Source organism: Crocuta crocuta, unplaced genomic scaffold (assembly GCF_008692635.1).
Source record: "Crocuta crocuta isolate KB4526 unplaced genomic scaffold, BGI_CrCroc_1.0 scaffold309, whole genome shotgun sequence".
NCBI classification, from domain to species: domain Eukaryota; kingdom Metazoa; phylum Chordata; class Mammalia; order Carnivora; family Hyaenidae; genus Crocuta; species Crocuta crocuta.
In genome coordinates this window covers 379,646-451,734 of record NW_027531581.1, presented here as the reverse complement: position 1 = coordinate 451,734, position 72,089 = coordinate 379,646, and positions in this window count along the sequence as shown.

Here is a 72,089-nt window from a genome sequence, read left to right as displayed (position 1 = left end):
TGTTATCTGAGCAGGTTCTGAGAGCTAGTAGGCAGCAACATGATGGGTTAAAAACTGGAAGCAGGGCACTTTGAGAAGAGGATCCAAATGGGCAAAGTGTGGTACATTCGAGACAATGAAAGAAGGTGATGATGCATGGAGAATAATGGACTATAAGGAGAATGTGGAAGATGAAGATGAAAGTGCAGGCAGAAAGCAAATCAAAGAGGACCTATTACACCTTACCACAGATGTTGTTTTCCATCCTAAAGTCAGTTAAAAATGATTAAAATGTTTTCATCAGGACACGGCATGGACATGTTAATTAACATTAACATGTTAACATCCTCGTGGTTTCGACAAAGAGAATGAAGGGAAACTGAGCCAGAGTCAAAGTGGGCAAGTTAATTTAAAAACTGCTGTATTAACTCAAAGGAAGGGATGGTATCTTCAACTTTAATGGCAATGGCCAACTGGGAGAATATGAATAGACTTAAGAAATATTCAAGAGGTAGGGGCACCTGAATGGCTCAGTCAGTTGGGCATCTGGCTTCAACTCAGGTCATGATCTCACAGTTTGTGAGTTCAAGCCCCACATCAGGCTCTGGGCTGACAGGTTGGAGTCTGGAGCCTGCTTCGGATTCTGTGTCTCCCTCTTTCTCTGACCATTCCCCACTCACACTCTGTCTCTCTCTGTCTCAAAATTAAATAAATGCTTATTTTTTTTCTAATATTCAAGAAGTAATGTGGACAGAATTAAGGGAAGGGAAAATGAAAAAGGTGGAAGTTTCAGAGAAAAATGCAGGTTTTTGTCTTGTACAACTGGATTAAAGTGGTGTCATTTGCTGAAATAAAAAATATCTGAGGGGAATACAGTTTTCTAAGACAGTAAGCCCAATTTTGGTCATGTTGATATTAAAGTTCCTTTGACATATCCAAGAGAAAATGTATTTTAATATATAAAGTTTAGAAAGTAAATCTGGGCAAGAGATACAAACTGGGATCATTGGCATGTACATGGCAAACAACATCATGATCATGGAAAGAAGTTGTAGAACGGAATATTTAAGAACTAAATATTGAGAAGCTATACAAAAAGTTAAGCCAGCAAGAAAGATTGATCATGGGATTTTCTAGAATACTGTTATGCCTCCTAAAGGACTTTCTGGATGTAATAAAAAGTTGCAAATATACACAACTAGTGAAGATAAAATAAAAATGTGTTGCACTATTAAGATAGGGTAGAAAATTAAAGATAATTAATATTTGTTCAACTCCATAAGCATACATCCGAAAAAATGGTAAAGCCAAAAACAAATGGAAATTAAGCCTTCCTTCTTACCATGAATTTGAGAAGTGAATCCATAATGATTAAAAATTCTCTGTTAGTTGTGGCTTTCAGAGTGTCCAAAGTCAGTATTTTAACAGATTGAAACAAATACACCAAACAATACATAAAGACGTTGCATGGGCTTAAAGAAACCAACAAAATAAGGGCATTCCATGATGTTCTGTGTCAGTTGAAAATATATGTGTTTCCATCTTTTTGCCATTTGCTTAATCTTCTATACTCTTAGAACTAATTCTTCCCACAAGATTTCTGGCAGGAGTGTGAATCTTGCATGCATTCATGCAAAGTCATCAAGTGAGCTAAATTTTCTCTTAGGGAGAACCATTCTGGAGTCCACTTTCCTTCACCTTTAAAATGCCCTGGATGATTTTTATACTAGATCAACACGGTAATGGTTATAATTGTTTTTGCAGAAATTATATTATCAATTTTGTCTGTTTTCTGAATCCCATGTTTTCTCATTTCTTTTTGTTCCAGTTTTATTGAGTTATAACTGACATAGAATATTGTTTGTTTTAGGTGTACAATATAATGACTTGATATATGTATATAATGCAAAATTATTACCATAGCTTATTTAACATCTATCACATCACATAGTTAGAATTTTTTTCTCCCTGTTCTGTTTGGGCATCACCAGCTCTCAGTCACCATTTCTCAGTATAAGAAGGCAACATTGCTTCTCTCTGTTTTGTATGAGGAGTTAATTCCTATATTCAATATGCAACCCCTGACCTCCATTATGCTTGTAGTTCAAGAGTCAAAGTCTTTCTGGTTCAGTCTTTCCAGAGTAGTCTTTTTTTCTTCTTTTGGGCTGAGGAAGAGGTATTACCTCTAAGACTACAGGTAGTTGCATAGAAAATACTGATGAGTTTCCTTATAAGAATTTTTTACCAGTTCTGTCTACAAAACAGCCTATTCTTTTGTTTTCATTGGTATTTGATGCTTCTAATTTCTGAGTCTACTGTGTATTCTGATATATAAACTATCTCCAACTGTCTTAATTTTGTTACTTTGGTTGCCACTTTAAATCTTCTTTCTGGTGTCCAAAATGTTATTGACATTTTATTGTTCCTCTGGATAAATGTTCTATTATATTTTTAACAAACAGCACTTGCTTTGAACCAGCACTGCTTTAAGTATTTCAGAAATATTAAATTATTTTGTAGCTCCAACATTCCTATAGGATAAACATCATTATTTTCTCCATTTTACAGATGAGGAAACTGATACTAAGAAAAGATTAAGTAGATTGCCCAAGGTCACAAATGCTGCCGAAGGTCATAAAGGCAGAAATGCAAACTCAGGATTAAATCCCAAGTCAGTTGCCTCTGAAATCCATTTTCTTAACTATTGCTCTAACAGACGCCTACTGAAGAGGATTTGGCTATTCTAGGATTCTGAGTAGGCTTCTTGTTTCCATATTTCTAAATACCAAAAGAGGACAAACTATTCCTGTGAGGTACTCTTAATTTTATAAGCTTTGCTTATTTATTCTTTTATTGTCCTTTCTATCATGTCTGATCAGAAATCTCATTTTTTTNNNNAGGCTCCAGGCTCTGAGCTGACAGTCAGCACAGAGCCCGACGCGGGGCTCGAACCCACGAACCGCGAGATCATGACCTAAGCGAAAGTCGGACGCTCAACCGACTAAGCCACCCAGGCACCCCTGATCAGAAATCTTGATAGATCTTTAAGATGAAAATATTCTAAATGTAGGCTTCATTCATATTTAAAATCTTGTAGTGTTGAAGCACCTTGGTGGCTCAGTCAGTTAAGCACCAAACTCTTGGCTTCACCTCAGGTCATGATCTCATGGTTCATGAATTCAAGCCCCACATCAGGCTCTGTACTAACAGTGCAGAGCCTTCTTGGGATTCTCTCTCTCTCTGCTCTTTCCCCCCTTGTGCTGTCTGTGACTCTTTCAAATAAACTTTAAAAACCTAATAAAATAAAATCTTGTGTGCTGCATACAGATAATACTCAACATGTCAAATTGCATCAAAATTTAACAAAAAAAATACTTATCTTCCAACTAATTCAGTTGTTTCAGACCCTAGGTATTTCTTTGAAACTCAACGTTAACCCAAAGCATTAATTCTCTATTAAATGAGATACTATATTACCATACCTAGAATATAAAAGGAGATATAAAAATGCTGTATTATCCAGGTTCATCTGTTTTTAGATTTTACAAGTGCTAAAATAATCAAAGGTGACCAGGAGTGAAAAAAATATTGAAAACATGTCAAAAGTTGAAATTTGGGGTGTTCTAGTCCTACGGGTAAAGCCATAGTGGTTGAGGGAGCAGACCTGGCTGGCAAAAGTCCATTAAAGGTCAGAGAAAAGTACAGTAATGCTGGGCACCTTCTCCTTTCTCACCAGTCAGAACTATAGGGATCTATTTTCCCATAGTGAGGCCCAGGCAAGCACTTCCACTCAGAGCCTCAAAGGGTAGGGACTTTAATGAGAATATGATATCCTTAGGCCAAGATCATCTGGAAAAGGATCACAGAAGATTTGGCTCTTCTTATAATTCTGATCTTGGTATGATACCTGAGTCAAATATACTTGGCACCATGCAAAATGAATGGCTTTTAAGGAAACGCCTTGCCAATGATCATAGCATAAATTATATAATCCAATGCCTTATTCTACACCAAAACTTAAAGACATTTGTATTGTGTCATCATGCAAAGAGATGAAACATAAAGTTCCAAAAACAATCATTAGGGATTTTTGTTTAAAATTATATTAAAATAACTTGGAGAACAAAAAGATTTGATAACTACAAGATGTATAACCTGGTTACCACATATTCTTTTTCTGAGAATTTATTTATTTGACCAAAGCCTAAAATAACAATGGAATGACTTACACAGTCTAAGATGAAGTAAATTTGGACAGACAGTAAAAAAACAGATTTATTGAAGGGGAATGATCCTTTATCATTTGGCAAAGAATCAAAATCACTTAGATTAATAAATAGCCATAATTCTCAATTTTTGGAGACTATTTTTAGTGTTTTTGTCTGAAGAACTTGAGTATTATTTCCAAGAAGCAGATTTGAGGGATCTTGATTTACGCTGAAATAAAATAATATTAATAAAATTTGATGTTCCTAGAAATGTTAATGTTTCCTTCATGAGAAATTTTTCAGCAATGCCTGTAACTCAAATTATAAAGTTTTTTTATGTTAATTTTATTTATTTATTTTGAGAGAGAAAGCATGAGTGGAAGAGGAGCAGAGAGAGAGAGAGGGAGAGAAAGAATTTCAAACAGGTCCTGAACTATCACCACAGAGTCTGATATAGAGCTCGAACTCATGAACCCTGAAATCCTGACCTGAGTCAAAGTCAGGATTCAAACGTTTAACTGCAAGAGCCACCAAAGTGCCCCAGATTTTAAATATTTTTTAAGATAATACAGCAAACTCCAACTAAAACTAAGCTCCCAGCTTCATAGTATTTTGCAATATTGGCCTAAACGTTTTAGAATTATAACATTACAGACAGAATTTAACTGAACTATGCAATACACCCTAATCTGTTTTCCCTCTTTTTTCTCTCCCTATCACATTCCCCCTTCAAGAATTAACCATTAATATAATTCAGTACTTATTATTCCCATACATAATTTATATTTTAACTACATTTGTATTGCATATTTTCAAACTTTATAGAAAATATATCCTGTATATTCTTCCATGTATTTTTATTCACCAAAATAAGTACTGTTCAAATTGGTACATTAGCTCTATTTTAATCTTTTTCATTACTGTCCAGTTTCATTGGTTGAATGTAACAAAATCTATTTATGCATGCTCAAATCTGTAGACATTTAGATCATTTTATTTTATTCACTATTGTAATTAATGCCATAATGAACATTCTTATGTATGCCTCCTTGTGCATAAGAATTTAAAATTCTCCAGGGCAGGGTTTCTCAAACTTAGTACTATTAACATTTTGTGCTGGAAAATTCTTTGTTGTTGAAGTTGGGAGTGAGGGAACTATCCTGAGCATCATAAGATGTTTCAAAGCATTTATGGTTTCTACCCACCAGTATTCCCAAATATTATAATGAACAAAAATGTCTCCATACATTGCCAAATGTCCTCTGAGGGACAAAAATTGTTTCTGATGAAAACCACTACTCTAAAATACACACATTTAAGCCTAATTTCTATTTTGTAGACTATACATATATATACTTTACTAAACACTGCCAAATCGCTCTACATAATAGTTGTCGCAATTTCCTTTGCAAGCACATGTTCCATCTCTAGATTTCATCGTGAAATATTTCTAACATTCAAAATAATAGGTGTAATACAGATATAAGACATCAGTTACAGTAATAAATGAACACCAAGTATTTTCAAACTGGTTTAAGAAATACAGCATCATAGGGCACCTGGCTGGCTCAGTCAGGTAAGCATTCTACTCTTAGTTTTGGCTCTGGCCATGATCTCACAGTTTCTAGAGTTTGAGACCCATGTCTCTCTGCCCCTCCCCTGCTCACCCTGTCTCTCTCTCTCAAAATAAATAAATAAAAAATGAAAGAAAGAAAGAGAGAGAGAAATATGGCATCCTATTATCTTGGAAGCTCATTAATCCCTTTCTGGTGCTACCTTTCTTCCTCACTCCTCTTTTCCAAAGAGGTGCCACCATCTCAATTTTTCTATACATCATTTCATTCCTTTCAATATCACAAATAAGCACTTACCTAAATGTGATGATTTTCACCTTTTCCATATACTTTTCAGTTTTACATACATGAAATCATACTTTTATAACTTGTTTTGTGTTTGTTCAACCCCATGATTTTTACTCATCATTTTCATTTTGAATTTTATCAATATTCATGTAGCTAACTGTAATTCATTCACAAATAAAATATGAGATTATGGACCTTTTGTATTAGGGTCTCCAGAATACTAATAAAAAGTTTAAGGGCACCTTGGTGGCTCAGTCAGTTGAGCATCAGAAATTTAATAAGAATTATTATGTAATTTATAAATACATCTAAAATCTCTAAACCAAAGCTCAAATAAAAATAAAATATTACTGGGGCGCCCGGGTGGCTCAGATGGTTAAGCGTCCGACTTTGGCTCAAGTCATGATCTCAAAGTTCGTGTGTTCGAGCCCCGTGTAGGGCTCTGTGCTGACAGCTAGCTTAGAGCCTGGATCCTGTTTCGGATTCTGTGTCTCCCTCTCTCTCTCTCTGACCCTCCCCTGTTCACGCTGTCTCTCTCTCTCTCTCTCAGAAATAAAAAACATTTTAAAAAATCACCAAAAAATGGAACAAAATGGTCTTTAGTGATCCCTTAGTCAAATCCTGACATTTTACACACAAATCCTTGAAATCCAAAGCAACTAAATGACCAGTTCTGTTTCATAAACCACCCCAATTTAGTCACATAACCAAAACTAGAATTTCCCTATTCTGGATCGTGGTTCTTTCCAATCATCAACTTGCCTCTGCGGCAGTCACCTCAGGGTAAAAACTGTGTTCTACACCTTTTCCTGCCCTTCCATTTGACCTAGTATGTAGTAGCATTCTTTACACACAGCCGAGTGAAAAGCAAATGTTTCAACATATTTGGAGTTTTGTCTCATTTAACTATGGCTAATTTTAGCTGACAGAACATCTTAATCTTAGTTGATTATTCAAAGAACATCAAAGGGAAATAGCATTTACATCAGGAATGCACTTGAATTCATCTTCTGTGGAAATGTATGACCTAAATATATGCCTCCTCCTTGAATGCCTTCAGTATATTCATCACTTAGCAGCACCTTTATGGATGATAGAGACGAGAGTCCCATGAGGCAAATGGCTTTTTCAGGATAGCAGTTATAAAGATATGCTACCTTTAAAAGACAAAGTACAAAGGAGGAAAAGAAATTGATTATATTTATGAGCTCTCAGAGGTGGAAGAAAATAACTTGGTAATGATAGTATAATAAGGTATTAGTGTGTGCACTTTGCTCACTCAGTTCTAACCAACTAAGGAACAGCTACAAAAATGATAATTATATGCATAACTGGTATGGAATGTTATTAAACCTGGCATTTTAAAAGTGTTCTTTCATTCCTCTGAAAAGCACAGGTAAATGAAAAGGGATGTGAGACTTCTCGCGGAGCTAAATAAAGTCAGACAAGAGTTAGATGACTCATTTAACATATTGAGGAAAATGACATGACAGAATGCATTTCTAATCTGTGTGACATAAAGGGAAACAGAACTGTTTTGGGTGATGTTCAGTGGTTTCCACATTCATGGCAGAAGGAAATTTTGTAATTAATTCACAACCCAGAATTAACTTTTCAGTCAAGCTATGACCTGGAACAGAAAGCATGGTATCCCTTCCATGGTGCTCCATCTGCCACCATGCATGAAATCTCAAAGGAAAAATGCTGACCTTTGCTTAAGGATAACATGGATTTCAAGACTTATTATGTGGAAATAAATTACAATTAAGCACATTGCTATGTCAACATCTTTATAATATTTTACAAGGAATCAGATTATCACTACCAAGGCTCTTCTCTCCCTCCTACCTCCTCCCCCTCCTTTTTAACTGAATACACTTTTTATATCACCCAATGTGCTTCTTTCCTTCTATATGCCAGGTACTGTGCTAGACTTCACTAGACATCAGGGATATGTCATAAGCAGAGCAGATATATTCCTGACATTAAATAGACATTAAATGAATACTGAATAGCTTCATTTGCCCTTGAGGAGAAAAAGCCATGTATTTTTGGAAAGGAATAAATCTAGAAAAAATAAGAGGTTACCAAACTGGTACTGTGTTTTTTTTATTTCAGGTTTTATCTTATTCTCCTGCAAGATCAAGAGAAATAAATGAGTTTGGTATCAGTCACCATAGCATGAAGTAATTTAATTTGAAGGTAAGGACAGGGACTTTATTTTATCACTATATCCCCTATGCATAGCAAAAACTTGGTACACAGTAGATGTTCAAAAGTCTATGTTAAAAGGAGCATTTTCAGAATGATAGAATAAGGACTTCCAGAAATCTGTTTCTTTATAAAAGCAATGATGAGACTGAAAAAAAAAAAAGGTGAATATTGAATTTTTCTGAACTATGGAAATTACCTAAAGGCTTACAACAATCCCAAGAGTGCTTACTCTAGAAAAATGCCTAAATCTCACTAAGAACACATTTTGTAGAGTTTTAAATTACACTGTTCTCATTTCTCTCTCCCCAGCTACACAGAACCTTGAAAAGCAGCAGCCTTCGAATCACAATAGGTATGAAAAACAGCATTCTGGCAACAAATGGAGGGGTCAGAATGTACTGAGCCCTCTCCCCTAAAAAAAAATCCCATCCAAAGAAAATTACTTGACCTGTCTGGAAAATTACTGGAAAAGTCCCATTCATAGGGCTTATCTTTGTTTGACCTGACACAAGGTGATGAGGAAAATATAGTCCTCCAGGAATTGTGGAAAACAATCAATGGGAATTGTTTCCCATCACAGCTGCCTGAGGCAGCAATATCAGTTGAGGTCAGCAAGAGGCTTGCAAAAAACAAAACAAAACAAAACAAACAAAAACAAAAAAACTTCAAAGGGGTATCTGAGAAATGAGATGTTCAAGTTTTGAAAAGTTTGAACACTTTTGTGAAAATATAGAAGATCATGTTTATGTGCAGGGTAGGACAGATGCCTGAGAAAGACCTGAAAATGTTGTAAGCCCTGACCACCGGCTGACATTGATGCTCTGTGCAAGTAAGTTATGGAAGCTAAGGCAGAGCTGGCCAGTATACCTGATTTCAGATCTTCCTGATTTTCACAGATTTGATGAATGGTACCAGCTTATGCTTTAGCTTGTTCCTTGTGAAGCAGCTTTTTTTTGACTCCAGCAAGAAACTCAAGTGGGTGTTTCCTATCTACTCAGTCCTCAAGTGTCCACAGCAGTTGTAGAACCTGGCAACTCCCTCTTAATCAACCACACCACCTTAGAGCACTTAGTTGTGCATTTGTGGCACACAATGGGACACCTATGATATCTGCTGTTGCAACCTGGACATTGAGCACCCTACCTACACCAACCTTAAACAGCCCACCAGGCAGACGGTGTCCTCTATCACTGTCATCCTTCATTCTGATGAATGTGGATCCTATGGAGTTCCAGATCAAGTTGACATGCTATTCCCACATCCTCTTTCCCATGGTGATCTATTTACTCACTCTGTCAGCTGAGAAGACCTACCATGAGCAGCTCTCAGAAGCAGTAAAGCATGCGCTAAGACAAACATATAAACACTTTTGGCAAAAGGTGAAAGACTTAAACAGTTCAATCCATTTAAGAAAACCCCTCTCCAATCATTAGGGAACATGAAGTTATCAGAGACGATGGGGTCCACACATAACAAAAAGGACAACGTTTAGGAAATTAGTCCCCTCACTAATTAGAAACTCACTAAGCAAACACAGAACAATAACAATAATTAGCATCAATGAGAAAACTCTAGAATTCTATTGTTTTAAATGTCCAGCATTCAAATACAGCACAATTATGAAACAGACAAAAGAAAAAAAAAAGGAAAATGTCGCCTCTATGATAGGGAAAAAAAAGCAGTCAATAGAAAGTGTACCTGAGAAAACCCAGATGTGTACTTGACAAAGACTTTTAGTCAGCTATTACAAATAGATTCAAAACTAAATGTATTACAAATGTATTTAAAACTCAATAAACAGTATAAATAAAAAGTTCATAAAAGAAACTTGAGCAAAAGTAAAAACAATCTATGAAATGAAAAATAGGTCAGTTGAGATTATCCAGTCTAAAAAAACAAAAAAGAAAAAGAATGAAGAAAAATTATCAGAGTCCAAAAGATCAGTGATGTACCATCAAGCATACTAACATATGCATAAAGAGAATTCCAGAATAAAAGAAGAGGGGAAAGTGGACAGTAAGATTATTGAAGATACAGTGGCCAAAACTTCCCAAATTTGGTGCAAATTAATCTACCCATTCAAGAAGTTCTATAAACTCTAATTAGTATAAACTTCGATTCAAACCTAAGCACGTGATATTTAAGCATACTTAAAATATCAAAAGACAAGGACAGAAAGAGAATCCTGAAAGCAGCAAAAGAAATCCGACTCCACACGTAAAAGGAAACTCAATAATATTAGTACCTGTTTGAAGACACAAAGAGGTTAAAAGCTAAAGGATGAAAAAAGGTATTTCCCGTTAATAGTAACCAGAAGAGAGCTAGGTACTAGTAACACACAAGATAGACTTAAAGACAAAAAGTTTTCCTAGCAATAATTAAAAAAAAACATTTTATAATGGTAGAAGTTAGCAATCTATCAGGAACATGACAATTATAAAAATGTGCTTTATCTTTTTATAAAATTTAATGCCCTTTTAAAAATAGAACACACAAAATACATGAAATAAAAACTGACCAATTTGAAGGGAGAAATAGAAAATTAAACAGTAGTCGTTGGAGGCTTCAAAACTCTACTCTCCATAATGAAAGGAACTAGGCAGAAGAAAAACATGGAAACAGAACACTTCTGTATCACAGTCCATCTACACACACACACACACACACACACACACACACACTACACATTTTTCTCCAGTACACATGGAGATAATAATGTCCTCCATATAAGTCATAAAACAAATCTAAATTAAAAAGATTTAAATCAAGAATAGTATATTCTCCAAACCACATAGTAATCAAAATAAAATCATTAATAGAAGGAATGTGAAAAATTTACGCGTGCTTGTAAATTAAAAATGCATTCTTAAGTAACAAATGGGTCAAAGAATAATAAGAAAAAATAGAAAATACTTTGAGATGAATTAAAATAAAAATACAACATACCAGCACTAATATTATTAGTGGTTGCTGCTAACTCAATGCTTCCATTCGTAACTATAAATATGTACATCAAAAGAGATGTCAGGGTGAGGGGATGGGCAAAGTGGATGATGCAGAGTGGAAGATACAAGCTTCTAGTTATGCAGTCACAGTGATAAAAGGTGCAGCACAGGAAATATATTTAAGGATATTGTAAGAGCGCTGTATGTTAAATGATGGTAGCCACACTTGTGGTGAGCATAACATAAGATACAGACTTGTTGAATCACTATGTTGTATCCCTGAAACTAAGATAGCATTGTGTGACGACTATGTTTTGATTTTAAATAAAAGCCAAATCAGGACACCTGGGTTGCCCAGTTGGTTAAGCGTCTGATTCTTGGTTTCATCTCAGGTCAAGATCTCACAGTTTCTGAGTTTGAGCACAACATGGGCTCCACTCACAGCATGGAGCATGGTTGGCTCTCTCTTCCTCTCTCTCTACCCTCCCCCACTGGTGCTCTCTCTCTCTCTCAAAATAAATAAATAAACTTAGATAGACAGATAGATAGATAAAGCCAAAATACTAACCTAAACTTCCATGTTAAAAAAGAAGAGAAAATCCCAAAGCAAGTAGAAAGAAAGAAAAAATTAACATTAAGCAAAAACAATTGAAACAAAAAACAGAAAAGCCAATGGGGACAATAAATGAAATCAAAAGTTAATTATCATACATGATGTCAAAACGCACTACAAAGTTATAGTAATCAAGACACTGTAGTATTGATGTATGGTTAGACATAACATACAGACCAATGGGATAGAATTCAGAGTCCATAATGCCTACATTTATGCTTACATGATTCTCAACAAGTTTGCCAAGTCAAGTAAATTGAAAAAAGAATGGTCTTGTCAACAAATGATGCTGGGACAAGGGGATATTCACATGTAAAAAAAGGAAGCTGAATCTTTACCTGTGTCACATCATATATCAACATGAAGTCAAAATGGTTTATCAACCTAAATATAGGAGCTAAAACTATAGAAAATCTATTCAAAGACATTGGGTTCAGTCTTTTGACTGTGAGTGATTTTCAGAGACATATTTATTTTCATCTTGTTAAATTTGCATCTACTTACTCAAGACATCATGCTCATTAGTGATAGAATTGAAGGTAAAAACTCAAAAGCTTAAATTCCTTCAATGAGAGCCCATTGCCTTCAAAAAAACCCAAAAAACAAAAACAGCAAAATTTACCTACTATTATTAGAATTAAAACATACTTAATATAAAGCATCATTGTTTATATTCAAAGCACTTCATACAGATTTTTAAGAAAAACATAAATTGTGTCATTGTTTATAGTTATCGTTACCATTTTTATTTGAAAACTGATGTCTCATCTGTATTATTCCTTTCCTTTACACACTGTCTCCTACTATGCTCAATTTCTGACTGTTCTTCCTTCATGCTACGCTAAGAGTTTGTATGTGTGATTCTCTACCTAGAATCAGCCTTCTGTCTTCAACTGCAGAAATATTATTTATACTTTTTGATGTACCTTATGGGCTACCTCTATAGGAAGTATTTATTTCCTGTTCCTTAGACAGCTGGTCACACCCTGCTGTCTACTTCCAGAACACTTTCTGTAGCACTGATTGTCCACTGTATTAGAATTGCTTATTTATTTTTCTCCTCTACCAAACAATGAGTATTTGAAGAGAATGGCTTGTGAATAACACTTTTTACCTGTCAGTGCCTAGTACATAGTAGCTATAGAATGACCTTTTGTTGGAAAAAAAAAAAAATAAAACATATTTACTCAATTTAGTAAAAAAGAATGCAGGATTTAAAAAAGCTATTTCCTAATACATGGGTATCTCAGATTGCATGCGTTAGCGTTGGAGGAGAATCCAAGGACAGAGTTTGTTTCATACAAAGCTACATAAATAGAACACTGTGTACTAAATCATAAGAATACATATATGTATTTACCTTAAATTGAATGATGACACGGTTCAGAAGCAAAGCCTTTACTAATAAAATATTTTCAGTTTTTTTCCATTAGTTATTATTGGAATGTCCATCAACGTTGTTACAAAGATTAAAATATAAGAATATTTTTCTCAGCCATAAAAAGGAATGAAATTTTGATTTACACACAATGATTGGATCTTGAGACTGTAATTCTAAGTGAAATAAGCCCAAAATAGAATGTCATATATTCTCTTATTCCAGACACATGAAGTACCCAGAAAAGGCAAATTTGTAGAGACAGAAAGTAAGAGAGAGGTTACCAGGAGTTGGGACAAAGTGGAAAGAGAGAGCTGTTGTTTAATAAGCACAGATTTTTTGTTGGGGTGAGGAAAATGGTTTGTATACAAATAACAGTAGTGTAGTTACACAACACCCTAAGTGTCTTTAATGCCAATGAATTCTATACTTGTGAGTAGTAAAATGTTAGTAATTTATGTATATTACATGATAAAATGTAAAAAAAAAAATGATAAAAAAAGGACATTAAAATAAAACAATATGGGTGAAATAAGAAATTAAAATATCATTTATAATCCCTTCATGAAAAACTAACTACAGCAACATTTTGATATAAAATCTTTCTTTCTGCACAATTATAGGTTGTTGTTTTTTTTTTGATAATCGAGTTTTGTATTTTTAAGTGACCAAATCTAGTTAATGTTTTATCTATTTCCAGGAGAGAGAGAGAGAGACAGCGTGAGCAGGGGAGGGTCAGAGAGAGAGGGAGTCACAGACTGAAACAGGCTCCAGGCTCTGAGCTGGCAGTCAGCACACAGCCCGACGCGGGGCTCGAACCCACGAACCGCGAGATCATGACCCAAGCGAAAGTTGGACGCTTAACCGACTAAGCCACCCAGGCGCCTCAATTATAGTTTTAATAAAAATGAAAACATAACCTGTATATGAATTTTTATTAAACAATAAACATATTTCCATGTCGTTAAAAACTTAAGGCTAACTAGTGACACATTCAGATAAGATGTATTAGCAGACCTGCATGATAGGAAATGTTAAAAGAATAAAAACTTGGAGCTACACAAAGAAATAAAGAGTAAATATAAATATGAAGTTAATAGGAAAGACTTTCCCTCTCATTTTTAATTTTCTTTAACTTGAAAACTCATTTTCAATATTTAAAACTAAAAATATAGAAATGTATATTACCCAATTCAAAAAAGATTATTTTCTATAGATTTTTGCTACTTAACCTTTTATTTGTTATTCATGTTAGACATGTTATGAGAAACTTACTGGAAAGGTGAAAAGTCTAACAGAGAAGTTGCTCTTTCTAAATTAGGATGGATTAAGAAGAAACTGAAAAATGTCTCAAATCAATTCAATGAAAACCAAAATTCACTTAAACATTTTGCACATACATTTTATGACATTATCATATTGGAAAAATCTTCACACCTACAAAATAAGATTTCCATTTCTTAAAAAAAAAAGATGAACCCAAGCTTCCTTTATAGACACACAAATATGTGCATGTGCAAATATGCACATGCACACACACACATATACCCAAGTTACATTATGAGAGAACATGAGTGATTCAGAGTAAAAAGAAGGATAAAGAATTTCAACTCATCAGGGTCCAGAAAGATCTCTGCTTGACACAAAGAATAAGTTTTAAATTGTAGGTAATTTCCACCCTCCTCATGGTAGAGACCAGATGGCTATATGAGGTACAGTGTATTAAACTAACACACATGGGAGAAGTTGCCAAATACATCCAACTAGAACTAAATGGGATATTGTTGCATTGTACAACAAAATTCAACATGCCTCTTCACGGTTTCAGCCAAAAAAATCCCTGTTAATTTACTTCTGTAACAAAGACTGGCAACCCTCCCTGGTAGTGATTTAGAATGTTACCCATAAATCTCTTTGCTTTCAATGGTAGCTGGCAGGTCTGAGACTCTTTATACTTTGATTTCAGTGGTGATTCACATTATCAATCACATGTTACTTGATTGAAAAATGAAGACGTTGTAACTTTATTCCTTTGTTTTACTGTGAAGAGGATGGCAAGGTTTTACATAGTCTGTAATTTGGAAAAGAATCAACCTCACAGGCTAGTATTCAGCCACAAAGAAAACATGATTAGCATTATCCAAAGTAAACAAAATCCTTATGCTAATACCTAATCATGTAGGAAATGTTCCCAGCCACTGTGCAGTAAGTTTTTCAAAGGATTGAGCCCCAAAATAAATCCCTTGAGTTCCTATTTACTTACATTATTCTAGTATGCTCCTCCAACTAAAACCTAAAATACCCACACAAAATCACTTGACCTAAAGAACATATTGCTAATTATCTTTCTCTTCAAAGACTGGGACCGGGATAATACTCTAGAATCTCCTGGGAAGTCATCAAGCAATTGAGCCGTCTGTCCTTTGTCATCCAAATCAAGAAGGAATCACACATCTAACACATACCTTTAAAAAATGCATTCCATTCTATAAATATTTGAAGGTTGCCAATTCAACATGTTACAATTTCAATTATGTGAACAAAAGCAAGGAAACCCTATGGATATTCCTGTAGGCTTCCATCAGTAACAAAATGAAATAGGAGATCTTAAATACCTCTATCTCACTTTTTCAAAATAATTAGGAAACCAAGCTTGCCCTAGGTAAATCTGAAAAGTTCCTTTCCTGACCAAAACAAAAAATGTTAGAACTACGTGGGAGGCAGAGGGGATTTTTCTATGGAATATGTAGTAAGATTAGCTTAGTATTCCTACTTGTAAAAATCTAGGTCGTGGAATCTCAGATGTAATGAAGCAGAAAAATGGCTAGAAAGGCAATGAAGAAATAACAAAACTAAAGTCTTCATCAGAATGGCAAAAGAGCATTCCTTCCTCCTGCGGAAGGAAAAGCCGAGTAGCATGTCTCATATTACACATTTACCTAGCCAGTATTATGTCACCATCACTCAGACACTGTCAGATTCTGTATTCTTCCTGCTGCTGGTGTACCTTTCCAAGATAATGATTTAATCCAGTACCTAAACCTATACTTAGTCATACAAAATTAGTCTATCTTGCCTTTCCTCAAATTCAGTTTAAGAAATAAACCCCCATAGACTTCTCTCCAATTCTCTTCCTTTGTCTCATAAAATTTTGTCACCAATTATATCTCTGTCACTGAAAAAAGATTACTGACATTTTTCTATAACACTCATTAAACCTTCTGTGAGTTTTCCATAGTTTTATTTAGAAAATTTAAAAACTTACCAATAGTGATCTTACTTCTAGTTATAGAACTATTTTTTCTGGATAACTATTTAGTGTAATTGAACCCATAGAGAGAGAAATGGAAGCCTGGTACTTCAAAAGAAAATGTCAAATCAATTACCTTTTGGAGATGTGTTATTTAAATAATTATGCAATACTGCACTACAGCTTTATTTCCTGTTCTGATAGTGATTTTCTTTGATTTATCACGGTTCTTTTTTATTGGCTGATAATTTCACTAGAATTCTAAGAGTATGTATCTTCCTAATCATACATACTATCTATTATGTAGAATCTTCTTTCTTCATGGAAATGTCCTTCATTCATTGCTCTAGCTTTGGTTTCAACCTGGATCTTGCTATCATGTGTCTATGTCCTAGGATATTTAATGTTAGTATTTTCAACAGTACCTAGGAAATAAGGTGTTTTCTTATGAAATTCATGTCACGTTCTGAAGGAGGCCTATTTCTCTCATGTGGGAGAGAACTTCCAAACGATCTTATCTCATCTTACTCACAGCTTCTGTCTTTTCATACAAGAATACCATTGCTAGCCAATAGTTTTCTTGAGTAATGCTCAAAGTAGCTCAAAATCCATTCCCTTCTATCTTGTGCTCTTCTTGTACAGAAGACTCATGTATTACTATATGCCTGTGTGTGGTGTGTATAAATTAGGATTCTAAACCCCACTTCTGGCAAGGACACCTTACCAGTATCTACACATGAGACGTGCCAAGTTACTAATGAGGTCCACTGCATTATATCAGTGTTGACATACTAGAGGTGTACAGTTCGTAGGTATTGGAAACCTTATCCAAAAGGGTCATGGATACAGAATGAGTAGGTATACTAATAATGTCTATGAATCTCTGGCTAGAAGCCCTGGATCCTGCTCTTCTGGGAGCTCTAATATTGGATTCAGTCCACAGTGATGGCTTAGGCATCTGTTAGGGAGAAAAAGCATTAGTATTAAAACAACTAATGGACCATTGCAAACATCCCTTATAGGGGTTAAAGCATTAAGGTCTTCATTCTGTATTCTTCCTTTTTGGGGAAAATGGGTGTAGTGGAAGCATGCAGAATAAGGCTTATTTTGTTAAATGACTAATCTATGTCTTGCCAAGGCCACTATGTACAGATGAGAGAGGGGTGATTTATTTTTTGGTGTCCTCTGCCTTGGACAGAGTTTCGCTGATTTCCTCCTCCTTGGACTGGAGCTGCTCTTCTGTGCCTGCATGCTTTCTTGGTTTGAGATCTATGGGTCTCCATCTGGTCAGCCAGGAATTTCTTGTGGGCCTTTTCTGCCTTCAGCTTGTGGGTGAGTTCAAGATAATCTGCTGGTTTCTAAACACATTTTCTCCTTTATCTTCAGGTACAAACTGTGCTAAGGTGGTGATCAATCTTAGATTCACATTGCAGGCATGCCTCCTTTCATTGTGCTTTGCTTTTTTGGGCTTCACGGATACTGTGCCTTTTTACAGATTGAAGGTCTCTGGCCACCCTGCACTGAGAAAGTCTACTGGAACCATTTTTCCAACAGCATCTTCTTACTTTGCGTCTCTGTGTCACGTTTTGGTGATTCTCACAGTATTTCAAACTTTTGCATTATTGTAATGATAATCTGTGATTAGTGATTACAACTTGCTGAAAACTCTAATTATGGTTAGCATCTTTTAGCCAGGAAATATTTAATTAAAATAGGTACGTTCTTAGAGACATAATGCTATTGCATACTTAACAGACTGCAGTATAGTGTAGGTCTTCAAAGCAGCAAAATTCTATCCTTTACATCCAGATTACTTTTAAAGGCATTCTAGCACTGGCATAGCATTTGCTTACCCATGACCATATATGCCTGCCCTTCTAGCAGGCCAAAGAGACTGAAATGGACAGTCACAAACTTGCAGATGATCAGCCAGTCTTCTATCATCACCTGAAACTGCTGATAGAGTTGGCATTGGCAATTTTATTGGTCTTACTTGGATTACCCATTACTAAACTAAATGTATCATGATTCACTTAGACATCCCTTGTGTTGGTTAACTTTATGTGTCAATTTGTCTGGGGAACAGTGACTAGATATTTTGTCAAACATTAGTCTGTACATTTCTTTCAAGTTTCTTTGGGTGAGATTAACATTTAAATCCGCAAATTTGGGGGAGCCTGGGTGGCTCAGTTGGTTCAGTGTCTGATCCTGATTTTGGCTCAGGTCATGATCCCAGGGTCATGGGATCAAGCCCCGTGTCAGACTTCACATTGCTTAAGATTCTCTCACTCTCACTCTGCCTCTCCCCCACTGATGCACTCTTTCTCACTCACTCTCTCTCTCTCTCTCTTTCAAAAAAATCTGAAAATTTGGGGAAAACAGATTGTTCTCTATAATGTGGGTGGGCCTCACCTAATCAGTTGAAGGCCTTACTAGACTGAAGACTGACCTCTTTGAAGCAAGAGGAATTCAGCCAAAAGACTGTCTTTGTTCTTGAATTGAAAGCCTGATGGACTACCACATCAGATATTAGCCTCATGTATCCTTAACAATTATATAAATCATTTCTTTAATCAATTCTTCCTCCGTCTCTGTGTGTGTGTCTCTCTCTCTCTGTATATACACATATACACATTCACATGGTTTATATATTATCATAAATATATATGTGTATGTATATAATATACAAAACATATGTATTATATTACATACATATTTTACATATGCACATGATACATAATTATGTAAATACATGCATGTAACATATTAGATATATGTCACATAAATTATAATATATTAAACATATATTAACACATTAACATATAATTATATTTTGCATATATATACATATATATAATATTCTGTTTTTTTTATGTATATGTATGCATACGTACACATCCTATTTGTTATGTTTCTCTGGAGAACCTTGTCTAATACAACCTTCTTCAAGAACTACCAGGTCTCTCTCTGCCTCAAATGTTTTGCTTTCCTTTGCATACAAAATAAAGCAACATAGCTCTACCTCATTTATCAACACTAATGAGAACTGCTAGCTATCTGACTGGTTTTACTCAGGGGCCCAGTTGTAGTCATGACTAGACATTACAAGATGGCTAGCCAAGGTCAGGGGCACATTTTTTCCATGGACTAGGGTTCTCTATTCAAAGCTAAATGAACCCTGCCATCATTTACCACATAATGCAACCATTTAAGCTAAATATCTATCCTATGAAACCTAGGACTTCTGCACCTCGCTGAGCCCCACAAGGTAATGATCACGTGAAGCTTTGCTAGAGTGGTCTTTGTGGAAGTAGCTGAAATGAACTGACTTGCAAACTTGTACCACATATACCTCATGAAATCCAATCCCTCCACTTCCCAACCACCAGGCAGAAGCACATCCATTATCTGTAATATGTATGCTTTAATGCTTAAACAAAGATAAAGTAATATAATAGCCTCTCTTCCTCTAGCATCAGACTAAAGATTTTATCTCACTCAATAACATGGTCTAATTAAATGAATTTTGTCTCTCTGCTTTAAAAAGGTCTTTTTGCTTAAATCCTTGATCATGTATTTTTATGTTCTTTTTTTGAAGCTCATCTCAATGACACTATTCTTTAATCGTCAAATCCCTTGCTTCAAAATGCTCCACCTTACTGATTAGATTCCAAAGTTTCTTTCACACCATCAGTGAAATATGTCCCACTAGGTAGCAGTCAAATAGACAAGATCACTCAAGCATTTCTCAATTAGTTAAGGAACTTTTGATGCATCTCATTTATCGTTCTCAGTGAACAAAACATCTTCGAAATATTTTCTTCGGGTCAAAGGGCACATTTAGCATAATAGCCAGCCAAATTTTTATATAATTAGATCATATGGGGATTTAGGCCTTCTACTACTTTAGTTGCATATGATATGAGTAGTGCTTGCTAAATCATGACCCACTAAGAAAGGAAAATAATTGAGAAAGTGACCTTGGCACATTAGAAGAGGGAGCATGGAGACTTTTGACAGTATAAAATAATACAATTACTAGTGGGCTAAAGTTCAGCTGAAAGAAGCTATAGCCTTATTTAATAAAAAGGAGGGGGATAGGAGTTTGCCTTTTTACATTGTTAGAGAAAGTCTTTATGCTCCATTATGTGGCACATTCTATTTTGAATGACTTGTGAAAAATTAAAAAAGAATTATGTGAGATTCATACTGAGTGCTTTGAATCATGTATTTGGAAGCTATGTTTTCCATGATTACCAACATTTAATTTTATAGAAAACATACTGAGTCATCAAGTGAACCACAATACCAGTCCTGGGTGTAGGTTAGACTTAATGTAACTTCCAGTCACACAGTAAATTTAATACAAATATGTTTGAGTGAAGTTAGATACATCTATGTTGAAATTTCTGTTCATTTATTTACCAACTGGATGATCTTGACCTAAATATTCACCTCTCTGGGCTAGTTTTCTAATGTGCCAAGTGGGGTCAATGTGTTGGACTTTTATAAACATTGAATGGGAACAATTCAGTGTCTGGCATACAGTAAGTATTAGTAAAGTTGAAGCCACTGTATTAGAAATTTCTGAGAATATGAATGGTTGGGATTAGACTGAATTTCCAAGAGTGCTTTAGGTCAAACAACCCTGGAAGAATGTTCTAAAATATGAAGTGAAATCCAGGACAAGAAACCAGGCGGGGATTTTTTTTTTTTTTAATCTTTGCTGAGACTCCTCTCATCCTCCCATCCCTGTCTTCAAAGACAACTTCTGATTTTTTAAATTCCCCTTTCTGAGAATATCAAATTTTGTATAATCATCTGTCTTAAACATTTCACTGAAATTTTTGTGAGAATTGGATATAATAGCATGTTAATATTGCAAAAATTCTTATGAAGTCTCGACAGTTCAGTTTTGTTCTCCTTACCCAGTTAGAGATTCACTATGCCTGTTGATAACGTATTTGAAAGATGGTTCTGCAGACAATTGACACTAACAACTGTCACCAGAGTAGCTCTTGCCCCACATGCTAGCCAGCCATGCACAGAGACTGGGACAGGAAGTAGTCCTAGAAGATCATTTCTTTTCTCATTATCACATGTTCATTCTTTACTATCTTTTGTCTACTCATTCCCATTGAAGAATATGGCCACTTGAAACAAATATTCTGATTAAATTTGCTTTGAGCAAATTTGATTAAAACATGAGACAAAGACTATGGTGACTTGTTTCTACACGTTCCTTCTTTCATTTATCAAAAACTCACAAAGATCCAGAAAGAAAAACGTGATCTTTTTCTACTAGTCAGTCAATAAGAAAATTTAAAGCTTTTTAAATCATGACACAGAATGGACTTTGATATAAATATATAAGGAATTAGAAATCTCTTTCTAGTGTAAACTAGTATTTATACGGAAGCACACTTTGTTGGGAAAATGTGAAATACTATATAATCATTACAAGCCTCCTAGAAAAAAATACTCCTAAATTACCCAGCAACTAGAAAACAACAAAGGGTTTATTTTATATGAATAGACAAAAAAGATAAACATAATGGTATATTATTAATGATATTCTATATTTTTAACGTGGGGAAATTTTAATTATTGAAACATTACATATGTTTCATTTCATTTTATTAACAGATAACATTTCTGATGAGTTGGAGCATGAGCTATTATTACAAAGCTATGAACACCCAAAAGGACTATTAAACAACAAAACAAAGGCAAGAAACTATTCTAAGATTCCAGTTTGAATCTAAAACCTAAGGCTTTCAGGAAGTGAGAAGATAAGACTTTGGCTCAAAATCCCATCATGTGGTCAATTCTTTTTTTTTTTTTCAAGTTTGCATCTCTTTATTTATTTATTTATGTATTTATTTATTATCATCATCTCTGGATCAGTTGCTTTATTTTCTTTCTCTTTTTTTTATAAATAGTGTGGTTAATTCTTTAGTGACACCTACTTATAAAAAATATGCTAAATGAAACTGACTGAAGAACCATTCTGTAACCGAAAAATTAAGTGAGCTGAGTCAAACACAGTCAACTTATATCCAAAGCCAATGCTCAGGGTGTGACACATGTCCTTTGGTACTGAGCATTTAAGTTATCTGTTGTCTGCAATTCTGTTTGCTAAAGTTAATTGGTTGAAATATGTTAAGCTTCTTTATTTCTAGCATGAAACATCATTTTAGTAAATCCTATGTCTGCACTGTACATTGATTTTGCCTGAAATTCATTTGAAATTTTATATACTAAGCAGAGTAGTCTTAGTTTGCGTGAGAACAGAAAAAAAAAAATGCTCTGAAGAAATTTAACTACTATAAAGTAACTTCCTTTTTGATCTAACCTAATCCAAAGCATTCATGACTCCAAAAATCGATTTAATGATGCCTTGATTGCATTGTACCATCTCTGTTGTCACTGCTGGATGCGTCTGGCACCAACTGAGATTTGTAGAAATGAAATCAAGGCATGGTTTATGGCATGAAAATAATAAAAAAGCTCAGACCCTATAACATAGCCAATGAAGTGAGAGCCTAAACTGTTAATAATACCTTCTGCCAGGAATCTGTTCCTTTGCTTTATTCTGATTTCTGCTCTCTTGGCTCACTTTCTGTTACTGTCTTTTACTTTTACCCTTTCCTTTTTCTTTATTTCTTTTCTTGAAACTTTTTTAGTCACTAACACTCTTTCCCTTTGCATATATCTAACTCCTACCTTTTAGTTTCTGACTCCTTTTACCTTTAATGCCTCCTCCATCTCTTTTTTTTTCTTTTTTCTATGAACAATTTTACACATTGTTTTCCCAGTTCAATTTCTGGCTTCTGTCCATTTGTCTGACTCTCATTAGCTAATAAGCCCTATTTTTTTTTTTCAGTTTCCAACATATGAATCTGACATCATAATGAAGCAAGTATTAGAAGGATTGGAGAAACTAAGAGACCTGCAACCTAGTTTAGGTTATGACTTTCCAGATGAAAATGGAGAAATTACTTAGCTATATCAGAAAACTGAGATCAGAAATAGCTTCCCTTCTTACTATATTGACATGAAAAATAATTTAAAAACCATTTACAATAGAAAGTTATTTCTGCTTTTCAGGAAAGCCAATTCTACTGCTAACAACCTTCCTGTAGATTGAAAGCAGGTGTGTTCTATGTCTGTGTCTACATGACAGAGAACAAATGAATGCCCATGAGCATTGCCATTTCACACAACAGGGAGCTGGATTGCACATGCAAACATATCTACTTCCTTCTGTCTTGTAATAGACAAACCACCTGTATGAGTAAACTTTATAAGAACTTATAATTTATAATTATAATTTTAATATAAAATTTATAATTACTATTACTTTACTGAGAATANAATATTATATTGGAGCCTGAGTGGCTCAGTCAGTTAAGCATCTGACTCTTGATCTGGGCTCAGGTCATGATCTCAGGGTTCATAGGATCAAGCCCCATGTTGGGCTCTGTGTTGACAGTGCAGAGACTGCTTGGGATTCTCTCTCTCCCTCTCTTTCTACCCCTCCCCTGCTTGTACACTCTCTATCTCTCAAAATAAATGAACATTTTTTAAACAAGAATGCTATATAGGATTTGAGACACAATCAACAAACTTTTGCTTGCATTATTTCTCTTAACCTAAATAATAACCTTAGAGGAGGCATCTAGCTTCATCCTCCAATTTATAAATAAGAAAACTGAGGCTTCAAGAATGTGAGTAATTTTTTAATATACATGAAAAACCACTTCTGACTCCAAATTTTAAGATATTAGCTATTAGGATTTACTATCTCTTTAGAAAAACGCTACACACACACACACACACACACACACACACCAGAGTAGATTTAAAATATTACAAATATATCTCAACAATTTCAAATGAAATTTTCTTCTGCCTGAGCCCATGGATAGAAAATGAGGTTTCTAGACAGTTAAATGAGGTAAGTGTTCTACAGGTTACATTTAAGTGAACAATTTCCTAGGTATCTGATATCGGATCAGTAAATGAAAGCTTTTTGGATTATATCAGTATATAGGCCTATGCATCTGCAACATCAGGTCTTCTTTTCCATTTATCACTAAAATAACATATAAAATGTGCATGGCAGTATTCTCATTCCAAGGTGGTAAAGCGGCCTCAAGTGCAACAAGTTTATCTTCTCATGTGCTTGCAATTGTCCCTTTGAATCTTTACTGATGGAATACAAAACCTTTAATTTAAATAACGTTAGCTTGAAAAAATAAAAATAAATAACATTCTCTTATACAGTTTATAAGTTTATATATGTGTGTGTGTGTGTGCGCGCGTGTGTATCATAGCTTTCAAATGTTTTATCAAAGCATTGCTTGAAATGATCCTAGCCTTTAAAAATGATAAAATCAGATGCAGAACGATTAAATGACCTGTGTGTAACTACTGTAATGATCTTGGTATTTGACAAAAACTGCTGCAACTAAATGCTGCATGCAGAAATGCTTTTTACTTTCTCATTTCTGTAATGATAATTTTTTTGTAAAAACTAATTTGATTACCAGGACACTTGAGTGACTCAGACAGTTGGGCGTCTGACTTTGGCTCAGGTCATGATCTCAGTTTGTGACTTCAAGCCCTGACTGGGCACTGTGTGGACAGCTCCATGTCTGGAGCCTGCTTCAGATTCTGTGTATCCTTCTCTCTCTGTCTCTCCACTGATTATGCTGTGTGTTTTACTCTTAAAAATAAACATTAAGGGGCACCTGGGTGGCTCAGTCGGTTAAGTGTCCCACTTCAGCTCAGGTCATGACCTCACAGTTTGTGAGTTCAAGCCCCATGTCGGCTCTGTGCTAACAGCTTGCTCAGAGTCTGGAGCCTGTTTTGGATTCTGTCTCCTTCTCTCTCTGCCCCTCCCCAACTCAGACACTGTCTCACTCTGTCTCTCAAAAAAAAAAAATGTAAAACACAAAAAAAATTTAAGAAAATTAAAAATAAACATTAAAATTTTTTTAAAAAAACAACTAAATTGATTTCAGAGTAAGTTATCTAAAATTTTCAAACTGAACTTATAAAATTGCATGCAATCTGTAGTCACTATTGAACTGACTTTCACAGCAAAGAAACTATGTGGAGAATATGAGTGAAAGACAATGACTTGCACATGGTGTTTGTTTGTTTGTGACAATTATATATTAAGCCTCTTTTGTGATGATTCTTTAGTTTTATTTTTTTTTTAATTTTGGCTGCCTGGCCATTAAAATCATATTACTACTAGAAATTCTATCCCTATCAGAGATGATTTCTGATATTGTTTTCCAAGAATTCCCAGTATTTTCTTTCAAATAGTTTTAATCATGATTTTGCATTTTATTGATTACTTAAAGTTCAAAAAAAGCATTATCTGACTTAGAAAATATTTGAATAGAATTGGTTTAAAAGAATATATCAAGCCTGATTTTTTATAAATATTGGTAAGATGGAGTCTCCTTTAGGACTCAGATAAAACTGATAATTTTGGTTTTTTTAAATAATTTTTAACTTTTATTCATATTTAAGAGAGGGAGAGAGAGAGAGAGAGCAAGCAAGCAAGCGGGGGGAGGGGTAAGGGGGCAAAGAGAGAGGGAGACGGAATCCCAAGCAGGCCATTCACTGCCAGCACAAAGCCTAATGCGGGGCTCAAACTCATGAATCGAGATCATGACCCAAGCTAAAGTCAAGAGTAGGATGCTTAACCGACTGAGCCACCCAGGCACTCCAAAACTGATCATTTTGAACATCATGCTACTTAAAGTATGTCTTCACAGCACAATGAAATATTTTTTAAAAATAAAATAGGAAAACTGCAGAGGGGGTAAAATTGTTACTATTTTCAGAGAAGTTACCTTATATACAAAAAACCTGAAAGAATCAACTAAGAAACTGGAAGAGTTTAGTATGAGGACTTCACACACAAAAAAACAGCTATTAGAAAACATATGACGGGGCACATGGGTGGCTGAGTAGGTTAAGCATTGGACTTCAGTTCATGGGTTAGAGCCCCAACATCAGGCTCTGTGCTGACAGTTTGGGAGCCTGGAGCCTGTTTTGGATTCTGTGCCTCCCTCTCTCTTTGCCCCATCCTGCTTATACACGCCTTCACTCTCAAAAATAAATAAACATTAAAAAATTTGTACAGAAGAAAACATATGACAAATTTCATATACAAAAGCAGTATTAAATACCTACTAGTGAAATTCAGAAATGTCTACCTTAAAGAAAAATTTTCAAAAGACTTGAATGAATGCAAGAATTTCTGGAATAGAAAAACTCAATTTTGTATATCATAATTGAATTTCCCAAAAATTATCCCACAAAGTATAAGTCTGGTCAAAATGTTTTCTCCAAAACATAACAGGCAATTTGATATTTAATCTGAGACTCAGCAAATTAGTCAGCAAAGGCCTAGAGAAAGTATACCATTTGGAAGGAATTAGCCTTAATTAGTAATAAAATAGATGACTGAGTTAAAATAAGGAGAATAATGTGGCATAACACCCAGAGTTGATAGAGACAACAGTGGACCAAAATAGAAAACTCTAGCAGACACAAGACATCTAGAATTTCATGTATATAAAGATGTTGATTAAATTAGAAAACGAAGTAGATTTCAAAAAGCCAGCATAAAGAATTATGAAGGAGAGTAAAGCTGGATTTCCACTTCAATTCTCATCTAAAAATATTTATAAGAAATCATTGCTGTGAAATAATGTCAAAATACTAGCAGAAAAGAACTGTAGCTGTACAAAATAATTTTGGAGTCAAGAATTACCTTCTAGAAGGCACAAATCTCAAGTCACAGAAGAAAACTCTAATACTCTTACTTCAGCCAAGTTCCATGTTATATGGGGTTTAGTTCCTAGCGACTGCTCATCATTCAGTCAGTCAGTCAGTCATTGGGTAAATAGCATGGAGCACAGAATGTGTTCCAAGTACATTTCTACACATATGAAATATGGCAATGAACAGATGAGGCAAAATCTTTTGCCCATGCTGTTTCTCAAGGAGTAGAAATAGGTAAGTAAGTTGACAGATTATGTCAGATGGTAATAAAGACTATGAAAGAAAATTAAGCAGGAAAAGAATGGTAGTAATAAAAACTTTCAAATAAATGAAGGAGAATGCAAGTATGCACTATTATCAAAGGTGTCAAGAAAAACATGTTTTCATGTATTACCCATGAAATTATTCACTGGTACAATCCTTAAAACTTTTTTTATTTTTGAGAGACAGAGCATGAGTTGAGGAGGAGAATAGAGAGAGAGGAAGACACAGAATCAGAAGCAGGCTCTAGGCTCTGAGCTGTCAGCAAAGAGCCCGACGTGGGGCTCGAACCCACAAACTGAGAAATCATGACCTTAGCTGAAGTCAAACACTCAACCAACTGAGCCAGCCAGGTGCCCCAGTACAATCTTTTTAAAGAGAAATTTAACCACATGTAAAATGTGCAAGCCCTTGACTCATTAATCTTAATTTTCCCAACAAATATATTTGGGCATAACTCATGTATATGTATACAAGCTTACTTTTATAGCATTGTTTGTGTAGGGAGAGGGGACGAACTGTAAAGAACTTTATTGTTTCTCAATAGTCAGTTAGGTAAATAAAGTTTGACCCACCCATAGAATGTACTCCTCTATACATGTGTTAAAGAGAATAAAGCACATTTGCTATGATCGTCTGGAAAACTCCTTTAAAATATAAAGCAAATGACAGAACCATTTATATTTATTATCCTTCTGGTATAAACAAAATGTATCTATGTATTTGTGTATATGCCTCAAAGAATTCTGAAAAGGATACACAACATTAATTCTGGGGAGTAGGATGGATGTTGTAAGAATGAGGTAGACTCATTTTTCTTTATTCTGCTTAAAATTTTTACTACGTGCCTTGTTATTTTCATAGGAATAAAAGATGTAAGCAGTGAGGCAAATATTGTTCGTTTTGTGCACAAAAGTTGAAATGCCCTCATGACAATATTGCATTAGATTAGTGATCAAAATAAACATTCAATTTGTCCTATGAGAATGGCTGGTACAAATAAATTATGCCAACAAATCCTCTACAGGTTCTAAATTATATTGGCTGGATGATTATAGCAATCGCATTAAAAGCATAATTAGCAAATTGCTAACTCAAACTGTGATTTTTTTAAAAAAAGGACAATGACAGACTACATTATGAACTGTCTTAGTCTGTCTTGGCTGCTGTAACAAATTATCATACTCTGGGTGGCATATAAACAAGAGAAATTTATTTCTGCCAGTTCTGGAGGCTAGGAAATTTAATATCAAGTCACCATCAGATTCAGTGTCTGGTGAAGCACCCTCATTTGCAAGGGCTCTAACCCCAAGACCTAATCATTTCACCTCCAAATACCATCATACAGGACTTTAGGATTTCAAAGAAATCTGAGAGAGGGGAGAAAACAAACTTTCAGTCTATAACACACACTGGTACCATCTTTAATTTATATGACACTTTTAGGACAGTTATACAACATATAGAACAGTTATAGGACACTGATACCTAACACGGTTGCATGTCTGGGAAATAACTTAATCTAGTATTTGTTTACGAATCCATCACATTATTATTTTCTCTAGAGATTGTTATTCACTCATGATTCCTCAATCAGGAGCTACTATGATTATCAGGTGCTCCAAATTTTATAGGTAGATTTCCACCATCAAACGCTAATTGAACAGCTATTATGAAATCTTACTCTGGTATATAGCTATTGTGGTGCTGAAAAAGCAAAGCCCCTAAAATGACAGTGGTTCACAGTATATTGTAATGCACTTGGACACAGAAGACCCATGTTCTAAAATTGTCTTGACAAAATGTATTATTTTTCCAGGGCTGTACAAGCTGATGAATAACGAGGAATTTAAGTGACTTGGAATACAACAGAGCTGACACTCTCCCTCCTAGTAATGTGACAGTGTAATAGCTTATTTTACTGGAGGTAGCAATAAAGGCAGCGTGATAAAAATAAATAAATAAAAATAAAAAGATTCTATGACAAAGCATCAACTTTTTTGCTCCTAGAGTCTAACCAGTTTCTGATAAAGCAACATAAATTTTGTATGTTCTTCTTACTTATTCAGGAGATCTCATGAGAAGCAATTATTAAAATTTGGAGGAATGCTATAGAAAGATTATCTAATAATTTGAAGATACCTATAAATATCCCTAGATTAAAAACAAGTAAAGAGTATGCATGGAATCTTAACCTCTTATGAATGAGTCTTATTTCAAGTTAATTTTTTTCATATAAAATTTTTACCCAGACTGATCCGTCATTTCTACGGAAATTGCTCAACAAGCAATGTGAAGAATGATTGTTGCCATGAACTGAAACATTCCTTCTTGATAAAACACACAATAGTATTATGCAAATCCACTATAAAACAAATTCAAAATAATTAAAAGAGAGATACAAACAGTAGCCTCACATATGTCAGGAAATCTGCCCACAAAGTAAATTATGCTTGATGTAAAAATGGAACTATCTTCTGCATAATTCTTCACACTTGCATAGCATATAGAAAGTAATTTTGGTGATAAATTCTAGTAGCTCTGTATAGACTTGCCATAGTTGGACATATGTCAGGTGCTACTTCTTGCCCGGAACTATCCCCTTTTCTCAGATCTGTAAAAGTGTCCTGTGCTTCTTTACCGACGTGTATCTTTGTTGCTTATATACTTAAATGTTCCTAATAATAATTTCTTACTAAAAATCATTTAGATATCATGATACAATGAGATATACAGGGTGTTGTACCCACCCCCTTTAGCATGATGGATGCTGGGGCCAAGAATCCTAGGAAAGAGGAAAACCTGGGCCTGCAAAAGCCTTTTCCACCAAAAGCCTGTAGGGTGGGGACCTGGGAAACCCCAAACAGAAGGCCAGAGTGTGACCATTTCAAGCAAGGTCTAGGGAGATGTTCTAAGAGGCTGGGCTGGTAGGGAATATAATCTGACTAAAGGAACAGAATAGGGGAGCCTGTGTGGCTCCATCAGTTAAGCGTCAAACCCTTGGTTTCAGCTCAGGTCCGGTGTTGGGTTCTGAATTCACAGTCCAGAGCCTGCTTGGAATTCTCTCTCTGCCCCTACCCTGCTCATGCTCTTCCCCTCCCTGTCTCTCTCAAAATAAAGAAATAAACTTTAAAAAAATTTTTTTAAAAAAAGGAACAGAATCAAGTGAACAGGCAGACTCCAATATCTAGTAATATTGGCCTTTATATAACATGTCATCAGCCTGTCACCAGAGGTTCAGAATGTAGTAACCCACCCTTCCAAGGAAAGAAATCTACCAGCATTCAGGAGAGTCTGAGGTTATCAAAAAAGTACAATGCAATCCAACAAAAACTGTCAGTGTTGAATGGAAAGTGAGGTATTTATCTAGCTAAGTGAAAAGACTCCATCGGAGTTTTGAGACCAGGTACCACCTATAACTCTTCGGCTCAGCAGAATCAACATGGAAAGAGAAGGATTGCTTAACTGGGGCTACTGACGGCTCGAGAAAACACGAACCCTATCAGACACCGGATCTGGTAACCGCACAGCGTGCTCCCAGGTTCTATCACAGGGTGGGGCAGACAGCGCAGATATACCTTCTGCTCGGAGCAGAATCAATTTTCCCGCCTTATCATCTGACCAAATATATTTTGTGGCACACATTAGGCTTTAGTGTCTTCAGTGAAAAATCAATCTGCGTGTCTTGTCCCCCTTTGCCTCTGTTGCATTTTGAGGCAAAAACTTTCAATTATCATTAAACTATGTGTATATGCCCAATGGTGCTTCACAAAATAAATTTAATAAATGTTTATTAAGTTATTCCTTTCAACCTTACACTGTCAAGAAACCATTCATATTTAACCCAGTCTGATACACATGACACAGCCAATTCATTTCTGATCATAATTCTGGAATGCATTGTTATTTTAATAACATATAACATGAATACCAAAAGGAAGAAAAGACTCAATAACCCTGCTAAGATTTTCAGTTTTACTTGAATGTTGAGTTGGAATATTAACCCACATACTAACTGTACAACATTTTATTTTACATTTTGTTTTAGGAGGCTTCATGCCAGGATGGAGCCCAATGAAAGCCTCAAACTCATGACCCTGACCTGAAGACCTCAGCTGAGATCAAGAGTCAGAAACTTAACCGCCTGAGCCACTCAGGCACTCCCACTACACAACATTTTAATTTAGGATCATCTCAGCCCTTTCCTGCTGCCATTGCATTAATGTTTCCATTGGCAAATACTAAGAGTGACTGGCAGTTAAGTAATTGAAGAATGGATTTAACACGGCAGTTGAATTTAGGAGTCATTTCTAAGCAAATCAATATTCACAGAAAATAGAGAGACAGGTGCACTTATCTGGAGTCATTACACAGCAAACAAAATCCTCCTTCTGTTTTAGGGAATTCCATCGAAACAAATATTATTCCTTCAAGATGCAGAAAATGTTACCAGTCCTCAGAGGTTAGTTGAAGAGACATCATAAAGGGTGGTAAATTCCAGATTTTTTTTTTACTGCTTATTTTTCTACATCTATTTGCCATGTTTTTGTGAGTTTTGATTTTCTTTCGAGTGTTTATTTTTCTCAGCGGAGAAGAGATCTTCCTGGACCTTTAAAAATGATTTAATTCTTAATACTGAAAGATCAGCAGTCTTGAGCAGTTCTGCAACACAAACCATAGCATATGGGTCAAGATTGGAAGTGCTGCAGTGAGAAATCAAAATTCTGGAGAGATACTATTTGGCATGGAGGAATGCTATAAAATGAAGATCGCTGTAAATGATGAGTTCTCAATTGTCCATTTCACTCTCTCAGGTATGGGTTGTTCCTTTTAGAAATAAAGAATGTTTTGGCAAGCTAAACAATAAGAAATCTGTAATTTTACAATGGTAATAAACTGAAACTTATACTGTGAATATCCAGATTTAACAGCTAGGACAGTAATGAGAATTGCCTCTGTCATCTTGGAACACACTTTAAATAAAAATATGAGGTCATTTGGGACATATAAATTCTAGGAGGTCATGCATATTGACTAAAGAGCATCGGTCTGAACCATAGACAGACTGCCTTGGTCATGTGAGAATTGAAGCCATCTGAACATCTTTAAAACAGCAGACCAATTCCCAGTCTTAAATAACTTCCAAGGCAATTCCTGGTCAACACAACATAAAAAAAAGAACAGGATGGGGATGTACCATGGATGTATTATTCAGCAGCACTGTGGATAAGAGAGTGTTATTTAATAATCAACGCATTCATCACTCCAGGGTGGAAAAGGGTCTGACTTTTTCACAAATAATTCCAACTGGTAGTTTTATAACTTTTTCAGAAGGAAGAGAATAAAAAAAACTTCAAAAAAGAAATTGTTATTACATCATGAAACACAAGGACTGAATTTATTAGTGGGCACAATTGATTACAGCCCAAAGAATATTTGTCCCTGGTAAACTGAAAATGTTCTAGTTAGGAACTGAATTTACTATTGTACAGAAGCCATACACACTTAAAGATTATATACCTCTGGTCTCTTGGTTATTTTGTGTGAAATTATTCACTCTGCCCATATCCATCTGCTTTCTCTCTACTGTATGAAGAACTGAAACATAGTCTCCCCTATTAAGAATGCCATTAAAACAAACAACAATAAAATATCATAGAATGTCTAGGAAGAGAGGTATTTGAATAAAAAAGAGAAACCCATCTTTTCAAGTTATTTTCAAGAAGGTGAACACAGAAATGAGGCAGTGGTTAGAAGTTGTGAAATCAAGAGTTTTTTTAAAAAATTACAAAATGACCTGAGTGATTAAATCAAGAAACAAAATTCAATGCAGAAAAATTCAAAAGATTTTTTGGAAAATTATCTTTAATAATGCAAGATTGCTTGGGATTGGGAGTACAAGTGTGGAGGGGAGCCTTAGATTATGTATGGGAAGACCAATCATGCACAGTAACAGGAAGAAGAAAAAATAATGGCACAACATAAAGACAGNAAAAAAAAAAAAAAAAAAACAGAAATGAAGGTCATCAGATGAGAGTGTGAATGGGAAAAAAGAGGTTCTAGAAATTTGATGAGAGAAGGCATAATGTGGGAGATCATCTCTTCTCTAAATTATCCTCCAGAGATCTCTGTTTCCTGGTATTCACGGGCTTGTGTAAACCCTTTTCCTTAAATGTGGGTGGAGACTTATCAACACAATTCTAACAACTAGAAAGAACATAGCAAAAGTAAGAGAATGTCCCTTGTGAGTTTAAGTTATAAAAACACGAATTTTAAATCCTTTCAGCCCTGGGGCTCCTGGGTGGCTTAGTCAGTTAAGCGCCCGACTTTCGCTTAGGTCACGATCTCGCGGTTCGTGGGTTCGGGCCCCGCGTCGGGCTCTGTGCTGACTGCCAGCTCGGAGCCTGGAGCCTGTTTCAGTCTGTGACTCCCTCTCTCTCTGACCCTCCCCTGCTCACGCTGTCTCTCTCTCTCTCTCTCTCCTAGAAATAAATAAAACATTAAAAAAATTTTTTTTAAATCCTTTCAGCCCTTACTCTGGGAGAAATAAGTTGCCATGGATATGAGCTGTCTTTGAAGCAGTCAACATGGCATAACAGTAATGTCTCTCATCAATGGCCACTAAGGACCTAGACCTCTAACAATCACTTGAATTTAGAAATAGATCCTTTCCCAGTGAAACCTCAGAAGCCTGCAACCATGGCCCGCATATGGTTTGTTGCTTTATGAGAGAATTCTAGCCAGAAGTATTCAGATAAAATGCACCCAGATTTTTGACCATCAGAGCTTGTGTTATCATTTAGGTTTGCTGCTTTAAGCAGTTGAGAATTAGATTATTTAGGAGTTGCACTGGTAACAGAATGGCCTATAATATGAAGATAGAGGTTAGTGCCTAAGATATGGTGAAGGACAAGATCATTTAAGGAAAGAATGTGTAGAGACTGAAAGACCAGCACAGAAAAGGAGAATATTAAAACCTGTAAGATAACAGAAATAGATATAGAAAGAATGACCCAAGAATTATAATCAAGAAACTATAGAGTGGCCCAGTACTGGTAGATAACTCCAACAGTAATGGGTTGGGGGTGATTTGACCTGAAGACATAAGAATAAAATGTTGTTTTTTCAAGAATCTGTATGATATATTCACCATCCCAAAGTGTTAAAAGATTTTACTGAATATATTAACAATTACTCAAAAATATTATCACTGGGTCATTTGGAACAAAAATATTGAGAAGTTTCTGACCTGCCCCATTTCCTCCAGGAAATCTTCCTTTAATGTACCAAGTGGATATAATTACTGTTAATTTGCACCTTATACTTCCTCAATTAAAAAACTGACCACACTATGAAGTGATTATTGTGCTGTTTGTGTCCTTTCAATTGACCCTAAATATTCTTACTGCCAAGATCCTGAGTGTTATATTCCAGCTGTATTTCTAATACTACTCACTGCTTGCTTATAACATACTGGGTGTCTCATTAATGTGGTTGAATGAGGAGGAAGAAAGGTTTCTGCTTTTGCTATTTGGTGGGTTTTCCTCTTTTCTTTTTCTTTGTTTTTGTTTTGTTTGTGAACCATCTTCAAGGCATGTATCATTGAAAATCCTATCACTATTCTAAGATCACTGTACCTATAATTTATTTAATCTTCACCAAACCCCCTTTGAGATTAGTATCACTATTGTTACCATTATTCCCCATTAAGAAACATAGAGGTAGAAATGCTTGTCCAACATCACCAGTAAGGAACCAGCAGAGCCAGGGTTCTAACCCAGGAAACCAAGCACTTGCTAAGGTAAAAATACTTGACAGTGATAAAGACTTCTATGACATGGTCCAACACACACCATTTTGAGCCCATTAGAAAACAAAGCTATTATTAATAGTAAGAGAATGGAAAAGAGATCTTAGAAACACTTCATTGATTTCAAAGTGTTTCAACTACCAGTGATGAGGATTTATATAATTCAAACAACCTCAGTGATGCATGAAGAGGTGAAATAGTGAATAAAAATATCAGCATTTCTAGCATCATCAATCACAAAGTGAGTCAGCAAGCTTGAAGAAATCATTGACAATATTTCTAAAATTGATCATTTAAACAATGTAAGGAACATAAATGAGCTGGACATGCCTAATGACATTTGATTATCCCTGAATAAAATTTTGAGGGAGATGAGGTTAAGATGAAATAAAAACTGGTTTCATTCATAATTAAATAAAAATGTTATCAAGCTAAAATATTATTTACAGAAGATTATTTCATCAAAATAAAGATTTTTAATATTATTTTAACATTTAACATTTTACTCATCCTTCAAAACTGCCAAATATGCCTTTAAATAGAAAATCTGCAATTCATCATAAAGATATAATATAAATTCAAATTCTTATATCCTATAAATAGTGCATAATTGTCTTTTTCTCTCATCCTCACATTATCACCCAAGATTTCATGTAGACTGGAATTATTTAATGATAAGAAAATGGAATGGATTGGATTCTTCAAAGTTCTCTCCCTGTTATTCTGAGACTCCAAGAAGAATGGGAAGCACAGTTATTAGTGATTGTAGTACCATTAAGATGTCTGATAAAACTACACTATTGCCTTCTACTTGACAAGACCTGCATTTGAGAGATTAGAAGGAAATTATTTAAGAGGAGGTTGTTTGGGAAGACTTAACATCACTGGTAAGCATGAGAACATACGCAGGAAGAAGGTGAAGAGAGTAGACTAATCTTCAGGATCCTGGGTGCTTTGAATGGAAAATATCTAGTTATGCCATTATTAAACTGATTTACTATAGCACTAAAATGACCAATTTATATATTTAAATTTAAGCATAAAGAGCCAAGCTACTGGCAGTAAATTATAGACATAAATTAGTATGCTTATGGAATATTATTAGAATTCTAGATTATTTGGGTAAAGTATGGTACCTTACTCAAAGAACACATCAGTAATAGAGCAAATATTAAGAAGTAGTGATGAAAGAAGTGTGTATAATATATTCCTAAGAAATAGCCATATTATGTATGATAGTTGGGAAGTATTTTAATAAAGATGGCGATATTTCAATTTAGGTTCATACTACTTAAGCCCAGACACAGATAACATTTTCAGTATTGAATGGGTGATTAAAAGGTTGTATTTCCCCAATTTATCCCTTGAAATACCTTGGTATCTTTCAGCACATTTAGTGTAACAAATAAGAATTTCCCTTTGTCATTTTTGTCTGAGAGCAATGAATAAATAATAGCATGAATAACAGAAACAAGGTTTTTGGCATAAGTGTATGCATATATTTATACATGTATGTATTGTACATATATGGATGTGTATATACATGTATATATACACACACTTGTTATAAAAGCTCTATTCATATATTCATATGGATGTAAATAAGTATGTAATTTAATGAAGAAGAAGAAATGAAAAAATTGAAAGATAGATATAGGATGCAAGAACAAGTTTGGAGATATGTTACCTACATAAAAAGATGTTGAGCTTTACAATTTTATCTGGTCTGAAAGTGAGAGAACTGTGCCACAGCTCTAATAAAATTTTGGAATCATTTCCTCTAGTGGTTCACAACTAAGAACAGATTGTAGTGGGTGCTGGGGTGGCTCAGTCAGTTGAGCACCTGACTCTTGATCAGGTCATGATCTCAGGGTTGTGGAACTGAGCTCATCATCAGGCTCCATGCTGGGCATGAAGCCTGCTTAGGATTCTCCCTGTCCGTCTCTGTCCCTCCCCAAATCATGTGCTTGTGCCCTCTCTCTCTAAAATAATTAAAAAAAAACAAACAGATCTTAGTGAAATTTTTTTCTATGTTCAACAGACCTGGCCCTACTCTAAACCTACCAGATCAGAATTTGCAGGGTAGGACTCAAAAAGGGGTGAGATGCACATTTCTCATGAAGAGTCCGTGATGGAACCAATTTCATCATTTATTTTACCTAAAAAAGCAAATTCTAGTTCCTAAGTATTACAAAAAACACTTAGTAATAAAATGAAAAATGTATTTTCTTCACTGTCTGAATGTTATAATTAATGTTATTATCCCATCAAGTCATAATTCTGCATATTAATTATTTTCCTAATCATTTGGGAAAATTCACAAATAACAAAAAATATCAAGGTCATATATAATATCTTCATTGTTATACAAACTATTTAAAGGATTGTAGGTGAGAGAGAGGAAATGAAGTCTTGATATAATCAGTTCTTCTTATAGTAAGATTTGAAGACAGGCTCTTCTTTGGCTTAGTATTTATTTTTTCTCATTACTGCAGTCTGGATACAAGCTTTATTCTATAACTTTTCCAATTTTTTAGAACACTGCAAACCTATATATTCCTCTAAAATTAAATTCTCGTGTCCTTGCCAAGATAACTTAATTACTCTATCGCTCCTTTTTGTGTATGTTTTATTGCTGTCACTCCAATGCACAGTGGTTAAAGCTAATGGCCCTGGAGTCAGTCAAATCAGCCATCATCTGCAAAGTCATCAACTCATGTGAATACCTTGACCCTTGTCTGTGTTCCTCTGCATGGGAACGTAGCCATGTTCTCATTACTTGCTCCTCCGTAAACATATTAAAAAGCCATTTATTCTGTCAGGGACTACAGTATAATCATACACGAAACAGATTTCATTCTTTGTTTTCAAAATGAATCATCAGCAAGAGATGTACTGTGAATGACACCTATTCTGNTACTTGCTCCTCCGTAAACATATTAAAAAGCCATTTATTCTGTCAGGGACTACAGTATAATCATACACGAAACAGATTTCGTTCTTTGTTTTCAAAATGAATCATCAGCAAGAGAGGTACTGTGAATGACACCTATTCTATTCTGTAAGGCTTCTGAAAGCCATATAGTTCCATTTGGCACCCAGCACTGTATACCTTAACAATTATCTTCTAGCTCACCACATAACCCCTACCTTTGATGCAGACTCTAGAAGAGAAGATGAAAGCAAAGACTTACAGTATCCTTTTATCTTTGGGTGAATCCAAATTGGTCTTTACAGAGTGTTCATGAAATGCATTATTTTTATCACATCATTTTCTCTATGTTTTTTAACAATGGAGAGATAATGAAAGTTTATGAGAGGTTACCAAAGCTGTGCATTTTTTTTTTTTTTAGGTTGGTGGGCTAGAATTACATTCCCAAAAGTAAGCTGTGGTCCTCATTCCTGGTGACTACATTCTATAAGGAAAAGAGAGGAAAAAGTATGCTTTGGCAACCTAATTTTTATACCAATACACTTTCCTACTAAGTATTGAGTTGAAATTCTTTAATGCTAATCCCAAAAGTAATCTTTTCATAAAAAGAGCAATTAGCAGAGTCAGAAGCCCTTTCTTTACATAACCCAGGAACAAAATCACATTCCGAACATCACCAGTTTTATGCATCTTATATGTGAAATAATCTAACAAGGAGATGTGGTAATTACATAAATATGTGATCTCTTATTAACTAGAGCTCATTCTGCTTTCTCTCTGAACAAAAAGTGTGTTATTTTATTTGTCAGTGACTACATTTAGCGTCCTCTTGAAAATACTGTACCTTGTACCTGTGTTTATATGAAGAGTGAAACTTTGAAGGACAGTGTACATCTGAAACAGGAAAGCAATATTTTACACTTGTTCTAGAAGTTAATGGTCTTAACCAAAATTGACTGTGCTTTCTATGACACAAACTGCAGGTGGCTCATAAGATCTTATTCTTTTGACAACATTTTATAATGTCAGTGTTCTCAAGACTTGGGACAAGTAGACTACGAGCTAACAAAACACAATATCCAAGAATGTATTATTTTATTAACCATATAATATTTACCTTTTTAACTTTTTTGCACAAATAACATGCCAGAAATTTCACAATGCATTTGACTCCCCTCACAAAAGCTCACAACTGTATTCAGTAATTTCACTTATTCTAAGTTTTAGTATTTAGAGTACCACTGTCATCAGTTCTTTTGTGGTTCAGTGATTCCTTTTGAGCAATCTTGACATTTTTGTTAATCACAGCTGCAGTGTTAGTACAACAGTACAACAAAGCGCTAAGGTACGGTAATGAAAACAGTTACAGCACTGGCATACAGGCAGGCACGTAGACCAACAGAAGAAAAGAAGGAGCCCAGAATCAGCCCACACATATACTGTCAACTGATCTTAGACAAGGTGCCAAAAATACTCTGTAAGGAAACGACAGTCTTTTCAACAAGCGGTACTGGAAAAATTAGATAATCTACATGTAAGAGAATGAAATTTGACCCTTATACTGTACACAAGGATCAACTCAAATGAATTAAAGATTTCAACATAAAACCTGAAGGGCACCTGGGTGGCTCAGTTGGTCAAGCATCCAACTCTTGATTTCAGGTCAGGTCATGATCTCATGGTGGCGGGATCAAGCCACACTTTGGGTTCTGCACAGATAGCACAGATCCTACTTGGGAATATCTTTCTCTCTCTCTCTCTGCCCCTTGCCTGTTCATTCTGTCTTTCTCTCACACACACACATACAAATAAAAATGAACTTTGAAAACATAAAGTACCTGGAACTGTAAAAATCTTAGAAGAAAACAAAGGAAAAGCTTCATGACATTGGGTTTTTTGACGAATTTTTTTGGGTTATGACACCAAAAGCACAGAAACAAAAGCAAAAAGTACACAAGTGCAGCTATATCAGAGTAAAAACCTTCTCAAAGCAAGAGAAATAATGAACAGAGTGAAAGGACAATCTGCAGAATAGACGAAAAATTTCTAAACCATATATCTTACGAGATATTACTATCTAAACTATTTAAGGAACTCCTACAAGTTAACAGGAGTCATCAAATAGCCTCATTAAAAACTGGACAAAGGACCTTTCTCCAAGAAAGACACGCAAATGACCAACACATATATTAAAAGATGTTCCACATCACTAATAATCAAGGAAATTAAAATGAAAATCACAAGGAGATATTACTTTACATCTGTTAAAATGGCTTTTAAAAAAAAAGATAGGGGCACCTGGGTGGTTCAGTCAGTTAAGCAATTGACTCTTGATTGTAGCTCAGGTCATGATCTCACAGTTCATTAGTTTGGACCCCACAACTATTCTATGCACTGATCACAGAGCTTGCTTGGGATTCTGTCTCTCCATCACTCTCTGCTCCTTTCCTGCTCGTTCTCTCTTCTCTCTCTCTCTCTCTCTCTCTCTCTCAAGAATAAACAAACAAACAAAACCAGAAAAACATAGACAGGTTGGCTACAATGCAGAGAAACTGGAACACTTGTAGAATGGTTGATGGCAATGTAGACTGGTACAGCCACTATGGAAAAAAGTAATTCCTCAAAAAATTAAAAATAGAATTACCATAAGATTCAACAAATCCACTTCTACATATATTTAAAAAAAACTGAGAGCATGATGTCAAGGAGATATATCCACTACCATGTTTACTGCACCATTATTTACAATAGCTAAGATACAGAAACAATATAAATGTTCATCAATGGACAGATGGATAAAGAAAATGTAGTATGTACACACACACACACACACACACACACACACACACACACCACATAATAGTATTCAACCTTAAAAAGGAAAGAAATTCTGCTATATCCAACAACGTGGGTGAACCTTGAGGTCATTCTGCTAAATGAAATAAGACAGAGAGAGACAAAAAATGTATTATTACCCTTACATGAGGTATCTAAAATAGTCAAATTTATAGAATCAAATTTGGAATGGTGGCTGTCAAAGGCTGGGGGGGAGGGAAAAAGAGGGAGCTGCTGTTTTACAAGTATGAAGTTTCAGTTTCATGAACTGAGTAAGTTCTGGTGATTTGCTATAGAATATTGTGACTATAGTTAACAGTACTGTACTGTGTCCTTAAATATGTGCTAAGAGGTTATATCTCATGTTAAATGTTCTTCCTACAATTAAAAAAATCTAGAGCAAGCAAAGTTGTAGGTTATTACATAGAGGCTTGAAGCCTATACCACCTCTTTAAAAGAAAATATGTGTATTCTAGAATATCGAGTCATTTGTGGAAAATTATATGTAAGATTTATAAGGGTTTTTACTGAACCTAAAGTCACATTTTAATTAGGACATAAGACAGGAAAGATCAAAGGACATTCTTTTAAAAACAAAACAAAAATTTAGCCAGCAAAAGCATTAATACACAGAGGATATAAAATTATATTAGTCAACTACAACCTTGTTAACATAATGTTATCTCTTATGAAGGATTAACACATAGTCAGTCTTTGAGAATAATTTAAAATGTTCAATAATTTATGTGAAAATCAATCAAATTTGAACTGTATGTTCAAAATGCTAAATCACCTTTTCTTCTGAAACTAGTATATTAACAAATGATTTCTCAAATATTTTTGAGGATAGTAATTGTCCAAACTACATGAAAAAACAACTCTAACATATGCTTGTAATTCTTTTAGCAATTTGCCATGCTGAAATTGATTCTTTTGATGGTCATGTTTTTTCCACTGTTAACTAGGAAGTGAGAAATTGTATCTTTGTTTACTTCACAGATTGTTTTCTTTAAATATTTGCACTGATTTCCGTATCAACAAAAATTTATTTATTTTGATGTTTTATGAACATCACAATCACTATGTAGTAGTTATAAATTATCATTTTATAAAACATAAATCTAAAAATATAAAATATAAAAATTATAAAAGTATTGTATTGGTTACTCTGGAATTACTAATTAGGTTACTCCAAGAGTTTGGAACACTTTCGGGATATTTTTATATTCTAAATGTCAAATAGTAAATTAAAATCCAAGTTCTTCTAAAGCTATCATCCAAGGAATATTTTGGTATTTGAACAAAGACATACCATTTTACATTAGGTTGTTTTAATGATTTGGTTATATATTGTCATCCATTCAGTAGTATTTCAAAACCTCAAATGATACCTCAAAGAATACATATTAAGACACTTGGTGCTTTTTCAATTCTAAAAAATAATTAGTTTTCTCCCAGATCCACAGATAGTTACTTTGTTTCGGGATAATGAGGACTCTTTGAGCCTTCATCCTGAGGTGCATGTTCCTTTTGCTCAAAATGCTTTCCTCAAGAACTGGCTGATCAAACAAGCAGAAAACAAAACCAAACAAAAACACAACAGCAAACCAAAGGTATTAAAAATATGAAAAAAGACTTAAAATAATTTAATACTTTATTATCCTGAGTATATCTGAACGCAGACCTTTTTTACACACATTTTATTGTTCAATACTGCTTTGCATGAAATTAGATGTGAGACACTATCCTTTCTTCATGAAGTAATTAGTTCATTACTTCATGAACCAATTAGTTCATTGGCTCTACCCAACCCTATATCCTCCTCAGCATCATTACTCTCCAGACATTCTCTCTTGAGGCCCCACAGGGAAGAGATGAGGAACTAAAATAGTAGGTAAAAAGATACTTTGTTCTATTATTCTACTTTTTCTTTAGACATTGTGCACGTATAGGCTATTTTGTTTTTTCGTTTTGTTTTGTTTTGTTTTGTTTTTAGATACATTACCTTCCCTCAAATTTGGCATTTCAGTAGTGAACAGAAAGGCCCTGGAATCAAGCCTCTCTTTAGTGCCAGGAAAATACATTTGCAATCTTTGTGAATCTTTAGTAATGAGCCTTACAAAACCTGATACCCTGGGTCAGTGAGGGATCCTTCCTCAGGTAATTTGATACACTATCTACGAGGCCATGAGCAAAATACATTTGAAATTCTATTAATTTTTCAATGTCTTCATTCTTTCTAAAAGTAAAAGTAGTATTTTAAAATAGCCAAACTGTGGGGCACATGGGTGGCCCCATTCACTCAGTTTGCAACTTTGGCCTAAGCCATGATCTCAGGATTCATGCATTTCAGCCCCTCATCAGGCTCTGCACTGACAGTGAGGAGTCTGTTTTGGACCCACTGTCTCCCTCTCCCCTCGCCCTACCCCTGCCCTTCCCCTGAGCATGCACGCTCTGTCTCTTTCTCTCTCTGTTTCTCTCTCTCTCTTTCAAAAAAAAAATAAACATATTTTTTAAAAACATAGCCAAACCATTTGGAAACAAAGCTCAACAATAAGCATGGCATTAATTATCTGGGGTAAAAACCAACATACGACTTTGACGTACTAAAAAATAGTTTTCTTGTATTGCACATGCTCTGGCTCAAAAGACAATCTTTAAACATAGTGATATATGATGATGATAGAATATAGTTTCTGAACACTACTAGCAACCAGACATATTGGCTCCACAGATAAAATTCTTCTGGGCATTTCATTTCCAGCGGGTTTACTTTTTGTAAGCCAGAATTATTGCTGTGTAATCAGATTCACCATTTACTTTCCAGACCTCGGTACGTCTGAGGTTTCACCAAATTAATACACATGCAAGAGAGGGGAATCTAGTTTCTCAGCAATTTGTAAGATTTTTACTTCTGAAACAAAATGACCTGTCACTCACCGACAAAGTGTTGTTCATTTTTAGCATTAAACCACAGGCTTAATAATACACAGTTTACTAAGAAATAATAATACGGTGTCTTTTCATCTAATTTTTACTTTCAGGACATTTTCATCAAAAATTTTACTTATAAATAAATACAAAAGCACGAAAAGGCATTACCAGTTCCCAAAGCATAATATTCAAATGATGGCAGGTGCTACTGCTACTTTCCAATAATTAAAGTAATAACTGTAAAAACCAATGAAGCAGAGACTAGTAAAAACTTCATGGTCACTATTTTCTATATATTCCTTAAGCAACCTAAATAGTTGGGCAGGGTGTTCTGTGGCTGAGAAGTTTAAAATAATATTAATTGACCTAGAAATGTGTTTAAAAGGTGAATTAGCATGTCCTCCAGCAAAAGACACACTGTGTAATTGCTACGAGTAAAATAAGTAAGTGTAAAGTAAAATGTGACAACCTTAGAAAATAAAACAGTAAGGGAAAATGAGTTCTAATAACAAGTAATTTCTTTTTCAACCCAAGTGACTTCATTTAAAAGAGTTTATGCCCGAGAGAATTCAATCCATGTACGGTGATAGTAAAAGTCTGAGATGTTAGTGAGGCATTTTAAAATACAGAAGGTAGCAATACCAAGGTACAGGTCAGGAGGTAATGAATGACTAGAACAGGTCTGTTATAAAAACAGGCCCATACCTCAGTAAGGCAAAAATTAAATCTTTGAAATTTATGTATGTGAATTTGGGCATCTTCACCTTTCTCAACCCCAACTGAACGAAGAAAAATATTTATGGTCAGAATTAGTTGAGATGAATCATTCATAAGTAGGCACAGTCTTCCCAGACATCTCTGTGGGCGGCTGCCACCCTCACCTTTTCTGAGCACTTCTGAAGGGAATCTCTCTGGCGTGCCTGCCTGTTCGGTATTCACAACAGAACAGCCTTTGAAGAACTTGATGTATTCCCCAAAGGCTGTTTTTCACCCTCAATCCCAAGGACCTAAACTTTCTGGCAGACATTTACTTCTATCTTCTCAGTCTACCATAATTCTCACAAGTGTACAGGGCAGTAGAAAAAGTGGTGTTTTGCTTGTTTCTCCTGTGTTTATTCAATTACATTTCAACTTTCTGCCCAAAGAAGCATTTCTCTTTCATCTGGCTGAAACATTCTCTCCCCCTTTTTCCTTCACCCCCAATCCTTTGCTGACAGAGTTTTCACCCATTAATGAACAGCGCTTACAAACCTAAAAATAACCCTGCCTCTAGCAGAAGGGGCAAGACTGTTGCAGAAGCTGAGAGCAAGGAGACTTCTATTTTTTCTACCGCTTAAAAGAGCAACAGGAGACCTACTTCCTACCAGCAAGCACCCCGATTTCTTTCCTTAGCGAAGAAATCAAATTAAGCACATTTGTTTGTTCAGCTTACGGTGGGTATATGGGTGTCTCCTAGAGTATTACGGTATTAAGCAATCACAAGCTTTAATCAGCCACAGTATTCAACAATCTTGCCAGGGGGTGCTTTTTACTCCCAAGTATCAACAAATGTTGTGATTTATTCTGTATATAAAATAGCATTGCTTTTGAATAGTTCTGTTTCACACTGAGGGAATTAATCTGCCCTGAGAACTGTGTGCATTGTAGCCACAAAAACAGGAGCAAAGCCAGCAACCGCAAGAGGCTCAAACAGAAATGTGTGTCTTGTCTTGTGCAAGGAAAGGAGAGACAGGGAAAGACAAGCATGTCAAGAAAGGCTCATTAGTGAAGACAAACCACGCAGGATCCCTGGGTACCATAGCACTTGTTTACAATTCAAGTCTCTTAATGAGAATTCAATTTACTTTCTACTTTTGTCATGTATTCAGTTACAGTTTTATTCCCCTTGAAGAATATCCAAAATGTCTTTTTATAACATAAATTTAACTACAAAGAGAATACAAAGGGTGTGCGGTATGTTCAGCAGAAAAGCAGAAGTCACAAAGGAAGCACGTCTTACAGGCCAACCTCCCGTGGTTGGGTAAGAGCAGCCTGCTTGTACTGCAATCTTTATACACGTAGGAGAAACATGAACCTTTCCAGTCCAGGGAATTCTGGTTTTCTTTCCAGGCAGTGATGGTGACCAGTAGGCCAAACAAGACAATGGACATGCAATTATCTAACGTATACACGTATTGACTCAATATGATCGATCATGTTGATGACATTGGCTTGATTCCTTGTTCAGGAGAACAAGTCGGCAAGTAAATCTTAATCCCTCAAATGTAGAAGTTCAAGTTACCCCTTTTATTCATATTCCTCTACATCCAATTATCCTTTTTTCTGTGACACAGAACTTTATAAATTCCACCCTAGAATGACCCACACTCTCACAAAAGTGTAATTAGTAAGATGCCTGATGGCCTAATTTTTACTACATTTTCCTTCTTTTGAACATGATTGTATTAATAGTAACACCATTACAATGAAGTAAGATTCCTTTTGACAAGATGAGTGTCTAATAAACTATGGAGAGAACAACTTTGGCTTTAACTATTTTCATATATATATTATTACTTCAGGTTCTCCTTTGTCCTCCCTCTTTGCCTGAAAAAAAAAGTTACGTTATTATACTCTTTTTCCTGATNCATGGCTGACCTGCACCATTCTTCCTCCGTTTAGCAGCCTAGTTCTCTGATGAGGGTTTTTTTCTCCCTGAATACTTTTATTATTATTGCCTTCTGACTAGTATTTTTCAATTAAAATTTGCCCAAATATCCCACACCTCACCATACTGTATAATTATCATCACTGTCCTGATAGAACTAAAATACATTTAAAATGAAGAATCAGCGTTGCAAAGGAAGAGAGCAGCTTAGGACACACAGCTTGAGGAAAGGACATTTGTTGAGTACCTGTCGCCCAGCATGAGGACAGCTCCCCAGCACGCGACCAATGCCACGGACATGGTCTCACGGAAGAGTGGAGGAGTTCTGCGCTACACACTGCAGCAGTTGCCTCCTCCCTGCCCCTAAAACCATCACAAATCAGCTGAGATTCCTGTCAATCTACAATTCGCTGGAACAGCAAAAATGCTCATTAACAAAAAAAGCGAATAGCATTATGTTTATGAATATTTAATTACCTTTTGTAGAAAATGGACTTCTATATACTAAATAGAATAATAGGGAGGATGAAAATAATAGTGGTTAAGATCGCAGGCTTCAGTGTAAGGAAACCTTGGATTCAACAACAACTCTAATATTTATTCAACAAGTAACCTTAGGCAAAGGACTTCATCTTCTGAGTCTTAGTTTTGCCATCTGTAAAATGGAGATAATAATCTACCTACCTCACAGGACTATTGTTAAGGTAAGGAAGGTAACAAAGTAAAGCAAGTGATACATTATCTCCCTTCATGTTTGTAATGTTCAAAAAAAAAGTTTTTAAATGAATTAAAACCTAAAAAAAACAACACAAATAATTTTTTTTTAATCTAAACTAATTATTATGTTATTATCTAATGAACCTGAATCCATGTCAGCTCTGGTTATGCCTGGTTTCATGTTAATTTCTGGAACTACAGAATTGAGTTTAAGCAGCATCTCCACTCAATCACAGAACACAGTCACGGGAGCACTGGCACTTTAAGGTCCTGAACAGAAAATAATTAATAGTTAAATTGTACTCTCTGAGCTCTGGAGTAGTAAAGGAAGAAGGTTTCAACTAAGTAAGCTCTTCTGCAGATTCCAAGAACAAAAAGAAGTCTATCTTACTTGGCACCCTGGATCTTTAGAATTTTCATAATAGAAATTTAATAATTTCAAATTCCAATTGTCCAAACATATCTTTTTGTTTTCACCACATTTTCCCTTTTCTGTGATGTGAAGCATCCTAACTGCTATTCATAAACCCTGACTTAATATGTACAGTAAAACCTTGGATTGTGAATAACTTGTTCTGAGAGTGCTCTGCAAAATGAGCAAACATTTCTAATAAATTTTAACTTGATAAAGGAGTGATGTCTTGCAATATGAGTTGCACATTATGCTGAATGTCACATGATCACATCTGAGCCAATGGTTCTTCTCTCTCTCTCACTGCAGGATTGTGGGTGAGTGTCAATGCAATGTCAAATTTCCATGAAATCCTCAAAAGTAGGGAAAACCAAGTGTCATTAGATAGGCTTCTTGTTAAAGTTGCATGAAAAGAAAGAGATTCCATTGAACCAATAGCAGTGATTCCATTAGTGATTGTGAGAGTCGTTCTACACAATAACCCTCTCTCTTATCTCACACCAGCCACAAAGGTTTTCGAACGTAAGTGCAAGTTCATTTGTTAATTTTGTATTTTCTTATTATTTTGTATTATATTACAGCATTGTAATCATTTTTAAATGAATATTTTGGGGTTGTGGAATGAATCATCTGAGTTCCATTATTTCTTATGGGGAAATTCGCTTTGATATGTAAGTGCTTTCAATTACAAGCATGTTTCCAAAACAAATTATGCTCATAAACCAAGGTGTTACTGTATTTAGAAAAGCAAGTGCCCCCACTGTCATATCTGCACATACCATGCCTAATTACCTAACCATCATCCACTAATGTATATGACAGGAACATTGACTCTTTGTAGAGAAAGTCCTAATGCGAAGTCTTTCATTCACTCATTTCTTTAATCAATTATTACTCGTCATTTTGTCTTCCTGGAAACAAAACTATGAAAGACTAAAATGTAATCATTCTCTAAATGTTCTTAGTTTTCTAAATATGCTTTGGCTTAAAGATTTGTTGATATACTGACAAAATAACCATTTCTGGAGAAATTATAAGTGTGTGAACTACAATACTTGGGTTTCTTTTTGCTAAATTATCAAAAAGCATCTTTTGTCAGCACCTGAAATGTATTAGAGATATCCTTCACAAATAGCATCTTTATTTACCTCAGTATTAGTAGAAGGCATAGTACCTGATCCAAAAATGTTGGGAATCTAATTCTCAAAAGCTCAGTGAAAATATCACTACCAAGAAGGTCAATAGTTTCATGGGTTGACTTTGAAAGCAAAAAAAGTAACAAGTAACAAGTTTTATAAGCATCAGACAAAATTGGAACTGGCTCTCCTACATTAATGCCTATTAGTTTCCACAATAACATTTTAACTTTTGATCCTGATACCTTCTTCTCCATCTACAGCCAACTAATGCACTTTCAAGTGGTTCTCCACAATTCTTTATATTTTATTGTTTCCAGTTTGTACCACATTAACTTTGGCTTCTGACTATCTTTTGCGTTGGTACCAGATTATTCTTAACTTGATTTTCATAAAATTCCCAGGATTGCCTTGTGTCATGAAGGAAAACAGTATTCTAAAAATCTTTCCCAATTTTTTGTGATTGCAACAGATTATGTGCTTTAGAAGGGCAAAATATATCTAATCCAGTGTTTGGAAGATGAATTAGAAGACATAACAGTTTTGTTTTGTTTTTGGTTTTGGTTTTTGTTTGAAAGAGATATAGAGGGAGTCCAAGCGGAGGAGAGGGGCAGAAGGAGAGAGGGAGAGAATCCTAAGCAGGCTCCACACTCAGCATGGGATTCTATCCCACCACCCTGGAATCACAGCCTGAGCCAACATCAAAAGTCTGATGCTCAACCAGCTGAGCCACCCAGGCACTCTCACATTTAACACTTTGAAACAAAAAGTATTTATAGAGATGATAAAATAGTTATATAAAAGTTAAACTAATTTTATTAAGAAAATGTTAAAAGTATCCCTTGCTTATCCCTGATACACAGGGTTTTTCATTTACTACTTTTCTGAGGATATGAGTATTATTTGCAGTAGAAGAGATCAATAAACATTTAAAGTAAAATTTGATTGTTTAATGGGCTACAATATAATAATTTAATAGCAACATAAATATTCTTTGTCTGCAACTGACCAAGATCATTGACTTGCTACCAATGAAAGGTTCCAGACAATAGAAAACAATGTTACTAGAAAATGACAGGGTAGAACAATGAAGCTCCAAAACCCCTAATTTTTCTCAGTCACAGAAAAAGCTTTCTTCTTTGTCCTCATCTATTCCATGAATGAACCAAGCAACTAAATTTAATGTAATTTTAGTAGATTCGTCTCATAACCTAAGAATCTATTATAGACTAAATTTCTCACCTGATATAGAGAAAAAGGTTTAAATACAAGAACATCCTTCTACCTGAGTTTGGATAACCTATACAAAATTCTTTTGATTTATAATATACTTTGAGCCAATATAAATTCAATACATCAACACTAGCTAATATTTATGTCAATAGTAGAATACTCTTTTTCAAATGAATCTCAGAAGTAAAAGCCTATTAAAGTAAGATTCCCATGATGTAATGCAACAATGTTTGGAAGAAAGTATACTGTGATATATAAAAGTAAGTCAGAGGGAAAGCAGAAGTCAGCACAAAGACATCAGAGACTTAGACGTAGAAAACTAGACTATTATCCATCTTCCAGAATGATGAGGATGAGGACTCCTATTTCTACAGCTCTCTTGGCATGTGGAAAATGGAATCAAAGTCTTACAAAAATCACTAGGATTAGGTGCCCCATAATACACTACATCCTTAGTGAGCAAACATCTGCACAAGTATCTTTCACAATGAGGCTAGGATAGGGATTTAAAGACTGAGTCACTGAGAACATTTATAAACTTTTCCACTTTGTTCATAAATCCACTGATGTCCATCTTTCATTTCTAAATGCTAAGCACTGGGGCACCTGGTGACTCAGTTTGTTAAGTGTCTGACTTCGTCTCAGGTTGTGATCTCACAGGTTGTGTGTTCAAGCCCCTCATCAGGCTCTGTCCTGACAGCTCAGAGCATGGGGCATGCTTCAGATTCTGTGTCTCCCTCTCTCTCTGCCCCTCACCTGCTCATCCTTTGTGTCTCTCTCTCTCAAAAATGAATAAACATTTTTTAAAAACTATAAATGCCCAGCACTAAAGTGTTAAATTCAGTAGAAGCACATGGTTAGGGCAGAGATTAATTAACTGGCTGTAAATACAGAAGATAGCTGTCAAATGTCATATAGGGAGGAAAAAAGTTTTTGAAATAACAATTAAAAAGTATTTTTCACATATAAAACAAAAAGGGTTATTATCCATAAAAAGCACTTCATAAATAATTTAGAAAAATGAGAAAATGGACACAAATATATGAACAACTCATATAGAAACTCAAATGATTTAAACATCAAAATACGGTCAAAATGTGACATTAGATAACTAAAACTGATGATAATCATTGATAGCATATGGAGAAAAAGGCAGTTTCATACAAATATTTGGGGAAGGATGAACTGGTGTGACCTTTCTAGGAAGAACATTTGCTGAAATCTAGCAAAAAATAAAAGAAAATCTATAGTTTGCCTTTTTTCCAATTATTGTAATTTCTCAGCAATTACTATTGAATTACTTTTTTCTCTTTATGTCTCGTTCTCCTTCAGTATTTACTGTAAGCCCAAGTTCCATCTGTAATGAGGTCTTATCTATACTCTGTCTTCCCACATACATTTTTTACAACCTCAATGAACAGAGCTTATCTATGGCCGTATAGCCTATGGCTATATTAGAGGAAGATTTCCAGGACAGGTGTACAATGATGATCACTGAGTCATTGCTATTACAGGAAAATATGAAATGATATATCCATTAATGAAGAAATCTTAAGCAAAATTATACTTTAACTTCAATTGTATTACCAGTAAAAAGAAAGGTATACCTGTGTACTTGCTAATATGAAAAGATGTTCAATATATAAATTAATAAACTCATTTGTAATCTCTAAATTTTATTTTATTTATAAAAACTTCATTTTCAGTTATGTTTTTTTGTTAATAATCATCCATTGTAAAACCTATATATATATACTGGAGTATAAAATCACATGGAACCAATAAAAAATATATGTATAATATAAACAAATATTTGCTGCTTACCCTGATTACCTAAAATGTTTCTTTCTATTATAATTGTTGAGTGTGAGGGCACCAGGCTGGCCCAGTTGGTGGGGCATACAGCTCTTGATTTCAGGGTTATGAGTTTGAGCTCCACATTGAGTGTAGAGATACTTAAAAATAAAGTCTTAAAAAAATAAAAACTAAAATGTTCAGTGTGTAGCCTTATTAGAATTTTATCTAAATAACAGACTTGTGGTTCACATACTCATAACAACTTGCATCACAACTTGCTGAAATGAATTTTATAGATATTATTTTTGATAAGTGCTAATACTGATCAAATTTTTTAAATGCCCTCAAAAACATTAGTTTTGGGGCACATGGGTGGCTCAATCAGTAAAGTGGCCAACTCTTTTTTTTTAATGTTTAGTTATTTTTGAGAGAGAGAGAGACAGACAGAGCATGATCATGGGAGATGCAGAGAGAGAGGGAGACAAAGAATCCAAAGCAGGCTCCAGGCTGTCAGCAGAGCCTGATGTGGGGCTTGAACTCACAAACAGTAAGATCATATGTGAGCAGAAGTTAGACGCTTAACCAACTGAGCCACTCAGGCACCTCAAGCGGCCACCTCTTCATATCAGCTCAGATTGTGATCTCATGGTGTTGAGATTGAGTCCTTCATCATTCCACACTGAGCATAGAGCCTGCTTGGGATTCTCTCCTTTTCTCTGTCTCTCCTGTACTCACACTCTTTCTCTCTCTCTCTCTCATTTTTTTTTAAATCCATTTAATTTATAATATATTTTTAAAATTCTGAATTTCTTTCTACTGTATTACATTTAACAAAATATTAGTGACTAATCACAGATCCAGGAGGGAATTTCAGAGGCTGCTTCGTTCAACTTCCAGGCTGGACATACAATGCATGATAATCTGCCCTGGGACTGCCAGAGATGATTATTTCCAACCTTTCTCAGGTGATTGATACTTTCGATGTTCAATTCACACTTCCCTCAAAAAGGTCATCATTTGTCTCACCTAAGTCTTTGCAAATAGTTTATTTTTTCTTTTCTGTGGGAACATGGAAATTATATTAAGAAAACAAAAAAACTACACTTGTGGGGATGAGCACAGGATGTTATATGGAAACAAATTTGACAATGAACTATTTGTAAAAAAAAAAAAAAAAAAAAGAAAACAAAAAATCTAAAAAACAGTTCAACCTGAATTGAAACATAGAAGTGCTTTCTTTTTTTAAGACAGGGTGAGAGAGAATGTGAGTGGGGGAGAAGGGCAGAAGGAGGGAGAGAGAAGGAATCTTAAGCAAACTCCATGCCCTGTGCAGAGCCCAAAAAGGGGCTCAATCACACCACCATGAGATCATGACTGGAGCCAAATTCAAGAGTTGGACATTTAACCATCTAAGACACCCAGGCACCCCAGAAGTTCTTAACTAAGGAAATAAATTAAATCAACCCAAAGCACAAGACAAAATGCTGATTACAGAGTTCAGCATTCTGTCTGGTTGCATATAAAAATGGTTACTTATTTTTGAATGTTGTATTTAAACAAAAGCATAATATGGCATACTTCAATAAGGTTTTAAGTGCTTTATTTCTGTTTCTTGCCCTCACTTTCAGAATCATAAATATTCTCCTGCTAATCACATCCACACTCATTTTTCTCTCATCTCTCTTAATTCCTCAATTCTGTCTTAATGTGTCTATTATCATTCTCTTGATTTGCTTAGTTGCTTTCTATTCAATACTCCTTTTCTGTGTTGCCTTATACAGCTTAAGAAATTACCAATAATGGCTACTGTAACCCAGTGACCATACATACAGTTTTAGGACCTACAGTTTAGATTTTCTTTGCTTCCCATTTCTCATATTCTAAAATCTGTCACAATGACACTGACCTCTAGACCTTTCCATTCAGACTATGATACTCATTACTATTAAGAAGATAAAGAAATATAATCTTGGCTGATAAAATATTTTGCATTTATACATTTGCATTCTGTCAGAGTATGTCCCTATATCTCAAAATGGCTTTTTTTAAAACACTAAGAAGCCAAATTCTTATTCTTTGACATTTTCCAAGGTTTTTTTTTTTTTTCCCACTTGATGAAGACATTTTCTCCAACACAAACAAAATGAGAGAGAGAGAGAGAGAATATTATATCCAAGAATATTAGGGGCCCTTATAATAGAAAACAATTTGTTAAGCATGGATTGTCAGGCCCAGAATTCAAATTAAGTTTGCTCTATGTGACTATTGCTGTTTGACGGCATGTTGACACTACTATAATTGGGAGGGAAAAGGTGAGAAATTATACTGAACGATGGATATGAGAAACCTTGATACATTATGAGAACTTGATCATGAACAATACAGAGTAAGTTCTTTGGGGGTTTAACATTTGCAATCAGAGGTCTAGCGCTATTGAATTCACTATATATAAAGTGAATTTCCTTTTTGGTGTCCAAGTTGGAGAAAGCTCTCACTGCATTATTTCTAAGGAGTTGTTCCACTGCTATATTGAAAGAGAGGGCAAAATAGTCAGGGAGGGGCAGAGAGAGAGAGAGAGAGAGAGAGAGAGAGTCCCAAGCAGGCTCTGCTCTGTCAGTGCCAAGCCCAACACAGGGCTCCATCCCATCACCATGAGATCATGACCTGAGTCGAAATTAAGAGCCAGACCCTCAATCAACTGAGCCACCCCAGTGCCTCTGACTTGGTGATTCTTATTCTATCTAATAACTTGAGGAAAGTTGTAGCACTAGATGTCTATCATCATTTATGCTCATATCAGAAAAAAAAAACAAAACTTTAAGGCAACATTTGTTTAAGATATCACAGAAGAGCAAAAAATCCCATATCTTGTTATGAATTAAAAATGAATGTATGGGGGCACCTGGGTGGCTCAGTTGGTTAAGCATCTGACTTTGGCTCAGGTCATGATCTCAGTTTGTAAGTTTGAGCCCTGCATCGGGCTCTGTGCTGACAGCTTGGAGTCTGCTTCAGATTCTGTGTCTCTCTCACTCTCTGTCCTCTCTCACTCACACTCTATTCTCTTTCTCAAAAATAAAAAAACACTAAAAATTTTTTTAATGAATTTATGAACAAAAATTCTTAAAACAATTAGTTATCCAAAAATAAATTTTGGAATTATGTATAGCACTGGACAAGTGTCTTATTTAAAGGTGACAAGAGCAGGGATGCCTAGGAGGCTCAGTCTGTTAAGTGTCCAACTTCAGCTCAGGTCATGATCTCATGGTTTGTGAGTTTGAGCCTTGCATAGAGCTCTGTGCTGATGGCTCTGAGCCTGGAGCCTGCTTCAGATTCTGTGTCTCCCTCTTTCTCTGCCCCTCCCACATTTGCACTCTGTCTTTCTATGTCTCTCAAAAAATAAATGTTTAAAAACCTGTTTAGGGCATTCCCTTATCTTGGGTTCTGAGAGCAGCTTTTGTGTTCTTCACCTTCTTGGCCAAATCTAAACCAATTGAGTAAAGGCCATCATTAATTGCTCAGATCTTTACCAGTGGTGTTAATTTTCCTTGAAGTGGAGATTTTGTGGAATTCTTTGAAGGACTTGACATCTAAGGAAAAGGAAACCAGAACGACATGTGCAAGGGCTACCTAAAGAAACAAGCCAAAGTACACATGGTGGAGAGTCTCAAATCACACTACAAGTAGGGAAATAAAATAACCAAAGTCTCAACAAGAGAGACCAAGAGACACCATTCAAAGAAAACTTTCTGAATGGAAAGACCCTGGACAGTCAAAGAGCCTTCTTTAATACAGCAGTACTCACAGGTGCAGCGTGCCTAACTAGCTTTTAAAATGAACAAGAGACAGAACTCTCCTCTAAAGAAATTCCAGGAATAAATGACAGCTAAAGAACTGCTCAAAACACATATAAGCAACATAACTGAACAAGAATTTAGAACAATATTCATGAAATTAATCACTGGGCTTGAAAAAGGCATGAAAGACATCAGAGAAACTACTACTAAAAGACTATGGAGCTTAAAAATAGATGTGATGAATTAAAAAATTCTATAAATGAGCTGCATAATAAAATGGAGGCATCAATGCACGGATTGAAGAGGCAGAGAGGAGAATACGTGAATGAGAAGACACAATTATAGAAAAAGAGGAAACCGAGAAAAAGAGAGATAAACTGATCCAGGAACACAAAAGGTGAGTTCGAGAGCTGAGTGATACACTCAAACAGCAAAATATCCATATCATAGGAATTCCAGAAGAGGAGGAAAGAGGGAAAGGCTCTGAAAGAGTCCTTTAACAAATTACAGCAGAGAACTTCCCCAATCTGGGGAAGGAAACAGACATTGAAATCCAAGAGACACAGAAAACACCCCTCAGATGTAACTTGAATCAATCTTCTATACGACATACCATAGTGAAAATGGCAAAATATAAGGACAAAGAATTCTGAAAGCAGCTAGGGATAAAAGGGCCATAACATACAAAGAAAAACCTATCAGAGTGGTTACAGACCTATCTACTGAAACTTGGCAGGCCTGAGAGGAATGGCAGGAAATCTTCAATGTGATGAACAGAAAAAATATACAGCCAAGAATCTTCTATCCAGCAAGCCTGTCATTCAGAATAGGAGAGATAAAAGTCTTTCCAAATAAACAAAAATTGAAAGAATTTGTCACCACTAAACCAGCACTACAAGAAATCCTAAGGGGGACTCTATGAGGGAAATCTTGCAAGGAATGCAAGGTACCAGAGACACCACCACAAGCATGAATCCCACAAAGGACACAATGACTCTAAACCCATATTTTTCAATAATAACACTGACTGTAAATAGACTAAATGCTCCAATCAAAAGACATAGGGTAACAGAATGGATAAAAAAAAAATAAAATCTATATACTGTCTACAAGAAACTCATTTTAGACTAGAGATCACCTTCAGACTGAAAGTAAGGGGATGGAGAAATATCTATTATGCTACTGGAAGTCAAAACAAAGCTGGAGTAGCTATACTTATATCAGACAAACTGGACTTTAAAGTAAAGGCAGTAACAAGAGATGAAGAAGGGCATTATATAATAATTACAGGGTCTATCCATCAGGAAGAGCTAACAACTATAAATGTCTACGCATCAAATATGGAAGCACCCAAATACAGAAAACAATTAATCACAAACAGAAACAATCTTATGGATACGAATGTGCTAATAGCAGGGGACTTTAATATTGCACTTACAGCAATGGATAGATCAACAAGACAGAAAATCACTAAAGAAACAATGGACTTGAATTGTTGACACATTGGGCCAGATGGATTTGACAGATATATTTAGAATTCTACATCCTGAGGCCATGGAATTCACTTTCTTCTCAAGTGCACATTCTCCAAGATAGATCATCACATACTGGGACATAAAGCAGCCCTCAATAAATATAAAAGAATTGAGATCATACCATGCACACTTTTATATCACAATGCTTTGAAACTTGAAATCAGTCACAGGAAGAAGTCTGGAAAACCTCCAAAAACATGGAGGTTAAAGAACACCCTACTAAAGAACAAATGGGCCAATCAGGCAATTAGAGAATAAAGTAAAAAATATATGGAAACAAATGAAAATGAAAATATAACAATTCAAACTCTACAGGATCCAGCAAAGGCAGTCCTAACCGGAAAATACATTGCCCTCCAGGCCTATTTCAAGAAATTAGAAAAAGCGCAAGTACAAAATCTAACAGTGCACCTAAAGGAACTAGAAGGAGAGCAACAAGAGCACCCCAAACCCAGTAGGAGAAGAGAAATAATAAAAATCAGGGTAGAAATAAACAACAGAAATTGGTTGCATTTTTTATACACCAATAATGAAGCAACAGAAAGAGAAATCAAGAAACTGATCCCATTCACAATTGCACAAAAAAACCATAAAATACCTAGGAATAAACNAGAGCTTTCCCCCTGAGATCAGGAACACGACAGGGATGTCCACTCTCACCACTGCTGTTTAACATAGTGCTGGAAGTCCTAGCATCAGCCATCAGACAACAAAAGGAAATAAAAGGCATCATAACTGGCAAAGAGGAAGTCAAACTTTCACTTTTCGCAGACGACATGATCGTCTACATAGAAAACCCGAAAGACTCCACCAGAAGCCTACTAAAACTGATCCAAGAATGCAGCCCAGTTGCAGGGTACAAAATCAACGTACAGAAATCGGTTGCATTTTTTATACACCAATAATGAAGCAACAGAAAGAGAAATCAAGAAACTGATCCCATTCACAATTGCACAAAAAAACCATAAAATACCTAGGAATAAACCTAACCAAAGATATAGGAGATTTGTATGATGAAAACTATAGAAAAGTTATGAAGGAAATTGAAGAAGACACAACGAAATGGAAAAATAGTCCATGCTCATGGGTAAGGATATTGTTAAAATGTCATTACTGTCCAAAGCAATCTACACATTCAATGCAATTCCAGTCAAAATTGCACCAGCATTCTTCTCAAAANCTCTTTAACAGATGGTGCTGAGAAAACTGGACAACATGCAGAAGAATGAAACTGGATCATTTTCTCACACTATACACAAAAATAAACTCAAATAGATAAAGGACCTGAACGTGAGACAGGAAACCATCAAAACAGGAGTGAAAGCAGGAAACAACCTCTTTGATCCCAANTGAAGAAATGGGCAGAAGATATGAACAGACACTTCTCCAAAGAGGACATCCAGATGGCCAACAGACACATTAAATGGTGTTCAGCTTCCCTCATCATCAGAGAAATACAAATCAAAACCATACTGAGATACCACTCCACGCCAGTCAGAGTGGCGAAAATGAACAAATCAGGAGACTCTAGAAGCTGGCGAGGATGTGGAGAAACGGGCACCCTCCTACACTGTTGGTGGGAATGGAAACGGGTGCAGCCCCTCTGGAAAACAGTGTGGAGGTTCCTCAAAAAATTAACAATAGAACTCCCTTATTATCTAGCAATNGTGATGGGCATGGAGGAGGGCACTTGTTGGGATGAGCACTGAATGTTCTATGGAAACCAACTTGATAATAAACTATTTAATAAATAAATAATAAAAAAATAAATTGTTTTTAAAAAAGTGACAGGAGTAGTTCCATATGCATTTTTTCTTATATAAGATACCTTAGGTTTTCAATATCTATTCATAAGTTTATCTTACCTAATTTGTCAGGATTCAAACTGATCATCCCAAGGGCAGTAATTGCATATGCAATCAAATTGCATAAATCCAACTCTGTTGTAGTGAACTTTTTTTTTTTGCAGTATAAATAATCAGTTTACCAACTCTCATTTGAAGGACAGAAATAAAGAATAAGAAGAAAGAAATAACAAAGACTACTACCAAAATGACTTAAGATTAAATAAGCAAAACTTACATGAAGCATTGCTATAGCCCAAGGTAATTAATGTAATATGATATATATATGAGATTTGCTTTAATTAGAAATTTAATTCTAATAAATATGTAACATGATTATATAGTTAACATTTTTAATTGAAACATATCTCACTACTCACATAAAATAATGTTTCTGTTCTGTGCCTCATAAGTATCTATACATTCCTTATTTCACCCACATTTGTCAGAGATTCCTACTTTCCTATCAGTATATTATCTTATTCCTAAGAATTACTTTAACTGTATTCATGGCAAAGACAAATTATTTAGCCACAGCATTCTAAACAAATCTCTTTGTTTTATTTTGTTACAGAGAATGCTTCTTAGCTTCTGGGTGTTTTCATTCCAGTTAAAGATGCCTCAGCCTAATACATTTTAAATGTAATCTTACATTTCTTCACTATCTACTACCAACATATGAGAAAATGTTTTTCTAAATAGGATCTTTGGGCAATTTCAAGAATGGAAACTCTTGAGCCAGCTAGTCATTTCAGATCCTTCTAGCAAGTAATTTTAGCCAAATAAGCAATTTAAAGATGCATCATTCCACTGGGTCATTTGGTAAGAATATAGCTTCAAGCCAGATGTCAGTGTTGAAATTGAGGCACAAAATACCTAAGAAATTTGCTAAGGTAAAAGAGCAGAAGAATTAGTAAAAGATCTCTGGGAAAAAAAAATATAAAACATCCCTACATACTGTGAGAATACAATATATCACTATATAAAAAGTTTTAAACCTTTCTTTGAAATTGTAGCAGTCTTACTTTTCCTTCATGGACACAAATAGCTTTATTGAAAGTGACAACCTTTCTCAAGAAAGCACAATGACACAGCAATCATGGGACCCACATGTTGTAGATATGAGACCATAAGATGAGAGTCTGAGTGCCTCAATCACTGTTTTGAAAAGAACCACCCTCCCCTTATGAGAAACATCTCTTTTGTACTTCACCTCATGAAAAGTAAACCGTCATATTTGACCCTTGACCCACCTCTTCTTTCTCTGGCTCTAAAGCAGCTAGTGTGACCTTAATCCACTCTACTTAACAAAAAGCTATCTTCTCCAACTCTGAGCATGACAGAAAGATTAAGTTTCAAATTTGAAATAATTTTACCTTTTTGTGACTTAGAGGACTGTAAAAGTTTTCATCATTTATACCTTTGAGTTGCTTTTAATCTTCTAGTCATATGATTTTGATGAAACACCTTAAAAAACTAGATGGTTCGTTTGAGAGTATGCCTATTTTTTACTTGCATTCATTTATCTCTTTCAAGCACTTCAAAATTTTGAAATTTTTCTCATGCTGGATTGTCAAAATTCTGTTAATACAAAAATACTGTGGAGTTTTAGTCAGGACTGAGTGGTGGTACGCCATTGTCTACCAGATCATGTTAATATTAGGTATTAAGGTCAAAGTGGGCAACTGCGCTGACAGCTCAGAGTCTGGAGCCTGCTTTGGATTCTGTGTCTCCCTCTCTCTCTGCCCCTCCTCTGCTCTATCTCTCTCTCAAAATAATAAGCAATAAAATAAAATAATAAAATAAAACAAAACAAAATAAAATAAAAATCAGGGTACCTGGATGGCTCAGCTGGTTAAGCATCTGACTTTGGTTCAGGTCATGATCACACAGTTCATGAATTCAAGTCCCACTTTGGGTTAGTTCAAACTCCACAATGGGTGAGCTCATTCCCTACTTCAGGTGAGTTCTGCTTCTTTTCTTCTCTTGTTCTCTGCCCCTTGTGGGATTCTCTCTCTCTCCCTTTCTCTCTCTGCTACTCACACACTTGCGCCCTCTCTCTATCTCTTTCTCTCACATAAGTAAATTAATTAATTAATTAAATATATCATAAGGTGGATCTCTACAGTGTATTAGCAATGAAGGTGAAAAACAAGTCGTTAAAATAATATTGACCTCAGTGGTACAAATAAAGGAAAAATTAAAATTAATATTAATAGAAAAACTATTGTATCATAAATTATTAATGGGCCAATTTGGTGGACTCACTCCTGTGCTAAGCCATAAACAACCCCTTCGTGCATCAAGTGCTTTAATGTAATATATCACTTTTTCACAATCTATAATATAGATATGATTGTTATTATTTAAATCTTACAGATTAAAATAAAGTGTTAGTGAGGCTAAGCTGCTCACTCAAAGTCACATGGCAATCAATCTGTTAAAGCCTCAACCCAATACTTTGTTTCTAAACCCATATGTCTAATAATCACATTCTATGATCTCAAAGTACCCAGGTAATATTATAAAGTATTAATCAATGTTCTTGTCATATTCTCCTTTATCCTATAGGTCTACTTTTTTTGTCCTCTTGAGATAAGTTTACTGTTGTGACAAATATTAGCAGAACCAGAGAATAGAACTGGTCAATTCTTGATGTTGTAAAGCAAGAACAAAAACAAACTCCAGGTAAATATGAAGACCCAAAACTATACATAATCTTTACTTATGTGCCTGCCTCTTAGTTGTCCTGCAGAAGACTCCCTGTCTTCCACAGCAAGGCAAGCAATCAAGCAAAGGAGGTTAACAAAGTCAAAGCAGGTGAGAGTGTGTCGGCTCAGTCAGCTCACACAGGTACATACTCAGCTTGAGAAGCAGCCACATACCTTTTTATGTTGCCAAGAATCATGCCTAACACTGAGAAGCAGAGGACTTGGAAGAGTATTATAATTATGAAGAGAAGACTCCACACTAAAACATGGCATAACCTGTGTCACGAGACAAGAATATAGTAACTCTGGCAGAATCAACAAGAGAGGCCTCTATCAAAGACAAGCCACCTCCGTAAAGCCAATGCTATGATTTTCAGTAGCCCTTTGGGTTCTTAGGACAGTCCCTAAGAGACGGCAGGAGAAGGGATCAGTCTGTTAGCTGAATTTAACATGGTTCTAATTTGAAAAACCCAGAACTGAATGACATTACATTTTTGCAATCAGGCAAAATTAGGAGTTGGAATGGAGATTGGGTTGAGATAGATTAGGATGAAAAATGTAGTTACAGGATTTTTATATGAAATCCCATGGCTTTAGATATCCCCATATAAGTAATGTATTATTACTCTTTTATGCTAAGATCCTTAAGATTTATTTCCTTAGCAAATTTAAAGTATATAACTTACTATTATCAACTGTAATCAGAGAGTATGAAACTTCATGGTTATTGCCATACCCACCTAGATATAACCACTCTCCTATCAGAAGGAAACCACGGTACACAAAATGGTTAGGAAGACACCAGTTGTAAATAGCAACTAGATAGTGTGTGGCCCAGCAGATGTGACAGAGTACTATCCCCCAGGAAGGTCTTAAGCCACCCACTTAAAGCAATGTTGGATCAATAAGTAATAAGTGCTAATGGTAGAAGAAAATAGCTTTGTTTTCTGCTAATGAAATTAAGAAGTTGAAACTAAGCTACTGTATAAACTTGAAGAGCTGTCTTTTAATAAGTGGATTAACTGCATTAATCCTTTTTAGCTGCATTAATCTCCCATATTTAAACCAAGGCAGTTTGAACAAATGAAAACATGACTAAGTCTAGGTCAACTTTCATCTGCAGGAAATTTTTTTTTAATACTAGAAAGAAAGACATTTACTTGTTACATTGCAGGGCTGAGAAGCAAATGCCTTTTTATAAAATCTCCAGTGAGTATAATACTGATTACTTCAGTTTTCAGAATATTTGGAACCTCAAATATTGGTAGAGAAGCAATAGAGAAGCAAACTGCTGATGACTCAAGCATCTTGAGGGGGGAGTTTCTGTAACTCAGTGCTCTACACAAATAGAACGTTATATATTTCTTTCTTCTTTGTGGATAATCGTTGAATAACTGTGTGTATGATTTAATATATTCTCTGAATTATCATGATTTCACATAAGAGAAAATATGCAAATATTTCACAGTTTTAAACTTAATAAATACAATATAGTATTAAAATAGTTATCTTAGTTTCAGAAGAGACATCTGGTCAACTTCCATTTTTTTATTTATTTATTTTTGTTGGGGGGGGGGACTCAAGGAACTCAAGTGAGCATCATCAGGGAAGGGGCAGAGAGAGAGGGAGAGAGGAAGAATTCCAAGCAGGCTCCACAGTGTCAGCGCAACACAAGGGTTAAACCCACAAACCATGAGAACATGACCTGAGCCAAAATCAAGAGTCAGATGCTTAACCACCTGAGCCTTCCAGACACTCCTGGTCAACTTCAGTATTATAAAAGTGATTCACAGAGTACAGCAAACAGAAGCCTACTTCCTCAATGTATTAAAATTTTACTTCTAATATAATTTGCCGAAATTCACCCTTAAACGTAAGACATTGGTAGCATTTTCTCTTAAGTCATGGATAAGACAAGATGCTAAATATTATTATTTCTTTCAACACTGTAGATGTCCTATCAAATTTAAAACACATAATTCAACATGTGAGACTTAGGAAGAAAAAAGTACTTTTTTTGTAGATATTCTTAATAAGTCATGATAGAAAACTTAGGGCAATTTACAAATAGATTATTAAAACTCAAAGGAGCTCTTTTTTGGCAAGATGATAGATTCAAACTCAGGTACTGGCTGACTGTTGGCTAAAAGTCTCTCTTGCTTTCCTGCTGCATGGTCTTTATCAGAATGCTGATGCTAGAGAACCAGCGCGCAAAGACAAAACAGAGGTCCTATTTTAAGAGGGCAATAAACATTTTTTCTTTATTTTTAAAGGCCTCCTAATAAAATAGGAAAGAAAGAAATGTAATTGACATGATAAAATAATCTTCAGAAACAACACCCAGCATCTTTTTTTTCTTGTGTCACAGTTTTTGTAACCTGTCTTGAAAGTGACATGCCGTCACTTCTGCCATAACCCATTTTAGAGGTACACCCCTAGGTTCAGCCCTCAACAAGAGGAAGAAGATTTCAGAAAGTCATGCATACCAGGGAAGAAACCACTGAGGATCATTTTAGAAGCAGCTCACTACAGGTATACAGAAAAAGAAGGCAATCCTTTAATTTTACTTGTGGCACAATAGCAGGCTTAAAGCCAAACGTGAAATCTTCTTCATTTTGTCAAGCTTTATTGACAGTGTATCCATGTGTCCACGTTTATCTAGAAAAAGCTCAGTTTATACCCATTATCCCAATATTCCATGTAGTTAGTGCCACCTTTCTTTCATTCCCAAAGGGTCCTGATTTACGCAATAATTTAAATGGCCACCCTATGGCTAGGTCGGTTAAGAGTCCAACTTCAGCTCAGGTCATGGTCTCATGGTTTGTGGGTTCAAGCACCACTTTGGGCTCTGTGCTGACATCTCAGAGCCTGGAACCTGCTTTGGACTCTGTGTCTCCCTCTCTGCCTCTCCCAGGCTCATACTCTGTCTCTCTCTCAAAAATAAACAAACATTAAAATAAATTTTAAAAAGTAAAATAACTTAAAGGGCCAGTGTTGATCTTAGAACTTAAGCAGGTCCTTTCCCCAACTTAATTCTTTTATATCTTAAAAATATTGATGACTCCCATAATAGGTGCAGAATATATTCCAAAACATAGCACCAGGGGCACCTGGGTGGCTCAGTTGGTTAAGCGTCTGACTTTGGCTTTGGTCATCATCTCACGGCTTGTGGGTTCAAGCCCTGCATCGGGCTCTGTGTTGACTGCTGGCTCAGAGCCTGAGGCCTGTTTCAGATTCTTTTTGTCCCTCTCTCTCTGACCCTCCCCTGCTCATTCTATCTCTCTCTCTCTCTCTGAAATAAAAAAAAATTTAAAAAAAAAAAAAAAGACAGTACCAGTATCTCTACAAAGGGGCATGGAATTTACATATGTGGTCAATGCTCCCTCAGTGCAAATAGGCAACTATAATATAAGGAGCGACATTTGGCTACCTTAACAACTGATCATTCAGTGAGTCTTATCTGTAGTTCCTTTAAGAATTAAAAAAAAAAAAAACTGTTATGCTGACAACTTACAAGAGTTTTAGATTACCATGAGCAAGTTTTCTGAAATTTTCCCATAATATATATACTTCAATCAATTATCTCACACAAGTAATGAACATCTACAAGTCATTCATATCTTTAGCATTTTGATGGTAGTACTAAGGAAAATAAGAAATATTTGACATGATTTATGGTTCAATATACTGAAGGTAACTTTTGTGAAGACAAGACTCAGGAAAGTTAACCAATAATGACATAAATTAAATGATCCACAAGCAATTAACTTTTAGAGCAAAATTAATTTACGACAAAAAAGTTAAAAAGAACATTAATAGTTGGACTACTTAAAGATGGTTTTACCGAAGTGTATTTTAATGGACTCTGAGAGAATAGCTCAGAATATAGGGTCAGAATAAAAGGAGAAGAAGGCTGCAGACAAGGTCATGGGTTTTTCAAGAGCACGGAGATGGTGAAGCCAAGAAAATGGACATATAGCAAAATAGTGTTATCACCTAGTTAATAGGTGTGATTAGGCTGAACAGGCAGATTAGAGCTAAAATGTAAATGGTTTGAAATACAGTACAGCACAAGGGAGTCACTGGATCAAATTGGCAATCTTTAAGGTTAAACTGACTTAACTATGTACGATGAATTAGGTGGGAAAAGATCAAACGCAGAGAGACTAGTCAATGAGTTCAGGTATGTTTCAAAACATAACGTGATGACAGTGAAATTAGAAAAGACACAAATACAAGTAACAGGGAAAGTAGCTACAGAATGTGGAAACTAAAGGATCGTGGGATTAAAAAGAACTAAAGGCAATTTCAGGATTAAAGCTGGGTGGCCAAAAGCTAACAGTGACTGCCAAATAATTCCAGCAGTCAAACTGAGTCATGTGTAAGGAAATAAATGTGCAATTCCCCATTGTTTTTGGAATATACTGCCTTCTCAGTGCGCTTCCCTAACCTTAACAGAGATGTAAACCTAAGGCAGATTTTACTGTCACAAGAAAACATTTACTTTAGTATAAGAAAAAAAAAAACCCACTTGCTCTACCTTATGAGAAAAAACTGAGCACTTATGCTCTAATTTCCACCACAATTAAGAGTGAGGAAGACTATTATAAGGACCGGTGGCAAAATGAAGAGCACAGGCCCTATCTTAAGGGAAGAGCTTATTTTCAACTCAAACTAGTTATTACCCAGAAGGAATTCATGGCAAATACATCAACATCTTCTGATCTTAAGGTAAGGCAACAATATAAATTTTAGGTTATCTATCCCAGACTTCTTTTTTCCCTTAATCTACCTGAAACCAGATATTTCATTTATCCAGCTTCCATTTCTTTCTTGTCCAGAAATACTTGTTATTTTTGTTCTTTATTAGGCTTGTTCAAGAACAGCAAAATGAAACCCAGAGGGAAAAAGACACTGGCAGACAAGTTTAGGAAGATATGATGTTTGGTGGAGCAAAGTAACTGACTTCTGACCTCTAAGTACACACCAAGTTTCTGTACATCTAATTCATATGGAAATAACCAACTCCAGGTAAATATTTCTTTGTGAAGTATAATCTCTAGGGCTATAAACTGGTGAGTTTACATCAAGTAAGTAAAGCTTCATAGGGATGACTAATGATACTATGCACTATATATATACATAATACTTAACCTATTTCTAAAACTAAGCTTTTCCTCTTAAAACAGTAACCAAAAGCAATACTTATAAGTGACCCGAAAAAGCCCTGGAAGATACATGGTTGCACAAGTCAACTTCCACATGCAACATGCAACACTTTGCATAAAAAATCGTGATTTGGGGGGCACCTGGGTGGCTCAGTTGGTTAAGCATCTGACTCTTGATTTTGGCTCAGGTCAGGATCTCATGGTTAGTGAGATCAAGCCCACATCAGGATCTGCACGGACAGTGCTCAGAGCCTGCTTGGGTTTCTCTCTCTCTCCTCTCTCTATACTCCTCTCCTGCTGATGCACAAGTGCTCTTGCTCACAATAAATAAATAAATAAATAAATTTTTAACGTGGTGATTTTAACCACATAATTATCATGTTTTGTGGTCAAACATTTGAGATCTAATCCTTTACCAACTTTGAAGTACATAATATGGTAATGTTGGCTGTAAACACAATGCTATGCATTAGATACCAAGAACTTATCCTCTAACTGCAAGTTTATACACTTTCGACCAACATCTCCCCATTTCCCCCACCATCCAGTTCCTTACCCACCATTCTCCTCTCTTTCTCAGAGCTCAGCTTTTTTTAGATTTCATACATAGAAGACATAATACAACATTTTCTTTCCCTCACTTATCTCACTTATCATATTTCTCTCAAGATCCATATATGTTGTTGCAAAAGGCTGGGTTTCCTTCTTTCTCATGGCTAAGTAATATTCCATCATATATATATTTATCACATCTTCTTTTATCCATTCATCCCTTAACATACTCTTAGGGAAACAAATGATCCTGGCTATTACGACTAATGCTGCAATAAACATGAGTGCTAGTATCATTTCAATATTCTGTTCTCACTTTCTTTGGATATATACCCCAAAGTGGGTTTACTGGATAATATGGTGGTTCTGTTTTTCTTTTTTTCTTTTTTAAGCAAAGTGCATACTGCTTTCCATAGTGGCTGTACCAGTTTACATTCCTACCAACAGTGCACAAAGGTTTCCTTTTCCCCACATCCTTGCTGACTCTCGCTTCCCCTTATCTTTCCTCTTATCTTATCTGTGCTAATGGATGCAAGGTGAAATTTCCTTGTGGTTTTGATTTGCGTTTCCCTGATGATTACTGATGTTGAGCATATGAGTTCTTTCTGTAATTTGGGTATTAACTCCATATCAGATATATGCTTATGTAACACTATGGTGACAATCACATTGCAATATCTACATATGAAACCAACATGTACACCTTGAACTTACAGTATTTTATATTAACTATATCTCAAAAATAAATCAATTAAAATATATGAATAAAAACACTGAATCAATCCTACCAGAAAAAAAATTAGTGACCTAGGGTGATCTATGTATTGATAGTTGGGTTAGAGATACTAATATTTATGTATGTTTTAGCTCTTATTTGCCTAACTGGATGAGACCTAAGAATCTTCCCAGTAAACCTCTGTCTACACATATGTGGAATTTTGTCCACTTATTTGTTTCTCCCTCTCAGCTTAAGTGAGCCAGTAAGCTGATAACAGCTTCAGATGGAGGTTTTCTACTGTTCTATTGCCCAAAAAAGGAGTTTGGGAAGTTAAATAATCAAAGACTTCTCTTTCAGAACTATTATGAAAAGAAATTTGTTAGGTTTGTGATGATCTAGGAAACAATTGGCTTACGAAGTGGCATTTCCTCAGTCAAGCAACATATCCGATTGATATCTATGGAATAGACTGAGCCTTTAAACTCATTAATATATAACATGATCTCTATCTTTAAGGAGTTCCCAGTCTGACAGGAAAAAATAATATATACAAAACACAAAACACTGCCACAGCAACTTCTTACTCAACACATCTCCAGAGGCAAGGGAAACAAAAGCAAACATGAACTATTGAAACCTCATCAAAATAAAAGCTTCAGCACAGCAAAAGAAACAATTACCAAAACTAAAAGGCAACAGACAGAATGGGAGAAGATATTTGGAAATGACCTATCAGATAAAGGGTTAATGTCCAAAATCTATAAAGAACTTCTCAGATTTAACACCCAGAAAAACAAATAATCCAGTGAAGAAATGGGCAAAAGATATTACTAGACACTTCTCTAAACAAGATATCCAGATGACAGACAGACACATGAAAAATGCTTAACATCACTCATCATCAAGGAAATACAAATCAAAACCACAACGAGTTACCACCTCACACCTATAAGAATGGCTAACATTAAATACAACTCAGGCAACAACAGAATGTTGGCGAGGACGAGGAGGAGAAGCATCTCTTTTGCACCGCTGGTGGGTAGGCAAAGTGGTGCAGCCAGCCTGGAAAATAGTATGGAGGTTCCTCAAAAAATTAAAAATAGACCTACCTAACAACCCAGCAATTGCACTACCAGGTATGTATCCAAGGGACACACGTGTGCTGTTTCCAAGGGGCACATGCACCTCAACGTTTATAGCAGCACTATCGACAATAGCCAAAGTATGAAAAGACTCCAAATGTCCATTGATGCATGAATGCGTAAAGAAGATGTGACGTGGTGTGTTTGTGTGTGTGTGTGTGTGTGCGCGCGCGCACGTACACGCATACGTGTATGCGTACATACATATACACGCACAATTGTATTACTCAGCAATCAAGAGGAATGAAATATTGCCATTTTGCCACTATGTAGATGGGAACTGGAGAGTAAGTGAAATTAGTCAGTCAGAGAAAGACAAATATCGTATGACCTCACTCATAAGAGGAATTTAAAATACAAAACAGATGAACATAAGGGAAGCAAAAATAACAACAGGGAGGGAGACAAAACTTCAGAGACTCTTAAATATAAAGAAGAGAGGGTTGCCGGGGGAGGGGGTGTCTAAATGGGTAAGGGGCATTAAGGAATCTACTGAAATCATTGCTGCACTATATGCTAACTAGCTTGGATGTAAATTAAAAAAATAAGTTAAAAAACACAAAAAAATTTATGTTATATAAAAGATTCACTTGAACAATAATGGAGTTGCTAATAAAAGTGTTAATAAATCTGTGTTATCAAAGTGTCTAGGAGTATGCATGGATATTAGCATCTGCAGCTTATACAGAAACCATCAGTTCTACTCTTTCTCCTTTCATTAACTCATACAAATTATTTAAACATTCATTCTTTTTATTTGTAAGTTAAATATATGACACATGACTCATAGTGTTACTCTGCAGATTAAATGACCTATTTGTGAAAACACCTATCATAGGTTCCTGGCACATTACAAGAGTTAAATAAAATTTTAGAAAAAAGAGGGAGAAAATAGGACTTAAAACAGTTTTTGAAGAAGATACAGACTTCCACTTCCACAACTAGCTATTTGCAAGTCACAGGTCATGGATAAAGTCTAAAAATATTATAAAAAGTGTCAAGATAAGATTTCTACTGTGGACAAAATGAACAGAATCTCCCAGTGTAGAACATGGAAAACATGGTCCTGGATTTTAAGTAGTCGTCCTCATAAGAGCACAGTTTTGCACAACTAAAGGTGGATTTTTCCCAGTTTTCCCACAAGAGCTTTTACCTAACTCAGATCGATGCCCATAAAGATCAATGCCAGGACTCTATTTACACCACTTCAAACTGACCATAAATCCACAAATAACTTCCGGGAATAATTTACTTGCATTTAATAAATTATGTTTTGTTTTAAGCCAATATAAGTGGTATTTATCTCTGGCTCAAGTAAAATAAACTTTAATAATTACTCAGATCTTTTTTCTGAATTCTCTGATAGTAGATGTGTATATTTGTATGCATTATTTTTATGCTTTATTTTCCTGATTCTGGGATAGTTGGCATTGATTCATCAGTGATCTTCATATTTTAATGGCTTGCTCTCTTAGGATATGTGAGCTGCTCTTGTTTACTGCTTTATCTCAAATACTTTGAAGGATTCCCAATATGTAGATGTGTACAGTAAATGGAAAAATGAGTATTACCTTTCAGGGCTGACATACGCCAAGAACCCCTTCTCTTTTTCCTACTTAGTTTAAGCAATATTTTGTTTCATTAATTTGTCTTCTGAAATTCTTTCTCTTCTCTGTAACATTTTTGATGTGGAATAAGAGTTAGGATTTACTCCTATATCTCAAACTGCATATGCCTAGGACTCCTAACAAAATAAGCTCGAAGTAGTCTAAGAGTTTTTAGTTTTTATACACTAGAAATAGTATGTATTGGTTATGTAAATATTCAATGTTCTGCATTTTCCTTGTTTGAAAAATCAATTTATTTAACATAAGAAAATCTTCCCAAACCAATAGCAATTCATAACTGCAAAATCTCTTATGTAAATAAAAGGCTATCTCCCAAACAGTATTTTTCTGTTCTCAAAAACACATCAAAAATCAAGTATGTAGTTTTCTATCAAGATTTTCTAATATGAAAATTTCTAAATAGAAAAACTAATAATTGTTGTCACCATTTTATATTTTATTATAAATATCTAGAATTTCACTTTTAAAGATTTGTTGTTTGTTTTTATTTAGAGAGAAGACACATTTGATTGAGGCTAAAGATTCCTCAGAATTTGACATAACTAATGATATATATCTATGCCTCAGTGATATCAGCTTAGAAAACTTAGGCTTCTTCTATTCATAATCATTCACTTTACTAAACATATATATGAAGTAAAAATTTAGTAGAAAAGCTTAGTAAATAGAGAAATGGTATATTGGATAAATGAAGTATTAATAGCAATTTGTGAGGAACCGCTTGAGTTTTCTTTATTGTTTGGTGTTTTTTTCCCCTGAAGAATTTGCCATGGTACAAATGACTTTACAATAATCTTTTATACAGAAGTTGATTTCAGTAACATGTTTAGCTCTTTCTTTGAACTAGAATAGAGACACTATTTCTGCCAACTAAACTATTCTCATTTTACTCTGCCAGCTGTTTTTTAACCATGTCACAATGTGAGACTAGAAATAAAGTCCCAATGTTCTTTTTACAGTGAAAATTAAATAATTTGGAAGATATTATGAAAATCTTCTCTGATCATAGTTAGAACATTCCC